The sequence below is a fragment of the Hibiscus syriacus genome, unplaced genomic scaffold (assembly GCF_006381635.1).
Source record: "Hibiscus syriacus cultivar Baekdansim isolate YM2019G1 unplaced genomic scaffold, ASM638163v2 tig00110777_pilon, whole genome shotgun sequence".
In the NCBI taxonomy this organism is placed as follows: Eukaryota; Viridiplantae; Streptophyta; class Magnoliopsida; order Malvales; family Malvaceae; genus Hibiscus; species Hibiscus syriacus.
This window is the reverse complement of record NW_024062858.1, coordinates 1,277,376-1,349,464: the sequence shown is the minus strand read 5'-3', so window position 1 is coordinate 1,349,464 and position 72,089 is coordinate 1,277,376. Positions and strand designations below refer to the sequence as shown.

At 34.4% G+C, this 72,089-nt stretch overlaps 3 protein-coding genes and 3 pseudogenes across 4 annotated transcripts; 3 read left to right on the top strand and 3 right to left on the bottom strand.

Moving 5' to 3' along the window:
- The first annotated feature begins 22,498 nt into the window (after window positions 1-22,498).
- On the top strand, window positions 22,499-23,050 carry LOC120139995 (cellulose synthase-like protein G3). The gene has a single exon (XM_039155073.1). It carries the CDS (start codon window positions 22,499-22,501, stop codon window positions 23,048-23,050), a length of 552 nt encoding a protein of 183 aa, XP_039011004.1.
- Window positions 23,051-25,640: 2,590 nt separating this feature from the next.
- On the bottom strand, window positions 25,641-31,145 carry LOC120140034 (annotated as a pseudogene).
- Window positions 31,146-35,945: 4,800 nt separating this feature from the next.
- On the top strand, window positions 35,946-37,443 carry LOC120140035 (calcineurin B-like protein 7). The gene is made up of 8 exons (XM_039155096.1): window positions 35,946-36,030; window positions 36,329-36,411; window positions 36,487-36,546; window positions 36,640-36,748; window positions 36,815-36,867; window positions 36,970-37,050; window positions 37,132-37,244; window positions 37,342-37,443. The coding sequence occupies exons 1-8, from the start codon at window positions 35,946-35,948 to the stop codon at window positions 37,400-37,402; spliced, it is 645 nt and encodes a 214-aa protein (XP_039011027.1). The 3' UTR covers window positions 37,403-37,443.
- A 12,469-nt stretch (window positions 37,444-49,912) lies between these two features.
- On the top strand, window positions 49,913-51,905 carry LOC120139893 (annotated as a pseudogene).
- Window positions 51,906-53,598: 1,693 nt separating this feature from the next.
- Window positions 53,599-56,265, bottom strand: LOC120139919 (GDSL esterase/lipase At4g10955-like). Of its 2 annotated transcripts, none has more exons than XM_039155016.1 (3): window positions 56,184-56,265; window positions 54,843-54,955; window positions 53,599-54,679 (listed from the first exon to the last, which is right to left on the bottom strand). In XM_039155016.1, the coding sequence occupies exons 2-3, from the start codon at window positions 54,905-54,907 to the stop codon at window positions 53,689-53,691; spliced, it is 1,056 nt and encodes a 351-aa protein (XP_039010947.1). In that variant the 5' UTR covers window positions 54,908-54,955; window positions 56,184-56,265; the 3' UTR covers window positions 53,599-53,688. The 2 variants fall into 2 exon arrangements, with proteins under 2 accessions (XP_039010947.1, XP_039010946.1); XM_039155015.1 differs by having other exon boundaries at window positions 54,843-54,951; window positions 56,184-56,217.
- Window positions 56,266-56,856: 591 nt separating this feature from the next.
- LOC120140039 lies at window positions 56,857-60,966 on the bottom strand (annotated as a pseudogene).
- Between the last annotated feature and the right edge of the window lie 11,123 nt (window positions 60,967-72,089).

Sequence of the window (72,089 nt, the reverse complement as noted above, 5' to 3'; positions counted from 1 at the left end):
GGGTTGCCTTCTTGGCTAATCACACTTTGGATGTTGGAATAAACGTTCAATACTTGAAAAATCTATCAACCACGACCATGATGCTATAAAATCCGTCGAAAACAGACAAATCGATAATGAAATCCATAGAAACACTTTTCCACAGTCTTTCGGGGATTGACAGAGGCTGCAACAACCCAGCTGGTCTCCTTTGCTCTACCTTATCTTGTTGCCACACAAGACAAGTCTTCACATAGGCCTCAACATCATTGTCCATGTATGGCTAATAATAGTGCTCCACTATCAAAGCTAATGTCCGGTGGATCCCCGAATGTCCCGCCTACTTGGAATTATGATATTTCTTCATGAGCTCCTTTCGTAGTCCTTTAAACTGTTGCACATAGAGGCGGTGCCCTCGAGCATACAACATGTAACACCCCCAACCCGTACCCGACCCGAATACGAGTCTGAGGTGTCACATTGACTTTTCAAACTTTGATTCTTGACAAAATTCAAAGAAAATTTAAAGCTTTCATTAAAATAAAAGCGGTTTATTTACAAAAATTGACCAAAATAACCAAAATCGATCAGAGCATATTCAAATCAATCAATTAGTACATGCCAACTATATTCAAATTAGCCAAACACATTTAAATCATATATTTTCTGATCTGAAATTTTGTAAGGGAGCTGTTGACCTGTCTTGCTCTTCTTCACTTCTCTTTTCGCTTCTATAACCTACGTGTGAAACAATCACACGCTAAGTCTATGACTTAGTGAGGCAATAAACATATAATGTAAATTATAACTTGTAATCATGCATGAATAATTATTGCTATCACATCATACCCAAACATATATCCATTATGTTCATATCCTATATCTTATAACATATACAATAATCACTAACCACACACATATCATATCATATAATTCATATCACAAAACACATATATACATAACATAAATTATATTCAATGTTATCTCTTATTAGCCCATGTACACCTGTGATAACTGTAGATATGTGAGTCTATTGAGGTTGTGCACTATGCTATCACCATAGCTCGTATGGGGTCCCACTAGGGGCTATGAAATTTGTCCCGAAAGACCACTGTGAAAATGTTTCGAAAGACCACTTTGTCCCAAAGGACCGCGTAGACTCTCGACTCTTGGCATGCCAATTATACCTATAGCTCTCGTATCATATAACATGGGCATTATATTCATATCACTTCACATATTCACATGTACATTTCATTTTTCATATGATTTCATAATCATATGTCACTTAGCTTATAACACTTCTCTTGTGTTCATATGGCATGTAACTCATTGTCATCTCTTATTCTCATATGATTCTCATACATCAAGTATATCACATTCATATCACATATTCATATAAGCTCACAGTTTTTATCACTTATCTTCTTATTATATTATTCACATCATATAACTTATTGTCGCATAATCTCATATCACATAACATGTATTATTCAAGTATATTCACATGTCACATGTCTATGTCTTCTCATGTATTCACTTTCCTCATATTCTCCTATGATTACCTGTTTTATCTCATAACCATATGTTCACATAAGCCACATAGCACATACAAAAACATATCCACTCATATAATCAAACATACATATATTTCATGTCATTCACCTACTTATAATCAAGACTTCATGCACTTTAACTATCGGAAATAGACTTATCACAAGTCCAATTTCCATATCATTCTATAAAATAAGATTCACTCACCTTGGCCTCACTAGTCAAAACCAATTTTAAACTTTCCCCTTGATCGATCTTACTTGTCAATTATTCCGGAACTTGTTTAGGCTATGTATCTACATAATTATACATTTTAAGGTAATTATTAGATACCTACACCTTGTAATCTGATATTAACAACTTAAATGAACATAATAAACTAATATTCACTTTTTCCTTTAGGGGTGTACCGATGCACTATAGGTGCATCGATACCCTAAATAGCTTCAAAATATTCATGCATCGATGCACCCCTTAATGCATCGATGCACCTTCAAAATTTGTCTTGGTGCATCGGTGCATACTCATAGTGCATCGATGCATTCCTGGCATTCGATGTTTCTTCTTTTAAGAATGCATCGGTGCATATTGAATGTGTACTGATGCTTCTTGCCCAGAAATTGCTCTTTTAGGCACGAAAATCCATTTAATTCAACTCAAATGCTTCATATTTCATCTCCTTTCAAATTCCTAACTTATATATACATGTTTAAACTCATTTATATTCATTTACCTCTTCTTGAACCTTAATATCCTCTCCTCTTTATTAACTTCAAGAATCATACCAGATTTTCAACATGTTTTAAAACTCATTTTATCACTTCATATCTCTTAATTTAACCATTGACAAGTCAAATTCAACTTCAAAAGCTATTAACTCCTTTTATTTTACTAATTCACTTAAAAACTCTTTATATTTAATCTTTCATAACTCATCCATTTTGAAGTTTCAACATACTTTAATCTTTAAATAATCTTTCTTAGCACCCCAAGAATCAAAACTAAGCTTAAAACTTAAGAATTAACCAATTGAAATTAAGCTTACCTTTGTCATGGATCTTACGGGAATAGAAGAGGAAGGAGACAACCCAAGCTCTAGACTTTTCTTTTCCTTTCTCACTTTTTCCACTGTTTTATAAGCTCACAAGAAAGATAAAAAATCGTTCTAGTCAAATGACCATTTTACCCTTTATTTCCTTTAATAATTACCAACAAACATCCACTAAGTATTCCAATTTAATCACTAAACTTTTAAATCTTTCAAAATCAGACTTCAAAATTTCAAAATTTCAAAATTTTTATTTTAGTCACTAACCCTGATTTTGGGATATTACACAACAAGCCCCCATCAAGCCAAAATTTTCGAGTCTTGCCCTCATTGGTAAGCTCAATCAATGAAATGGTCATCGGATCAAGTGACAACCCCTCATTGATACGCTCTCCCATCCGTCCCGTCGGTAAACTTATAAGCTCTATGTCATACCTTCGACTTAAGGCATCATTCATAGAATTCACTTCCCTTGGTTTATTCTCCAAGGATAAATCAAACTCGGTAAGAAACTTTTGACAAAGAGCATTCTTAGGTGACAACTTCTTCTGGGTTTAGGAGTAACTGTTGGTAACATTGTTTGTAAACACCACGAACTTGGACCCAAGAAAATAATGTTGCTATATGCGTAAACAGTACACAACTGCAATTATCTATTTATTATAGACTGTGTATCTCATCTCAGTCTCATTGAGCTTCTGTCTTTTATAAGCAATCGAATGTCCTTCTTACATCAGGATAATGCATCGATGAATACCTCAAATGGCTTGGTGTGATTTGACAAAACCAAAACTGGCTCTTTTTGGCTCGCTTACCATAACAAGCTTGATCTTGTCAAAGACACTTTGACACTTTGGGCCCCAATCCCACACCTTTTTTTCTTCAATAACTCAGTCAATGGGGCTGTGATTTTTTAGTAACATTTGACAAACCTCCGATAATAGTTTGCCAACCCTAGAAATGACCTCAGCTCAGTCATTTTGGTTGGCATATCTCATTCATCAATAGCTCGAATCTTGTCATTTTCTATCCAGATCCTGCCACCTCCAACAATGTTGCCAAAGAAAGGAACCTCCTTTTTGGTAAATGAGCATTTTTCTTCTTTATCAAAGAGCTCATTCTCTCGTAAAACTAGGAACACTTGCTTCAAGTGTTCAACATGCTCCTCTAACATCTTTTTATAGATAACGATGTCGTTGAGGTAGACTACTATGAATCGATTCAGAAAGGGTTGTAGCACATTGTTTATCAGGGTACAAAAAGTGACATGAACATTCGTGAGGCCGAAGGGCATCACAAGGTATTCATATAAACCGTACATTGTAATACAGGCTATCTTCGGTAATAGTCTGATCGTAAATCCAACTTGGTGAACCACTTTGCACCACCAAGCTGATTAAACAAGTTCGTAATGAGAGGAAATGGGTATTGTTCTTCACTGTGAGCTTATTCAAAGCTCGATAATCGATGCACATCTGTAAAGAACCAATGCTTCTTCTGAAACAACACTGGTGCACCATAGGGGAACTTGAATGATCGGATGTATCTAACATCAAATTGTCTTTGTATTTCCTCTAACTCAGGTGGAGCCATTTGGTAAGGGGCTCGAGTGAGTGGCTCAATCTTGTGACCTATCTCCCTCTTTAGAGGCAACTTCTTAGGCAACTCAACAAGTATCACATCTTTGAATTCTGTCAAAACTCGACTCACTACGTCGGGAACTTCTTTGATTGTGGCTAGCTTATTACACACCAAGGCAGCCAAGAAAGCCAGTTCCTCCTTGCGCACTGCCTTCGAGAACTGAATAGCGGACAAAACTTTGGCCCCTACTCTGGACCCTTGATTTACTGGAACAATGCACTGCTACTTTAGATATATGATGCACAAACAATCAGTAAAAGGAATGGAGAAAGAATTGATATGGTCCAAGAAACTTAAACTAAGCACTAAGTCGAAGTCATCAATAGGAATCACCTTGATGGCTTCCCTACCGGACCAACCTCCAATGATTAACTCACTCCCTTTAACCCCCACAATTGGAACTTCTTTGGCATTCAAAGTTTTGATGGAACCACTTGTATTCTCTACATAAATGCCAAATTTCTTGGAAACTTGTTCTAACATGAACAACTCTGAGGCACATATGTCCACTAGTGCACTCATCTTTTGGCCAACAACGTTGATGTCCACGAACATCAACCACTTATTATTATAACCCTTCTTGACCTCCATAGTGCTGAGAATGGAGCTAAGCTTAAGAGTGTCACTCTCCTCCCCATATTTCTGCTTGATGGCCGAGAGTTTATTCTTCTGCGGACACTCTCTCGCCAAGTGCCATTGGCCCTTGCAGTTGTAACATTGGATAGTATGCTTGTCTTTCTTATCTAAGTGCTTACCATTCAATGGCTTGCCAGTACCACTCGAATATTTATCGAATTTAGACGTCTTGTCCCTATCACCACTGATGCCTCTGAACTTTGGCCTTGGTTTGGAGTCCACCTTCTTGATGTCAAGCTCAATGATTGACTCGACCGATGTCAAGGTAACTAGAGCTCCTTAACACCTCATCACTTTATCTCATTCTTTATCCACGGCTTCAACCCATCCATGAAGATGAAGAAGTCATCCTCTTCACTTAAACTCGAGACTTAGTTCGATAAACTTTCAAACATGCTCCCTTAATGACCCTTCCTACTTGAGACGCCTCAACTTAGATCGCGCCTCCTCTTCAGCATACTCTGGTTAGAACTGTTTCTTGAACTCAGTTAGAAACTCTGCTCAGGTCCTATTGATAGTGTTTTCACGCTTCACATCATTACACCTATGTTGCCACCACATAAGCGCAACTTTAGACAAGTACACATTAGCGATGCTTACTTTCTTGACATACTCCGTGATGCCCATGGCTGTAAAGTATTGGTCTAACCTCTAAAAAATATTCTTGACATCCTGGGCGGACCTTGTCTCTTTGAACTTCTCTAGCTTAGTGATGTCACCTAAGGCTTTGGGTGCAATAGTGACTACATTTTTCCCGAATGTAGCTTTACACATCAACAACTCATTCTTGAGCAACTCAACCTCTTTTTTCATCACTAACACCTCAGAATCGAAACCATTGCTCTTGAGTTTCTCGACCTCCTTCCTTAAAGCCACCACTATGGCTTCCAAGGTATTACCTCGATCAGTCATCTTCACATCCAACCCATTGAGTGTCACCTGAACCTTATCCTGGATAATCTTCAAAGACTCTAGCTTGTCAAGATCCAATGATCCCAACCTTTCAAGGTCTACAGACTCCAGCATGTCTAGCACTCCCTTGGCTTTTTCATAGAATCCTCGAGCCTGGTAACCTTCCGCTAGATGGACGTGAGAACATTTTTTGATGGTGCTCTCTACTTTCTAGCATTGCGAGTATCATTTCCATCGGAATCTGTCGCCTCGCTTTGTTGTGGTGCCATCTGAAACCAACAAAAATTAGCAAAAATAAGCTCTGATACCACTTGTCATGAGGCTAGACTGCTTCTAGCAAACTCATGTTAACTTAGACATTTTCAAGGTCGAAAACTGACTAAGTAACCCAAACTTTTACTAAACAAGAAATCTCTGAACGTTGCGAAATAAAGAAAATAATGAAGAATAATGAGATGGACACTCAAAAGAAAAAGAGAGAGTTTTGAGTGAATGCTAACTTGTATTCCTCAATTTGAAGTGTATAAATGAGGTAGGGGTGAGCCTCCTTTATAGTTGGTGTAACACCCTAACCCGTACCCGACCCGGATACAAATCCGAAGTGAAACATTGAAGTTTCAAAACCATATTATTACAGAATAATAGAATATTTGGACTTATATTAAGAAAATACGATAATATACCGTTGAATTATGTTCGTTATAAATAATTTAAGGAAAGAAACGTTTTTATAAATAGTACTATATGGTATGAACAACACTGTGAACAGTAATGAATAATACCATTTATATCTTTTCTCTCATTATAATCTGCATTTTCCTTTGACCTTTCTAAAATTCATATAAATCATTCTTCATTTCTCTGACTACGTTTACTTGACCAAGAAACATAACCTTTATCACATTTGATCCTTTATACTTCATCCTTTCATTTCTTTATTTCATTATTCCTTTAAAATCAAAATATCTTATATATAGATCATATCTTATAATTCATGTTCACATACTTGTAACACCCCTAACTCATATTCGACCCGAATACAAGTCCGAGATGTCACATTGACTTTTCAAATTTTGATTCTTAAAGAAAAATCCCAGGAATTTAAAACTTTCATTAAAACAAAATACTTTAATTTACATAAAAGAGACCACTTAATACAAAAATCGATCAGAGCATTCGTAATTAACCACTTATTACATACCAACACTTTATACACAACAAAATACCTACTTTATCAATTATTTCTGATCTGATTTCTTAGTAATGTTGCTGTCCGTGCCACTTCTATTCTGAATCTTCTTATTTATTGGTATCTACGTGTAAATCACTTACACGCTAAGTCATAGACTTAGTGAGGCAATAAATGAATATGCAACAATATCTTCATGAATATGCATTCTTACCATTTCCTTCATGACATTTCAATATGCATGTATCTATTACACAATAACATATAAAATCATATCATGCATGTACGAAACTTACCTTCTTGTACCACTTTCACTTTACTTTGTATTTCAATTGCCCATGTATATTATTGAGAATAGAGGTATGTGAGTACATTGAGGTTGTGCACTAATGCTGTCACCATAGCTCGTATCAATTCCCTCATGGGGCACCGAACCTTAGTTCAGTATTCATCCCGAAGGATTGTTATATATGTCCCGTAGGACCACTACATCCCGAAGGACTATGTCCCAAAGGACTATTATACCCTCGACTCTTGGCATGCCAATTACACCTATAGCTCTCATATCGTATATATGGGCATTATTCTTATATTTCATAGGTTCATGTGCTCATGTCATTTCTCTTGTGATCATGTAGATCATGTCACTTACTTCATGTCATGTTCTCATATCACATATCATATCAAATGTGTATTTGAATCTATTCATATATATACATCATTTATCCAATCACATGAATATATATATGCCTTATGCATGTATTACAATAATTATCATGTATGCATGTTCACAACTATTGTACTATGAAAATCAATATAGGGATTAGACTTATCACAAGTCTTATTCCATTATACTATACATATAGTATGCACTCACCTTAGCTTTGCTTTGATTCGATTCTAATCCTTCGATCATTCCGGAATAAGCTCACTTTTAGTATCTACATAATCACACATGGATCTATACCAGTATTATAGCTAATATACTATAATGGTTCACTCTTTAGATTAAGATAAATGTTAATTTCCTCTTTTAATGAAGGTATGCATCGATGCACTACTTGTGCATCGCATAAAATGCATTCGATGTTTTATTATTAATGGGATGCATCGATGCATGCCTTATGCATCGATGCACTAATTGAATTCTATGTTTTATTTTTAAAAGAGTGCATCGATGCACTACATGTGCATCGATACACCTTCAAACAATTTCTGGGTTTTAACCTTGATGAATCGATGCACTATGAATATGCATCGATGCACTCTGTCCAGAATCCTCTTTTTGAACCCGAAAATTCATTCATTTTGGATTAAATCCTTCATGTTTAATACCCTTTTTCATTCTTAACTCTAGTACACATCCTTAAACCAATTTATACTCATTTATTTCATCTTAAACCTCCAAATCCTATCATTCATATGTAATTCAAGAATTACATCAATAATTTAACATGTTTGAATTCCACTTTTAACACTTCGCATATCTTAACTAGATTGATGACAAGTCAAATTTAACTTTCAATTCTAGTTATGAACTCTATTCCAAGATTTCATTTAAGAACTTCAAATCTTAAATCTCTCCTAACTCCATCATCATTTGATATTAAGATAACTTAAGCTTTCCTTAAGCTTAGTTATCATCTAATAATCGAAAACCAATCTTAAATTTAACAAGAAACTCAATAATCAGAAATTTACCTTTGCTTTGGTTCACACGCACAAGGAAGAAAGAAGAAGAAGAGAACTCTGGAAGCCTTGGGTGTTTTCTCCCCTTCCACCCACGTGTATCCTTATATATATATACTTATCCTTTCTTTAATTGTTTTTCCTTGCAATTACTCTATTGTCCTTCCATTCCTTATTCCTTTCAATTTCATCCTATACAATAATTTACATGTAAATCTTTATACTATTCATTCATTTTATTTTAACCACCAAATTCTGAGACTTTACAATTTAGTCACTAACTCGGTATTGAGGATTTACAACTCTCCCCCTTAAGAAAATTCGTCCTCGAATTTTCATTATGCAAAGAGGTAGGGGTACTTAATCCTCATGTCCTCTTCATGTTCCCATGTTGCTTCCTCTACTTTGTGATTCCTCATAATACTTTAACCAATGGAATAGTCTTGTTCCTTAGTTGCTTGACTTCATGAGCTAATATTTGAACAGGTTCTTCCTCATAAGTTAAATCTGGTATAGAGCTTCATAGGGAGCCATTTTGATACTTAACTGATAACTATTGTTGTACGCAAATTCAGCAAGTGGCAAATACCTTTCCCACGATCCTTTGAATTCAATGACATAAGCTCTTAGCATATCCTCTAGAATTTGAATAGTTTACTCGGAATGACCATCGTTTGAGGATGAAACGTTGTACTGAAGTTCAACCGAGTTCCCAATGCTCCGTATAATGACTTCCAAAACCGTGATGTGAATCTAAGATCTCGATCAGAAACTATGGAAATAGGTACACCATGCAAACGTATAATCTCTCTAATATACAGTTCCGCATACTTATCCATGGAGAAATCAGTTCGTACCAGAATAAAATGGGATGACTTAGTCAATCTCTCTACGATCACCTAGATTGAATACTTTTTGTTCGGAGTTAATGGCAACCTCGTCACAAAATCCATCGTTATGTTTTCCCATTTCCGTTGAGGAATTGAAATTAGTTGTAACAATCCTGACGGAACCTGATGCTCAGCTTTGACTTGTTCACAAGTCAAACACTTTGATACAAATTTCGTAATGTCTTTCTTCATTCCCGGCCACCAATATCGACTCTTGAGATCCATATACATTTTGTTCTCTCCCGGATGCATTGTCAATGGACTACAATGAGCTTCCGTTAACAAATCATTCTTTAATTCATCATCATCCGAAATTACCAATCTTTCTCGATAATACAAGTTCTCATCAGATTTAATCTCATAACCCGTACTCTCTCCATTCTTTATCTGTTATATCTTCTTTAAACACTTTCCATCTTTAGCTTGCAATTCTTTAATTTGATCTAGCCATGCTGGCTTGACAGTCAGTTCTGCACAGATTGCACCATTTTCTCTTAACGATAATCTAGCATCAAGAGCTCGCAAAGCTGTAAACGTCTTTCTACTCAAGGCATTAGCTACCACATTTGCCTTTTCGGGATGGAAATCAATCACAACATCATAATCCTTGAGTTCTCTTAACGATAATCTAGCATCAAGAGCTCGCAAAGCTATAAACGTCTTTCTACTCAAGGCATCAGCTACCACATTTGCCTTTCCGGGGTGGAAATCAATCACAACATCATAATCCTTGAGAAATTCCACCCATCTTCTTTGTCTTAAATTCAACTCTTTCTGATTCATCAAATATTTTAAGCTCTTGTGATCCGTATACAAGTAGCACTTTTCACCATACAAGTAGTGACGCCAGATCTTTAAAGCAAACACTACTACCGCCATATCTAGGTCGTGTGTTGAATAATTCTTCTCGTGCGGTTTTAGTTGTCTCGAAGCATAGGCCATTACCTTGCCTTCTTGCATTAATACGCATCCCAAACCACTATGAGACGTATCACTATACACTATAAAGTTCTTACCAGACTCAGGTTGAACTAACACTGGAGCTTCTGTAAGAATCTTCTTTAACTTTTCAAAACTCTCTTGACATTCTTGAATCCAAACAAATTTTACTTCCTTTTTCAACAGTTTAGTTAGGGGTAATGCTATGATCGAAAAGTTTTTAACGAACCTTCGATAATAACCAGCTAACCCCAGAAAACTTCTAACTTCTGATACATTCTTTGGAACTTCCCACTCCAGAATAGCTTTAATCTTATGGGGATCTACTCGAACTCCTTCTACAGAAATTACATGTCCAAGGAATGTCACTTCATTCAACCAAAATTCACATTTAGAAAATTTAGCATAAAGATTCTTGTCTCGTAAAATCTGTAAAACAATCTGTAAGTGTGAACTATGCTCTTCTTCTTATTTTGAATATATTAAAATATCATCAATAAACACCACAACAAACTGATCCAAATAAGGTTGGAATATCCTGTTCATTAGATCCATAAAAGCAGCTGGTGCATTCGTAACTCCAAACGGCATCACGATAAATTCATAGTGACCATATCTTGTTCTAAACGTCGTTTTTGAAATGTCTTTCTCTTGAATCTTTAATTGATGATAACCCGAACGTAGATCAACTTTTGAGAACACTAAAGCTTCTTTTAATTGATCAAATAAATCATTAATTCGGGGAAGTGGATACTTGTTCTTGATGGTCACTTTATTGAGCTGTCTGTAATCGATACAAAGACGCATTGATCCATCTTTCTTTTTAACAAATAGAACTGGAGCTCCCCAAGGTGATACACTTGGTCTAATAAACCCTTTATCTAGTAACTCCTGTAATTGAATCTTTAATTCTTACAACTCTTTTGGAGTCATCCTGTATGGTGCCATTGCAATGGGCGATGTTCCTGGTATTATCTCAATCTGGAATTCTACCTCTCTGTCCGGAGGTAAACCTGGCAACTTTGCAGGAAATACATCGGGAAATTCTCTGACTATAGGAATTCCTTCAATCCTTTTCTCCTTGGTTCTAACATCCAGCACATTAGCAATGAACCCTTGACATCCTTGTAGTAATAACTTCTTCACCGACATTACTGAAATTACATTTGCCAATGGATTCCATCCTTCACTAAATACCACCACATCTACCCCTTCTGGACTTCTCAGTGTTACTCTTTTCAATCTACAATCGGCATTAGCGTAATAACGATATAACCAATCCATTCCTAGTATCACTTAAATTTTCGAAAGGTAATTTCATCAGATTAGCATGGAATTCAATTCCTTGAATCCGTATGGGACACCCTCGGCTCACCATATTTACTCGAGCATTGTGCCCTAATGGGTTCGTCACTATCACCTCATTGCTAGTAGTTTCTAACGGAATGTTCAATTCTTTCACTAACTTACTAGTAATGTATGAATATGTAGACCCCATGTCAATCAATACAATAAAACATTTATCAAACAATAGAAAGGTACATGTTATAATATCTGGGTCATCACAATCCTCATTGGTCTTGAGGTTGTACAATTGAGCAGTGGAGTGTATCTCCTTTTAAGCAGAGGATTCCGATTGGCTTCTTTTTATGCCTCTACCTCTTCCTTTCTGGCATGCAGAGATAGATCTCTCTAGCTGTGTAAATTCACTGGTTAACATTGGACAATCATGAACAAAATGCCCAACGTCCTCACATCTAAAGTAGACTCCAAAATCATCCGACATATCCCTGAATTATTCTTTCCACAATGTGGGCATTATCTGGCTTGACTATGATTAGATCTCCCAGCTCCAGATCCCACTGACTGAGTTTGTCTACCTCTCATCTGATTTGATCCTCTAGCGGAGGATGCCACTGACTCTGATCTAACTTGGGGTCAAAAACCAGTATCTCTGCCCCTTTTTGATGATGCAGAACTCGAAGAAGCACCCATTCTTTTAACTATCTGAGCTCTCGAATTTTCAAACCTCTCGTTCTGAGCTCCTTCCAGAGCCTTGGCACGATTGACTACCTCTTGAAACGAGGATAAATTCAAGACAATTAACATTTCCTTCAACCGAGGACGTAACCCCTCTACAAACCACTCACAAGTATCCTTCTCTGTAGGAACTAGCTCAAGATCAAAGTGGCTCAACTTATTGAATTCACACTCGTACTCATATACAGTGTGATGCCATTGCTTCAGAATTATGAACTCTTTCTTCATTTGATGAAAAAATTGATCCCCGATGTACTTATGCTTGAATTCTTCTAAAAACAATGACCAAGTTACTTGGGCATTAGACATCCTCAATGTAACATTGGTCCACCAGATCCTTGCTTGTCCTCTCAATAAGGAAATTACTCCATCCAGCTTCTCAGCATCGGAACAATGAAGTCCCGTAAGCAATACCTTCATCGACTTCCCCTCTAAACTCTGGAGCTCATAATCTCTTCAACTCTTTCGTAACATTCATTTTATGGAGTTGAAGTAACAGGAGGTTGGAAACGCGTCAATACCACTTCTAATGTTCTAAAGAATATATCTTGATCATTTACATGCATTCTAGAGGATGTATGTTCTTCGTTCTGCCTGGCCATGGCAGGTGAATTACTACTTTCAGCGAGTCTATCATCTCCCGCTTCATTCCTAGAACTACCTCGTCCGGACATCTATAAAAATACAACCATATAGTTCTATTAGCAAAACAACATATTTACTATTCCATAAGATCAGAAGTTTCCACTATTTTGTTGGTATGTATACCTTATCAGACACTCTAGACTCCGGTTTATGCCGAGAATCGACTAAACCGTAGCTCTGATACCATTAAATATAACACCTCTAACTCATATTCGACTCGAATATAAGTCCGAGATGTCACATTGACTTTTCAAACTTTGATTCTTAAAGAAAAATCCCAGGAATTTAAAACTTTCATTAAAACAAAATACTTTAATTTACATAAAAGAGACCACTTAATACAAAAATTGATCAGAGCATTCGTAATTAACCACTTATTACATACCAACACTTTATACACAACAAAATATCTACTTTGTCAATTACTTCTGATCTGATTTCTTAGTAATGTTGTTATCCGTGCCACTTCTATTCTGAATCTTCTTATTTCTTGGTACCTACGTGTAAATCACTTACACGCTAAGTCATAGACTTAGTGAGGCAATAAATGAATATGCATTCTTACCATTTCCTTCATGACATTTCAATATGCATGTATCTATTACACAATAACATATATAATCATATCATGCATGTACGAAACTTACCTTCTTGTACCACTTTCACTTTACTTTGTATTTCAATTACCCATGTATATTATTGAGAATAGAGGTATGTGAGTACATTGAGGTTGTGCACTAATGTGTCACCACAGCTCGTATCAATTCCCTCATAGGGCACCGAACCTTAGTTCAGTATTCGTCCCAAAGGATTGTTATATATGTCCCGTAGGACCACTACATCCCGAAGGACTACGTCCCGAAGGACTATTATACCCTCGACTCTTGGCATGCCAATTACACCTATAACTCTCATATCGTATACTATGGGCATTATTCTTATATTTCATATGTTCATGTGCTCATGTCATTTCTCTTGTGATCATGTAGCTCATGTCACTTACTTCATGTCATGTTCTGATATCACATATCATATCACATGTGTATTTGAATCTATTCATATATATACATCATTTATCCAATCACATGAACATATATATACCTTATGCATGTATTACAATAATTATCATGTATGCATGTTCACAACTATTGTACTATGAAAATCAATATAGGGATTAGACTTATCACAAGTCTTATTCCATTATACTATACATATAGTATGCACTCACCTTAGCTTTGCTTTGATTCGATTCTAATCCTTTGATCGTTCCGGAATAAGCTTACTTTTAGTATCTACATAATCACACATGGATCTATATCAATATTATAGCTAATATAATCTAATGGTTCACTCTTTAGATTAAGATAAATGCTAATTTCCTCTTTTGATGAAGGTATGCATCGATGCACTACTTGTGCATCGGTGCATAAAATGCATTCGATGTTTTATTATTAATGGGATGCATCGATGCATGCCTTATGCATCGATGCACTAATTGCATTCGATGTTTTATTTTTAAAAGAGTGCATCGATGCACTACCTGTGCATCGATACACCTTCAAACAATTTCTGGGTTTTAACCTTGATGAATAGATGCACTATGAATATGCATCGATGCACTCTGTCCATAATCCTCTTTTTGAACCCAAAAATTCATTCATTTTGGATTAAATCCTTCATGTTTAATACCCTTTTTCATTCTTAACTCTAGTAGACATCCTTAAACCAATTTATACTCATTTATTTCATCTTAAACCTCCAAATTCTATCCTTTATATGTAATTCAAGAATTACATCAATAATTCAACATGTTTGAATTCCACTTTTAACACTTCGCATATCTTAACTAGATTGATGACAAGTTAAATTTAACTTTCAATTATAGTTATGAACTTTATTCCAAGATTTCGTTTAAGAACTTCAAATCTTAAATCTCTCCTAACTCCATCATCATTTGATATTAAGATAACTTAAGCTTTCCTTAAGCTTAGTTATCATCTAATAATCAAAAACCAATCTTAAATTTAACAAGAAACTCAATAATCAGAAATCTTACCTTTGCTTTGGTTCACACGCATAAGGAAGAAAGAAGAAGAAGAGAACTCTGGAAGCCTTGGGTGTTTTCTCCCCTTCCACCCACGTGTATCCTTATATATATATACTTATCCTTTCTTTAATTGTTTTTCCTTGCAATTACTCTATTGTCCTTCCATTCCTTATTCCTTTCAATTCCATCCTACACAATAATTTACATGTAAATCTTTATACTATTCATTCATTTTATTTTAACCACTAAATTCTTAGACTTTATAATTTAGTCACTAACCCGGTATTGAGGATGTTACAATACTCTTTTCCTATCACTTATATTCATCTCTAATTACCAATCTTTATCACATATTTATAACTTTGATAAGCATCTTCACTTATACAGAACCTCATTCTTGACTATCTCTTGTACTTTGTATTTTTCTTCCTCAAAGCTTCCTTTAAAACAAGTAAATACTCATCTCCTTGCCTTCATCATATCAATATGATCAAAATACATAACCATATCTAGATCCATACAATACTTGATTAACTCACTTTATATTTTCCTCCAATTTATATCTCTATTACCTTTACTCTTAAAGCTAGTCAATAACAACAGTTCAATCTAGTGCACAGGCCCTAATCAATTAATCATATACCCCCTTTCCAATCAGAATTATCTCAACAATAGTTTACTTAACTTATTAAATCCACATTCATTCACATGCACCATGAAATTTTCGTTATTCAAGACAACATTCTAACTTTCTTTGTCTTATAAACTGATCACAAATGTATCTATTCTTACACTCTTATAATCAATTCTTAGCTTTCCTCAACATATGAATCCTTACCTTATTCATTATATCACATTTATATAATCAAAATATACAACTATATCCAGATCACTTCATATTCGATTATCTTAACCTGAAAATATCTTAAAATTTTATAATTCTAATACATTTTTCATCTCATAATTTTGTTAGCCAACGCTAAATTTTTCCATTCAGAATGCAAACTCTTATCATATTCAATATCATATCCACACTTTTGCTTATACACAATACTATCTCTTTCATTTCGTTATCCATTTATCCTTTTTATAATCAATATTGCCTTATACATAACTAAATCATATCATGTCCTTCATACTCCCATGCTCTTTTATATCACATATATTTATCCTTCACTATCACTCCTTATCACATTTTCATGACTTTGATAGTCAACTTTATTTGCACATAACCTTATTCTTTATCATTCTTATACTTGTGTTTTATCCACTTGTTTCAATAATTACTATATTTCAATACTCATCTAATCCATTTAAAATACTTTTTCTGCTTCAATTTACATAACTTCTAACAGAGCTTTTAACCCAATTCACAAAAGTTATCTTTAACACTGACTTATTATCAATTAACTCCTTGTTTAATTTTCCAATATCAGACCCTACTACTTGAGTATGTCTGACTCTCATCTGATTTGATTCTCTGGCGGAGAATACAACTAATTCATATCTGGTTTAAAGTTGAAAACCAGAATCTCTACCTTTCTGTGATGGTGCTTAACTCCATGAAGCATTAATTCTCTTAATCATATGAGATTTTTGTTCTCCAATCATTTCATTATGAGCTCTCTCTAGAGCTTTAATGCGATTAACCATTTCTTGAAATGAGAACAAATTCAAAACCAGTAACACTCTTTTAATTTAAGACGTAATCCCTAAATAACCAATCACATATACCCTTCTTAATAGAATCAACTCAGCAACAAATCTGCTTAACTTATTAAACTTACATTCATACACATGCACGTGTAATTCCCTTGCTTCAAGCCGTATATTCTAGCTTCATTTATCTTATAAATGGTCATCGATGTACTTATTTTGAACTCTTCTACCAACAATAATCGCGTCACTTGATCTTTTAACATTCTTATGGTGACATTTGTACGCCATACTCTAGCTTGCCCACGTAATAACGAAACTACTCAATTAAACTTCTCCACTTTGGAGAAATAAAAACCTTCTAACATTATCTTCATATCATTTAACTCAAAGGTCTGTAACAACAGAATTTTCCTCAAATTCACCATTGAAGTCGGGTGCTCTTAACTTTTTTAACTATTTCAATACATTCATTCTATGAGTTAAACAAGTATAAAATTGAAAACACATCAGAATATCATTCAACATCATGAAACATTCTCTAATCTTGTACAGGCACTCCCTGAGATGTTCGCTCTTCTCCCTGCCTGGCTAGGACAGGTGAATTGCTATTACCTTCAGTCTATCGTCTTGTGCTTCACTTTGGAAGCTCTCATGATCATACCTCTAATATAACATAACAATTTAACTCTATTTACAAGACAATACACTCCTTACACTATCAGATCAGAAAATTTTTCACTTTGTGTTGGCATGTATACTTTTTAAAACACTTTTGACTTCGTTTTAAGCCTAGAATTGGTTAAACCGTAGCTCTGATACCATTAAATATAACACCCTAACTCGTACTGACCCGGATACGAATCTGAAGTGTCACATTGACGTTTCAAAACCATATTCTTACAAAATAACAGAATATTTGGACTTGTATTAAGAAAATATGATAATATATCGTTGAATTATATTCGTTATAATAAATTTAAAGAAAGAAACGTTTTTATTAATAGTACTATACAGTATGAACAGTACTGTGAACAGTAATGAATAGTACCATGAATAGTAGTGAACAGTACCAAATGCTAAAATTTTCCAGAATGCTATAGGGGTATCGGTATCCTGTTACAGTGTACTGATACCCTTATTATAGTAATTTCGGTCCACTTATATAAAACTCATAAAAATTAAACTTTCATCACCATAGAGATTACCATTTACATATATACGTTTTAAAACATTACAAAACTCGATCATATGATTTTACAAAACCGATTAGAACATATCGGATTCAAACCTTTATTTACATGCCAACCATAATCAGTATTACAAAATACAAACTATTCATCTCTTTTCTGATCTGATCTTTGGAAAGGAGAAACTGACATGTCTTGCATAACTTTTATAAATCTTCCTCTTCTCGGAACCTACGTGTGAAACAATCACACGCTAAGTCGTTGACTTAGTGAGGCATATAAAATATAATAATGCATTTCCTATAAATATGAACATATAATCAAATCATTCAATCATGTCACATGTACTTCATTGTAAAGAGTAATAACATGATAACATATAACAATAACAACACTTTTAATACATGTTATAAGCCCATGTACATTACCGAGAACTTAAGGTATTTGAGTACATTGAGGTTGTGCACTTATGTTGCCACCACAGCTTGTATGGGGTCCCACTAGGGGCATGTGAAATTTGTTCCGAATGACCTATGTATTTGTCCCGTAGGACCTCTGTATATTTCCCGAATGACCGCGTAGACCCTCGACTCTTTGCATGCCAACTATACCTATAGCTCGCGTATCATATACCATGAGCATTATTCTTATGTTTCATATGTTCATGTACTCATATCATTTCTCTTGTGATCACATATATCTTTTCTTTTGTCACATACCACATGTATGTGTAAACATCTATGTCATTTCATATAACACATAATACATATTGCATATTCATGTATATCATATCACATTCTCATATGGTCACATAGATCATATCACATAGCTGATATCTTATTCTCATATCTTCATATAAATATTATAACATATAACTCCTCATCACATAACTTATATCACAGCTTTGCATAATCACTTATATCAATACACGTAACTTGTATTATAATTTCATATTTCATTATCATATCTCTCATATCACATTACTCTTAGTCATATTTTCATATGTTCATATAGTCACATAGTTCATTTCACATAACCTCTTATGTTCATCTCATATAACATAAACTCCTAGTTTCTTATCCAGTATATCATATAATATGTTGGTAAAGTCTCATAATCACATAACATCTAACAAGTTTAGATCATAATCCACTTAAACATATCAACTTTCCTATATATCTTATTTGAAACATTTGTATACTAATTTATGTCAATATCTCTTAACTTATATTATATTTTCCTTTTTCATTTAATCACTTAGACTTAATTCATATAATTTATACATTGTTATCATATAACTATTTATATATCCATATCACACCAAATAACATATAACCTCTATGAATCTATCTATGTGTTCATGCATACATAATAGTCATGTCAATCACATATACTAACATTCATATATTTATGAAATCAAATATTGAAATTAGACTCATCACGAGTCTTATTTCCATACACATCATTTACAATTAGTATGCACTCACCTTGACACTTTATATATCCAAATCCTCTTCTATGATTTATCTATTTGGATTGATCCTAGCTTTGCAGTCGTTTTAGAACTTGCTTGTGCTCGATGTCTACACAATCATACATTTTTAAGGTAATTATCTCATATCTACACCTTATAATTTGATGCTAATAACTTAAACAAATTTAATAAACCCATATTCACTTTTTCCTTTAGGGGGTATCGATACCTTCCCTAAGGTATCGATACCCTCCCTAAGGTATCGATACCCTTATTACATTCTGTGAATTTTCGTTCAAGAGGGTATCGGTACCTATTGAATGGGTACCGATACTCTTTGCACAAAAATCACATTTTAAGTACGAAAATTCACTCTTTTCAGCTTAAACACTTAATGTTTCCTCCCCTTTCATGTTCTTAACTTACATATACATGCTTAAACTCTTTTATATCCATTTATCTCATCTTTAACCTTAATATCCTCTCCTCTTTATGAGCTTCAAGAATCATACCCAATTTTTAACATGTTTTAAATCCAATTCTAATACTCCATATTCCTTAATTGCGTTGATGACAAGTCAAATTTAGTTTCAAATTCAACTTATCAACTCTTTTCCAGAAATTCACTTAAAAACTCATTCTCTTTAATCTTTCATAACTTCTTAATCTTTTGATTTTAAGACAACTTAAGCTTTCCTTAAGCTTAAGTATCACCTAAGGATCAAAAGCCACTCTTAAAATCAACAAATAATCAATTAACCAGAAAACTCACCTTTGCTTGAGGATGCTTCACGATGGAGAAGAAGAAGATAACTCTCTTCCCCCACGTGATTCATTCATATAAAGGGGAAAATATCTTTCTTGTCAAATGACCATTTTGCCCTTTAATTCCTTTGATAATTACTAACAACTTTCAGGAAATATTTTCAAATAAATCATTGAACTATTCAACTATTCTACTTTAATCACCAGATTCTGAAACTTTACAATATAGTTACTAACCCGGTATTGAGGATGTTACAGTTGGAGTCCCCCTACAATCAACTACTAAGATTAGATTACATTAATGGCCAATATGAGAGCATTGAGGATGTTACAGTTGGAGTCCCCCTACAATCAACTACTACGATTAGATTACATTAATGGCCAATATGAGAGCCCTACTTTAACTATAAACTAAAAACAAGTGATAATTATGGGATTTATCTACAAGATAAATTTTTATAATTATCATGCCTTATCGCATTCTCCAAGGTGGATGGGCTAGCTCTCCTAGGTCTTTTGGAAAGTCTTCTGTAAAGTCTTCTAGAAGGCCCAAAACGTGGAAAAGATAGTCTTTGGCAGCCTTGAATGAATTAGGCTTGGTCATAGGCTCGCGGTCCGTGACACTATAGAGATGACTCCATTTGATGGTCCACAATGACAGTTTGAGAGTTTTTGATGTGAGAAAACCATATTGTTTTCAATAGATTTACAAAAGATGGCGTCGATTTAGGAGAAATGGTCACTGAATATATGATCGAGAGACTGAGACAGTTTGAATGATGTTTTCAAGAAATTGTTATTCAAACATCCAATCTTATCAAATAGTATCTTCCATCCTCAAGTAAAGAACTACAAAACACGATTGAATCCCGATCGGCCATCCTTGTTACATTGCATTGCTTCCCAGCTGCTGCTGCACTCCCCGACGGTGAGTTTAGGCGAACATGGTCGGCGATAAAATAGAAAAATGAAAATAGTCTATGGAAAATTATAGTTTCCAAGGATGAATGAAGTGTTTAAATTTAAATTCCAACCATTTTCCTATAGCAGCTATCAATTTTTAAAATTTTTCTAACTGCCTCGTGACTCGACAACTATTGCAAAATCGACTCGGCAATCCAGTCCAGCATCAGTGCACAACAACAATTACAACATTAACAACGTCACGTCATCAATATAGCAATTTGCAACAAAAACATTAAAATAAGCTCAAGTACCAACAATTCTCTCCCAATATGCAAATGATGTAAAATATATTAAAATAAATCTAAATATGATTCTAAACATGCTAAAGTACAAGCTTACCCTAATTAAAAGACTAAAAATAATAACTCTTTTAGAGAGTTAGCATGTGGCGCTGAAAAAACAATCAAACAATGAGATTATTTGACTAGCGAGCATATGTAACACTCAAGAAAATAATTCGAACACCTGAGATTTTATTTGACTAACAGTCATATGTGGTGCTTGAGAAAACAATTCGAATGCTCGAGATTTGTTTGATTATCATCCATGAGTGACACACGACTATCAGGATACCCGATTATTTGAGCACATATGCAGTTTGACAAGTTTGACTAATTTAACAAGTTTAACCAATTTGATAAATAAACAAATGATTGGATCATGTTGATTTTGTTGTCTCGTGATTGGAATGTTAATGTGGTGTGATTTTAGCATTTGGAAGCATTATATTTTAGTTATTTGAATAATGTGGGATTGTGATATTATAGATAGTATCTTATGTTTAGTAATAATGCTTCTACCACTTTCAAACTTCTAAATAAAGTTATCTAAAATAAGTTTAGATTTATAAATACTACTACATAAAATTTTAGTAGGTAGGTTGAGCCTTTGGATAAATTATGAAACTATTGATACTTTGTCTAAGGTTTGTTGTTCTTATGTGACTCGTATGCTTATTATTTATGAAATTCATGAAATATAATAGAGTGACCAAATAGGTAGTTTACGTTAAATAAAAATATGAATGAATTATGTTATGAAATTTATATTACTCCAATTAATATATTTTTCTTAAATTTAATCTCTCTCCATATATAATTGTTATTATATTTTTAAGTTAAATAGATATATAAATTATGTTAGATGATTTTTTATTTTATTTATATTATCATATCATAAATCAATTTATATGATGTATCATCTAATATATTGTCATATCATCATAAACCTATTTGCAGATGTCTGAACCATGGTTTCTCCTATACGTGTTTCTTTTCCTGGGCGCTTACGGCCAAGATTTCATTGAATATGTCATAGAGGGATCAAGTTTCTGGAAGTGGTGGTACAATCAAAGGATGTGGATGATTAGGAGCCTTTCGAGTTTCGCCTTTGCTACAGCGGAGTGCCTTCTTAAGTCGATAGGCTTGTCGACTTACAGGTTCATTGTGACTAGCAAAGTGGTCGATGATGAGCACTACAAACGATATTCTCAAGGGGTGTTGGAGTTTGGAGTCCCGTCACCGTTGTTCGTGCCGCCAACGACGGCGGCAATAATCAACTTGTTCTCTTTCATCTGGGGAGCTGTTATAATCTTCAGTGGAGGCAGAGATGTGGGGGAAAGCCTGGTTTTACAGATGTTACTTGCAGGGTGCATTGAGTTGAACTGCCTACCAATTTATGAAGCGATTGCCTTGAGGAGTGACCATGGAAAAATGTCAGCCAAAACTACCATCATTGCAACATTTGTGGCAGGGGCTCTTTATGCTGCAACTTCTATTATTTCCAAGTGATGATACTACTTTCTTTTCATTGTTCGTCAAAATAAACTGCTGATAAAACAACAGTACTTGCAGTCTTTGCTTATTGCCACTCAATTTAATACTAGTATTTGTACTTGTTTAGCTGTTATTGATTGCTACTCATTGTAATCTTGATATTGTATTTGTTTAGCTGTTACTTTGCATGGGATGGATGTTTTAGGTTGAAACATAACGGGTTATTAAGGAATTGGCACTTCCAAACAATATCATCGGCCCACATTGACAAATGTTGTACTTCTTCCTATTCTCCTTTGAAAGTTACATTTCCACTGTTATTCTTCTTTCCATTGAACTTTGAAGTTTCCGAAATCCCAGGTCTTCCGGCCACCTATAGTCCCTTGACTTGACCGTTGGCAGGCTTATGTGATCAGCTAAACCTACTATTTGACAGTCATATCTATTTAGTCTACCAACCTTCAAATAATTCTCATTGTTTTAGGCCTGATACCAACATTAAGTGTCAGCAAAATAGTTAGCAACTAATATTATTTAAGGACACCTATTTGATGTTTTATTAGTAGTTTAGGAGAAACTAAATACTAACCTTTTTATTAAAGTTGTCACATTAATTTAACGGGATGATCTCAGCCAACTCCAAGGCTAGCAGAATGGCCTCGTGTGATGGCCACGGCTTTAACCAAGGACGAGTCGCTCAATGGTGACAACGGAACAGCATGGGATGCAAGGACAGCACCGGATTGATCCCGACCGATAATGCCCATAGCAGAGGCGCAGGTGGCTGAGATAAAAGCTCACATTAATCTTACAAGTTGAATAACTAATATTTGTATTTAAATCAAAGTCAAAAGATTTTCACAAAAGATGTGAAATTATTTATGTTCTTTTGAAATATTAACACATTTTTACAACAGTACTCGTAATCGACGGCGTCGTCTCATCATATTCTGTTTTGTGGTTTAAGGGTTGGTATTGAAGAGGGGAATTGAAGATGAAGTATGGATCATTTTATATAGCCAAAGATCAGAATCAAGGTCATATGGTGATGTCAGCCATTTTATCTATTGATAATCTATTTTTGTCTTTTAAAATTTTATAAGTTCATTCCTTAACATAAAATCATATGTCCATCCCTAGGTGAAAGACTCGAGCTGCAGGGTCTTCAACAGCTTGCATCATAACTCACCACAAGGACCATGTGTGTTCTTTTTGCTCTCATTGCATAAATCATGTTAAGCGCAAACTAAACCAAGAAATCTTTGAATTTTCTTTTTCCTATATAGATGTTGCATGTTGTGAAAATGGGATTTATGGTGATGAGACAAGGTGCAGCAGCCCTATATACAAATCCCCAGTTCAGTAACACTCCATATCAGTTAGGAATCAACCACTCATGCAACGTTTCTCAGCCCGGAAATTTGGAGGCTCCCTGTAACATTTGGATTAAAAAAACTTTGATGTAGTAACGATAGTTGTCTTCTGTTTTTACTGCACGAGAGGAGCTAGAAGAAAAGATTTGAGAATTTACATAAAAAATGGTGGTCTTTGGTGAAACTTTACTGTTCACCATATGAAATCTAAGCCCTGCAACTAAAAGTTTCAAAAGAAAAACTGTTTAAGGTTACACCGATTTGAACTCAGGTTACTGGATTCAAAATTCAATGTCCTGACTACTAGACCATAGAACCTTAATGATTAAACGGACTTGATTAAATTATATATACTAATTTAATGCATTGACATCTGCTCACAATTAAAGTTTGTCGTAATGTAAGAGTCCTTAACATTTGAATAAATAATCACTTAGTCTCTATTCTTTTTTAGAATATTTTAATTCGAATGTTTCATTTTAGAGTAAAAAGAACCCTATGTAGATAAAATTGTTAGTTAACAAACAATTAATACTACAAAATATGATTTTTTAACCCTAAAATAAAATATTGAGGACCAAAATGCTTAAGAAGAAAAGAAATAAAGGCTAAAATGACTATTTGGTCAAATATTGTGTACTTTTTTATCCTAAAAATAAAATGTTGTGGGTTAAAATGATTCAGAAAGAATAAGGCCTAAATTACCATTTTGATCAATCTGGGAGACTAATTTTGACATTATGCCTAAAACTTTTATACGTGGTATCCTTTGATATTGTTTTCCCAGTTAATCAGTTTTTAAACGCAAAAAAAAAAAAAAAAAAAACTTACACTTCACCTTTGGAATATATATGTATATAGCGGACATTAGTTAAACTCCTATACGATAGGCTTAAAGGAGGCTTGATTGAATAAATAAAAATAAATAAAGGAATTAAAATAGGATATGAAAATACCCTAATCCAACAGGACTTGAAGCCTTTGCAGCTCTGTTCCCAAAGGGGTTTAGATCTTTCTTTTTTTTATTAATCCCAACACCCAGAATTTTGAAACACTAACACTACAATAACGTGCACTGTTCTATGGATGTAGATGCTTTAGGTTTGTTATGATGCAAAATAATAATAATACTTGATCTTTGGATTGATTACGTTGAAAAGTACTAAATATATCAGAAATCAACGAATATGAAGTGAGAAAAATAATGGTTATTAAACATACAATTCACGAAAACGACAATGCCATGTTCAAACTGTTTCCGGTGTTGAATGAGTTAGCAGTACCTGCTCTTGTTCCTGTTCCTGTTCCTGTTTGATAAAAGGGAGATGGCCGGAGTTTTCCTCTTCCAAGACAAGATTCAATGGAGTTTGAGGAGGGTACAAGTTCAAAATGAAGTCAATTTCCTCTCCATTGATCTCCTTTTATTCAGAAGAACCTGAAAAAAGCAAAATGAAACTTTCATCTTTCCTGGGGTTCAAGGGTACACTTGTTTCTTATCAAGTCTGAAACTTCTTTATTACTTGAGATACCAGCTCCTTCGTTTCGAATGCAGTTAACATTGCAAATCAAATTACCTTCACTGCTTTGAACAAAGCTGCATGGTGACTCCTAAGAAGAGAAACCGTCCTTCCATACATATCTCGCAGCAGTTCCTCACTCCTCTTTGCGATTTCATCATCCATATTGAAGTTGACAGGGGGTTCGATCAGGTCGTAGTCGTCGTAAAGAGATCCTTCAAAGTCTAGACGTGGGCCTACAAATTTAACTTTCTTCCTCCAAGGCGGTGGTTCTCCATGTATGACCATTGGATTCTCCAAGTTCCATCTGATGCAAGACATAAAAGACCTGTTATTAACACCCTTTCCCTCGGGGGGGGGGGGGGGGGGATACAAAGCATGCAGCAGTTTTTACGACAACTAACATGGTTATAATTTTGCGAGCTAGCCAAGATGCATCTGCAAGGTAGTTAAGTGATGCCCTTGAGGTGTCCCGCCCATAAATGACCTCTTCTGCAGCTCTTCCCCCAAGAAAAACCTTCACATAAACAATGGCTCGCATTACGAATATTGACAAACATAAGAGCTCATAAAGTCTAATTGTAACTGCTAACAAGAACCCACACCTGAAGGCGATGCAACAGCTGTGGTCGGCGTTCAAACATGTATGATTCATCATCAAGCCGATGAAACACAACTTGCGATAGTGTCTGCATAAATCACTCGACTCTCAGTCTATTGTCTACAATAAATGTCAATTATCATTGAAACATTGCCACAGATTTGGCAGTATGGACCCGAGTTATGTCCCTGAGACTCTGTCAACTGTCAAGCAATGGTGTGCTTTTGTTTTATCCAACTTTAGGTGATATTATAAGTATGCACGACAGCCAAGCATCGAGACTAACTTCCTCAAAGAAGAAAACAGTAAAAAGAAAATATGGAAACATAAGGAAACCACTAGCACCTGACCACGAGGAACAATTGAGATGCGATCGCAACATTCAACTTCAGCATTTTCATATCGCCTAAGTAGATGAGAAGTTATAGCAACTCCGACTTCAGTGGTTGCTCTACGACACTGTCCCTGATGACCCAAATCAATACCAACTCGCTTAGGTCCCACAGTTAGTCGGTCCACTGCATCATCCATATCTGACTGAAGAATTGATTCATGTCTTTTCCTGACAGCTACAAGAGCAGCCTCTTGGACTAGTTGAGCCAATTTTGCTCCAGTCCATCCTATTAAGACAATACATTATTTTCACTGTTAAATGATAAACCAACTAGTTGAGACAACCTTGTTTCCATCTGTTTTTATTAAGAAATGAACTATTCCAGTTATCGAATTAGAAATCAAGAAAAATCCTCGAGTTGAATGCATACCAGGCAAATTATTTGCATAAGAAGACAAATCGACAGACTCTGAGATCTTCACTTTGCTTGCATGAATTTTCAAAATTTGCAATCGCCCTTTAGCATTTGGAGGACGAATTCTTATCTACATAAAAATCACAACAGGTAAAAGGTGAACAAGTAGTGATATATCACAAAGCAATTCAGAAAATAAAAACAACAAAGATAGTCTTCCGGAAGACACTTCATGTATGATGGATCCAACCAACAGAGAGCACAGCATAGATGCAAAAGAGTATATGCAACTATGAGGCAGGATATCACCCTGAGAAAAATACATACTTGAGCAACAAATAAAATGTCACACTTCGACGAGTCCTTTAAAGTAAATACCAGAACAACTTAGTATTTTCCTTGAATATATTTTTCTATTGATAAGATGTGTAATTAATTACACTTGCTATTCAAGTGATGGAAGTTAACCTTGCGGTCAAAACGACCTGGTCTGAGAAGAGCAGGATCTAACAAGTCTCGACGATTTGTAGCAGCTAAGAATATAACACCTTTCCCAGTATCAAATCCATCAAGCTCTATTAGTAGCTGATTCAAAGTAGTTTCCCGCTCCTGAGTGGCTGCATTATACAGCTGGTCTGTTGTTTCCTTGAAAATCCCTTGACGCCTGCCAGACAGAAAGAAAGAGAAAATAACTCAAAATAATTCATATATGATCTTATTAAAGACACCAAGTTTTTCTCCTGTCCACTAAACGGAAAAGAAAAGAGTCACAGCAAGATTACCATACCTAGTTGCTAAAGCATCAATTTCATCAATGAATATAACTGATGGTTTATTTACCTGCAAAAGATATAATGAATTTCTAAACAAATGATATAAAGAACATAGGACCACCAAGTATTTGTAAATAAAAGGAATCAGCACTTATAATATAAAAATCAATAACGCAGAGAAAATACAGTGAGCTGATTCATAGGTTCCTCAAAATCTGCAAAGTTTTCTAATTATTAGCAGATTCCAGACAAGTTTCTTCAAGGTTAATTGTCAAAATAAGGAATCTAGATTGCAAGGATCGAACCATGATTAACAGTTACAAGCTGCATTAGCAATCATATATAAAACACATATAATTATCACCTTGGCTCTCTTAAACAGATCCCTGATACGAGCAGAACCAACACCCACTAAAACTTCCACAAATTCTGGGCCTGCCATTTGGTAGAATGGAACCCCTGCTTCACCAGCTATAGCCTTGGCAACTAATGTCTGGAAAAGTGCAAAATATATCAGATAGATAGGTCAAGGAGATTCCATATTGAATTTTGCAAAACTCTTAATAGGAAACCAACCTTGCCACATCCTGGGGGACCTTCCAGAAGAACCCCATGAGGAGGCTTTATTCCTATCTTATCAAATAGTTCTGGATTCTTCAAATATCTCACCAACTAATAAAAATACAGTAAGAACAAATAAGACACCATAATCACAGAAGATTCTCGTACAAATATATGTGTGTGTATATATATACATATGTATATAGACAAAAAATAGATAGTAAGAAATTGTGAAGGAAAAAGAAACAAAATTCACAGAACTCAAACAAGGAACCATTCTTCTATTTCATCTATTTTTCAAATAGAAAAATGGATACCTCTTGGAGTTCCTCAACTGCTTCATCTATGCCTGCCACATCACTAAACTTAACTCCAGTTGAACCCTGAAAGAACAAATCTTCAAAGTGGCCTTAGAAATGCAACACTAAACTCTGGTAAGATAAAGATGAACACATAATATTTCAAGGCTCACATCAACACGAGCTTCTGCTTTAGATCGAGAAAAATCAATGCCTTGCCATAGATCCTGCCATTTTGTACGCAATATTATTTCCAAACTCTTTGCATAGACAAACCAGATTCAACAATAAAAATTTGCAAAGATGAGCAATGTTTACCCATTTCCTGAAGTTCTTAGGTCTTCTTGAAAGCGTGAAACGGACAAGAAGAACCATGGTTAAAAGGACAATTGTGATTGGTTTTAGCATCTCAATACTAGCAGATGCACCACCAAAAGTGTAAAATTCATACAACTTGGAGAAAATTCCCCCATCACTGAACATATCAACTAGATTATCAAAAATCTTCTCTAATATACCGAATATGATACCTAGAAAAAGTTTAACAAATGGTTTCGCTATGGGCCATGCAACATATACAGTTGTTACAAATACAAAACTTGTTACAGCAAATACAGCGGCTGCTAGAAACCCTCCAACAAGAACTGCTGCAGTGGCCATTACAGCAGTCACCATTCCAAGCTCTACCATCACTCTGCTGGATATGGAAGATGCCACTGGATTAGGATACTCTGGTACTTTACCCACCCAAGACTGCATCACAAGTTTAAACAGTAAAGGAGATTAATAAGGAACCAAAAGATATAGACTACCCAACAACCAAGTATCAAACATGCTTCAATGCCAATGACATGTGCAATGATATTATCCTGCAGTGTTTTTCCCCAGATCGCCAAGGAAAGATAGCAATGATATTCAACAAATGATATCACTAACAGAATTCCACATACAAATATTACATAATATTCAAGTAATCAAGGCAGCTCTTACAACAAGAACTATGATCTTGCTAAGTCAATGTAAACTTCACCGTTTTCAGTTAAATTCAATTCTTATACCAATGCTTTGTTTATAGCTATCACAAAATCCAAGGCAATTATACGTCAAAACACAAGTACATAGTGAAGTAATACATGGCTTTCAAAATATAGCAACTGTACAGCCACCTTTTAGTTAATCTATAAAATACTCATAAGCAGCGTTCATGTATAACTAGAAAATCAAAGAGCAGTTAAATGGTTTGTCACCGTCATTGGCCTCTCAATTTCATATCGTTGTCCAGTGTACTCTCTTAAAAGATCTTGAGCTTCACTCTCATTTACTATCATCGCCCTACAAAGATAAAACAAACCACATAGATATATATCAGAGAACTGTAGAGAAATACAACTTGAGAAAATTTCAAGTCATATTAATATTCACCATTTAGTCCTTTGCAAGCTCTTGTCACCAGGAATATCCTCCAAATCCACAACAAAGTCTCGATACCTGCCAATGTATGAAACACCAGAAACCTCCTTGGAAGTCAACAATTTAACCTTGTTACTCTTCATAGCTTTCCTAAAATCTCCCAAGCTCATTTTGGGCAGTTCATCCAAATTCTTCTCGAATTCATCTTCCTCTGATAACTCAGCCCCAAAAATCCGCTCGGGCACATAAAGCTTCCCTTTATACTCCCTCAAAATATCATTCAAATACACGTTGTCATTTTCACTGCTCGCTTCACTCTGTCTTTCACCCTCATTGCTTTCACTTTTCAATGTTGCTTTTGTTTTCAATATCTTCTTCATAATTTCAATCAAACCCAGATGTTTACCTTTTCTTAAGCCCTCTTTTTCTCTCGAGGTGTAAATCTTGTTACCAACGAGGTACCTGGGTTCTACCTGGCTAGGGTTTTCCTTCAAAACCCTAGTCACAAAGTCATCCCCTTTTGACTTGCTAGTGTCACCACCAGGCCGTGAGGATTGCATTTCACATAGAACCGTGAATGACCGATGAAGAAAGGAAGTTCTTGATGGGAATTTCCGTGTCAAATTCAAGGGCTTTATTTTCCTGGGGAGAGAATTGACAGGAGTGGAGTATGGCTTTGGAAAACTAACCCCAGCTGAGATTAGAGAATCAATGGAGGCCATTTTTTCAGCAAACTCGGAACGCATTAGCGTTTACAAAAGGGGCATTGTTATACAGCAATAGTCAGCATGAACTTTTCGTTCCCCAAAATCGAAGAACAGGGTTTATCCAACTAGGGTTTTTGATAAATTGAAACGAGGAAGAAGAAATGAGAGTTTGAACGGTTGTTTTCCATGTTTTAGCTTATCTGGATCGAGGATCCGAAAGAGCAAAGCAGATTTGGGTCAGGCCTGACCGGCTTTATTCATTTTTGGATAAACTACATTAATGGTCACTAATGTTTGAGTAAGTTTTCTCTTTTACCACTGATGTTTCGAAAACCACAAATCAGTTAGTAATGTTATGATTTGTTACAAATTGATCACTCGAAGTTAACATACATGACGGAATGCACAGCTGGATCGTTAACTGAGAGAATCACAGAAACAAAATGTTAGTTACAAATATTTAATGAATATTTAATTAATAAAAAAATTAAAGGGAAAAATCAAGGCTTTGATCACCAGTTGCTTCCTCATCTTTAATAACCATTTGATAAAAATTTTGTTACACACCCAAGTCTCCTTGGATACCTCCATTTTTGAACTCATGGGTAGTTTCTCCTTCTCCTTCCATTGTTCCATTGTTAAACCTATCAATCAAATTGAACCCTAATAAAATAGACAAGGTTTCTTTGAGGTTTTTCTATTACGAAAATAGAGTTCGATAATGGAGACATTGATAATGAAGAAGAACGAATAGGTGAAAGGAAGTGTGAAAATGGAGAAACAAATGGTTTGGAAAAAAATTAAACCGAGAATTGTGACGAAATATGAGGGATAAGGGAACCCAAAAGCTTGAAAAGAGTTCTTCTTCTTTAACTTTAGTTTCATCTTCTCATTCTTCCTCTTTGGCTTCAGCTTCTTATTGTAGCAAGTCTTCAATTGTGAATTCATTTTCTGCAATGGGTGACTTCACAACATCATCAAGTGAAATCTTAATCAAAATTTGTTCTTTTAATGTTGTTTCTTGTTGGGTTTCTTCACTACATTTTCATGTTCTTAATCTTGGCACTCTACACTTGTTTCTTCTACAAGTTTGATACTTTCATCTTTCACCAAGACATATTCAACCCCTATTTCAACTTTTGGGATTTCTTGTTCTTCATTTGCTTCACAAGAAACAAGCATTTCACTAATTTCACTCACTTCTTCATGTTTTATTTCAACTTTCACAGTATTCTCTTGGACTTGCCCGTCTTGTCCTTCCAATTTCTCTTCACTTTCATTTTCAATCTCTTTTGCTTCTTCATTTTCTCCATATTCATCTTTAGGGATTGGAGTTTCCCAAAACTTATTCGCATGGGCAACCATTTTAACAAGATCATATCTACATCTCATCAACGGCAATGCTTCTTCATGTTTATTTCCAGACATTTGACTCTCCAACATAGCGATCAACCCAGTCCAAGTAAGCTTTAAACGGTCCAGCTGTGCTTTCCATCACGCATGTTAATGATTGTTAACGTTGAATGACCAATTTGTAACAAACGATAACATTAGTGACTGATTTATGACTTTTGAAAAATTAGTGGCAAAAATGAAAACTTACTCAAACATTAGTGATCATTTGTGTAGTTTGCCCTTTTTGGTAAAGTACACAAATGGTCTCCTGAATGTAAAATGTTGCTTTGTTAAGTCCTCTTACTATTAAAAATTATAAAATGATCCCACAACTATAGGTAGTTGCTTTGTTGAGTCCCTCAACTATTAAAAGTTACAAAATGGTCACCCGACTATTCATTATGTTTCAAACTATTCCTTTTCCAGATATGCTAACTGAGATATGATAAAATTTGATATTATAATCTCAAGCGATTATCATATCTCAGTCAATATGTTAACGTCCAGCTTAGACAACTGTTAATTTTTAACAGAAAATAACGAGTTTGGAATATAATGAATAGTCAAATGACCATTTTGTAACTTTTAATAGTTGAATGACTCAACAAAGCAACTCTCTATAGTCGGAGGACCATTTTGAAACTTTTAATAATCAGAAGAATCAACAAAGTTGTATTTTATAGTATCAGATTATTATAAAGTAGTAACTGTTTATAATATCTCTTAGTAATTGACGATGAATGATCCTACAAATATAATTGTTCGAATTTGAAATCTCCATGAATAACTACACTTATTTTATTATTTCGTAGGGAAATAAAATTGAGTTTTGTAAAATACACATTTTAGACTACCTTACATCTCTCTATTTTCAAATTGGAGTAATTTACTTTGATACATATAGAAAATGACAATCCCTCTCATTCTTTTTCCTACCAAGCACACTACAAATTTATTTTATATTCACTTTTTCATCCCCTCCTTCGATCCTTCAACTCAACCAATCATAGCCTAAGAATTCTTGCTACCACCGGTAGAATTTCAGGGTATCTAATTTGGCAGTGTGCCAACTTTAATACAAACTAAATTTAGGTATAATGTTAAAAAAATCGTGACATCATCTTATTAACTTTTAATGTTTTATTATAAGTCAAAATATTTTTTCCTAAATGAATTTTTTTAATTAACTAACAATCAACATCTTAAAATAAGGTGATAAATCTAAATAACATTGCATCTTGATGTGACAACGATAAAAAATGTCACGTGTCATATTTTCCGGAGCTTATAATTGTTTTGTTATTTTGTGAAAATGTTAGTGATCGCTTAGTTATTTTTGAAATTTCAATGGAAAAAAGAGAAACTTATTCATACTTTAGTAATCATTTATGTAGTTTATTTTAAAGTAAATTTTGCTAATGAAAAAAAATATGATTGTGATAACAGTTAATGATTCATCCCTTATGATGTGCAACGGTAAAAATAGAGTTATCTACAAATAGTCATTAAACTATGGTAAAATAATCTTTTTGGCCATTTAACTTTCAAAAGTTATAAAATGAGCATTAAACTTTTAATTTTGTTAAAAAAAACACTGACTCTTGACTTTCATTAAGGGATAATGTGACATACTAAATTAATAAAAAAATATCTCATTTGCTCCCTCAATTGAGGCTAAAATTTTATTTTTGATATTTTCAATTTTTTTAAGTGATAATTCTAAAAAAATTTAAGAATTTTATTTTTTTAAGTATATAGAATTTCACAGTTGATTTTTTAAATTATAAATATATTTTTTAAAATTATAGTTAAAATTATTTAAAAATGTTAAATAATTGAATCACTTTACTTAATAAAAAATAATTATAAAATAATTTAATGAATCTTTTAAAATATACTTTTATGATTCTAAAAATGAATTGTGAATATATATATATATTAGAAAAATTGATTATTTAGAATTGTTACTTAGAAATATTAAAAATATAAAAATAATATTTTAATTACAATTGAGGTATCCAATGAGATATATTTTATTAATTTAATATGTCATATTATCCCTTTAATAGTAGTTAAAGATGTAGTATCTACTTTATAACAAAATTTAAAATTTAATGTCTATCATGTAACTTTTGAAAGTTTAATGTCCAAAAAGATTATTTTAACATAGTTTAGTGATTATTTAAAAAAATTATCCTATAAAATTAATGGTGTATTTTCAGTGTGTATCATGTATTCTAGAATTTTTCATATTGTAATAATGTTATTACAGTACATTTGTAATAATGTTATTTTTTAATACTAATGCTATTTTAACCGTCGGATAATCAACATATTGACGGATGGTATGAGATATGTAATGGATCTAATAGTTCTTTATGCAAACGTATTATGTACTCAGTCACGTGGGTGTGGCAATAATGATTTATTTATAAGAAGCTCCATCAAAAGTCTAACTTAATATTTTGGACAAGATTCCGGTGTTGAAAGATCTATTTTGACATGTTCTATTTTTAACTACTCGGTTAATTGAATTTATTAAGTGATCTAAGTGATCAAATAAAATATTATCTTTTCAGAAATTTTAAGTTTAAACATTACGTCGGTGGGATGTGTATATTTTATTATTTTAAAATTTAATATAAACTTTTTGTAATACAATTCAAACTTATCAATTAAACAAGATTCATCACTTTCTGTCTGATGTATTGCCTTACATGATTCGGGGTGAATCAAATCACATATCCCTAATCAGACCTCAGCGAATAGCTCTTGTTAAACTATCTGTAACCTTGTTCTGATTGCGTCCAACACTTTCACATTGTAACCAGCACACGTAATAACAATCATTAACAGGGAACATTGACTTTCATAGCTGCTTCATTATTGCAACTAAAAAGGTTGTCTTTGATATTATAAACTAATAATGGAGGCATTGGCAGGCGCAGCTATGGATGTCAACTGAATGAAGGGTACAAAACCAACTGTATGGAACAGTACCACAACAGATGCTCATTCACGACGTTAATATCCACGCTTTTGTGTGTTAAAATAATGGAAAGCGAAGACTTTTAAATTTTTTGCTTGGGAGCAACAAAGAAGACGATCAGCCATTATAAAATATAAAGCTTGGCTAAACAGAAGCGCATCACAAAACGGTAATTCATGCACCAAAATCCCTCCTTTATCTCATCATCTCTTGTTGTTTTTCTTTTCATTGTTACCGAGTTTAGTTTGATGTCTTAGCTTTATATTTGCATGTGGGTATTTCTCTCTCTGTAAAGTTAGATGTGTTGACCTTCAAGCATCATTCTGGATCTTGATTTCTATTGGGTATTTAGATTTTGGGCAAACCATCACAATCAAATGATTTAGTTCTACGGCTGTATCTTCATGATTTCTGTGCATAAATTTCTGATGCATTTTTACTTGTTGGATTGTTATAAATTCAGTTTCGAATTTGGGTGTAGCAGGGCTCATTGGACTGCATTATTTGCATGAAATTCATCACCTGTTGGAGTAATCATGCGTGCTATCAGGAATTGTTTTTGCTTGAAGAAACGCAAACCTGGGTTTGAAGAGCCTTCCATTCTTGCTGCTGAAACACATTGTAAGTTTCTACACTGAAGACATACCTGCTGAGCTTCCAATGCTTATTTTGGCATCATTTTGCTATTTCTGGTATGTGGCATACCTAGGATTTGATGCTAGGGGCGAGTATATAAAATTTCAGGGTATGAGAATTTAAAATTTTCAGGGTAGCCTCCCCTGCCAGCCCCCCTCGGTCCATCCATGGTGGCATAACTTCATGCAAGAGCTTATAAGCTTATCATATTCATGCAAATTTAGTTTGTGCAATCTGTACCTAGTGCTTGCCTAAGTGTAGAGAATTTCTTATAATTTGACAGTTACTGTGAATGAAGTAGAAGCTCTACATGATCTGTTCAAGAAGTTAAGTAGCTCCGTAATCGATGATGGTCTGATTCACAAGGTATACTCACTCCATTCTGGTTCAGATATGTGATCTGTTCAACAAGTTGTAATTCTTTAGATGTTTTCTAAACAGGAGGAATTTCAGCTTGCATTATTTAATAACAGCAATAAGAAGAATTTATTTCTAGATAGAGTGAGTGTTGTTCCATTCCAATCTGTTTTGCTTCACCGTCTTATTCTTGTTAATTCACAGAAATTTCTTCAAGGTGAATTGATTTTGTTGCAGTTATTTGATTTGTTCGACATTAAACGTAATGGCGTTATTGAGTTTGGAGAGTTCGTTCGCTCTTTAAACGTCTTCCACCCCAGAGCTCCAGAAGCAGATAAAATTGCATGTATGTTCCTTTAATCCTTTCTTGGTTTTCGCTTTCATGCTAATATGCAAGTATATCTTCTTCCAGACTTGTTTAGATTGTATGACCTACAACAAACTGGCTTCATTGCGCGTGATGAGGTAAGTATATGTAATTTTGAACTTACAGTTATTGTTTGCTTAAGAGTAATTAGATGATAACCTCAATGGCATGCTATTCGCCCGGCTTGACCTAACTGGAAGTTGAAGGAGATGGTATTGGCTCTGCTTAGTGAATCAGATCTGTCACTTTCCAATGATGCGGTGGAATCGATTGTGGATAAGGTGTCAAACATTGCAGACTCTTTAGTTTATTGCATATCTCAGTTTCCTTTCTCGATATTGATATTACTTGTATTGTTCCAGACAATGATGGAAGCAGATTTAAAAGGAGATGGGAAGATCGATGAAGAAGAATGGAAGGAATTCGTGACGAATAATCCATCTATCTTAAAGAACATGACACTTCCATATTTGAAGTGGGTTTCTAATGTTATTCAGCTTTTTCATGCTAGGTTCTTTTATAAACTAAAATGTTTCTCTTCCCATTACTTATATCTGGATATTGTTTTTCAGGGAATTGACTATCTCATTTCCCAGTTTCATACTGAACACTGATGTAAAGGATTTGGAGTAACCGATGAAGACAGTAGGCTTGCTCGAGTTTTCTTTTCAACATGCTAGAAGTTTGAGGAAAATGAAACAAGGAAAAAAAACTAGTATGGAGAACTAGATTGTTTTTATTGTTAAATTCAAAGAAGCCTCTGAAAGAATAGAAAGAGAGTAGTATAATCCATGGTTTTGTCTGCAACTTATACACTCCCCTGCTTGGTCATGCATTTTGAACTTGTATTTCTCTGCAATTTCTTTTGTCCTTTCTTTTTGAGGCTGAACTGATTTCTGGTTGCATTTTACATTTAGACTGTAAAATGTTATATTGGAAACGTTATCTTAATAAGAGCTTTATATGTTTTAAGAAAGTACTACACATATTAATATGATCTTACCATAATGATGATGGCAGCATGCAGAGAAGTAAACCAAAACAAAAAGAAGATGAGATGAGAAGACTGATAGTCACCTTCATTTCCTGCCTCATTGTAGATGCCAAGAATTGGTTAAAACCCCAAGGTCGCTTTAGATTTCGGACATTCGATACGCCGCACATATAGTTATATACGAAGTCATTTGTACCGATAGAAATGTATAGCATGGAACTAGGGATGAGATCGATTGCTGTATCCTCCTTGCCTAGGCTTAAAACAAACTGCTTGTAAGCACATAGGCCTAAGGAGTTGAGTCCTCTTTTGTAGTGCGAATGATGGATTTTGTATGATGGTTTGGAATATGTATGTTGCATAAGAACCATGATGAGTTAATGACTTGTTAGATTTTATTATATGCATGCTTGAACTGAGATAAATGCTTGTTAAGATCATCATATGGTTTGAGGTATGCCTGATGCGTTTGGAGTGCACTACAGGCTCTCTTGGTGAAGTATGAATTATGAGATAATAAGAAATTACTTGGATTGTCAAAAATTGCATAAAAGGTGCTTGAGAGTAAAGGAATAGTCATTTACACCTTTTATTATATTAGTGTTATGTCCAAAAGGCTAGGAATGCATTTAGGTGTGGATTAGACATCGATAGAAGCTATTTTGATTAAAAAAAATTAGGAAACTAGATTAAAACTTGCATAAAAATAACATATATGTCAAATTCTAGGTTAATAGTGGTTGTGATGGTTCCAACATGTTTTTAAGCCATCCATTATGCATGTAATATATTTAAAAAAGTTGTGTCGTGGGTTGATGTACAACAGGTGAAGTGATGGTTTAAAATAGAACAAGAGGTGATTATGATATCGATCTAGGGTTCACTTTTTTTTAGTGTGGACAAGGAGTTGTTGATCACTCGAAATCTAGATTAAGAGATGGGCCAAGGTTTAAAAATAATAGTTCAAAGAGATGAAGGGACAAATGACTCCGTAAACTTAGAAATGATATGTGACATGACACGTGACATAATAATGTAAAAAGAAAATGATCTTCCTCATACATATATATATATATATATATATATATATTAATTTATGATTACTTAATCCTCTTTTCTATATACATTGGTTAAAAAGAAGGTATATAAATTTTCTTATAGGATCTATACGAAGAACATAGAAAGAAAGGTTAACACATGTCTCTTTTAATATATGTCATGTTATACAGTGACATGATTAGGGGTAGATATTTAACCTAGATTCAATAGTATTTTTACCCGAATTGATCTTTAGATACCCAAAATCGAAGATATCCGATTATGAACACCCCAACTTAGTACTTTTATTTATTTATTATTATTGATACTCTTTATTCCAAATTGAATTAAAATATTCATGAATGCGCCCAGCGCCCTTGAATGTTTAATTAGTGTGTAATTTTTTATTAGTCTAAAGTGAATATAAGGTAGTATCTATTTAAAGATTCTCATGACATACATCTCTATATATATTGTACTCGAACTCAAAATTTCAAAAAATAACAATAATTCTTTAACCACTATCGTCACTTGGTTTGTGCTTTCCAGAGAACTTAAATGAATAAATGACGTGAGTTCTGAATGGCATTTCAATAAACTCAACACCTCATCTTCATCCCTGAAAATGTCCGTTAGTGAGAACCCAATGACAATTATAATTTGAAGCGTAAACTATATATTTAGTCATTTATTTGTTTATACAATTCTATTTTGTTTATTCAATTATTTTTTTTAAAGAGAAAATCGCCTCAGTGACCAAAAAAAAGTTATAATATACGATTTTAACCAACTTTTTTTGGATTTGCCAAAATGACCAACAAAATCGCAACGCGAAATAAAAATCGCAACGCGATCCCCAGAATCGCAAATCAGTTTCCAAAATCGCAACGCGATTCTTGAAAATCGCAATGCGATAGTACAAATTCGCATTGTGATTTTCCAAAATCGCAACGCGAATATTAAAATCGCAACGCGAACACATAAATCGCAACGCGTATCCGTAAATCGCAACGTGTATCCGTAAATCGCAACGCGTATGGGTAAATCGCAATGCGTATCCGTATATCGCAACGCGTATCCGTAAATCGCAACGATAATCCGTAAATCGCAACGAGAATCTGTAAATCGCAACGATAATCCGTAAATCGCAACGAGAATCTGTAAATCACAACACTGAAATTTTGGGTATATAACACTGAAATCATAAACTAAATCCCTAAATCGCAACTCATTCCATCTCCATCTATCACTCTCTCCGGCGACATCCGTTCCTATATCCAACGACATCCTTCCCAATCCGGCAACAGGTTTTAGTTTCGCAGCTCGTCTGTTTAGTAAATTAATTTACAACCATGAAATCATCTAATGTTGATCATGTTTGGATAGATTTGTGTTTTGGAGGGTCATGGGATAATGTTCATGGTGTTTTACAATATATGCCTTTACCCATGAATCTTCAACTAAAATTGTCTTTACAAAAGTTAACTTATGAAACTCTAATGCTACGTGTTTCAAATAAATTGAATTTAGAGCCCCTAAGTGGATTTAGGCTATCTTATCAGAGAAATGGTAAAGTTTATTTGTTAACCGACAATGAAGATGTTGAACGATTCATTGCTTACATTAGTGTTTCACAAGATGATGTTACATTGTATGTTGTTGAACCTAGAAGTAGTATTGTTGGGTCAGTAGCGGGTAGTAATCAACTAAGTTTTTCTCAAAACCCACAACCTTTCTCTAATCCAAATCCCAATCAACTTTCAGCACCAAATTCCGGTTTTCGTATTGACCAGTTAGACGATGATGAGCCAACAGAAAAAATTGTGAGTACTAGTCAGTATTCGAAATTTGGTCTTGGTCAATATCCGGACTTTGATATTGGTCAATACACGGATTTTGATGATGTTTCAGAAGAAGAAACAGACCATGCGTGTAATGATATTGATATTGGTCAATACCCGAATTTTGATGATGAAACAGCCGTTGCCGAAGAATGTATTGTTGATGATAATGAGGAGGAAGTTACGACTGTGAATGAACATGTTGAACATCCATTCTGTAATTCATATAATCCTGAAGAAGAAAAAGAAAAAGTCCCCGAAGAAAAGAAAATGCCACGGGCGTATAACTGGAATATGCCAGAATTACTTCAGATACCGGAAGAAGAGTTGATAAAGAAAGCAGTTGATTGTTACACAAAAGTTATTCGTATCAAGAAAGATGATTGTTTTGATACAAAGGAAGACTTGAAGATAGCTTTATATACGAAATGTGTGGAAGATGGCTATCAACTAAAAGTTAACAAATCAAGCAAAGATCGTTTCGAAACAAGGTGTATGATTGACAAAACTGTACGTGGCGTATGATTGCAAAGAGAATAAAAGATTGCAAAATGTTTCAAGTTAGGACTTTTATTGATAACATACATGTTCAAGAACCCAAGTTTTTCCTCACCATAGACAGGCAAACAAAAAGGTGTTGGGTGGTTTTCTGGCTGAGTTAATGTTTTTGAATGGCAGGGTATATCGGGGACATGAAATTATGACTGACATGAATGCTCGGTTCAAGATTAGTATATCATATTCTCAAGCTTGGAGAGCCAAATTTTATGCCTTGGAATTGTTGAGGGGGTCGCCAGAAGCATCGTTTGCCCAACTGCCGGCTTATTGTCACAATTTAAAGCTGAAAAATCCTGGGTCGGTAACTCATATCAAAACAGATAGAGATGGACGCTTTGAGTTGCTGTTTATCGCCATTGGTGCTACGGTTAGTAAATCAATATAATTTTGTTGACTCATTTTGTTAGTTACATGCATTTCACATTTAAATGATTATATTTCTTGTGTATATTATTTTGTAGATTCGTTCGTTTATTACTTGCATGCGCCCAGTTATTATAGTTGACGGAGCACATTTGAAAGGTCGATACCTTGGAGTAAACTTATTAGCAGTAGCCATGGATGCTAACAATGGGATATTGCCAATAGCTTACGGGGTTGGCAAATCTGAAACCTCTGATTCATGGACATGGTTTATGGGGCATCTTAGGGATTGCATAGGTCCTATTAGCAATCTGACAATCATATCCGATAGGGCAAACTCAATTGACAACGCTGTTAGAAGGTGTTTCCCAGATGCTTTTCATGGACTTTGTGGTGTTCATTTGTATAGAAATCTAAAATCAAGGTCTGCTGGTATAAAAAAGCACAAATGGACATACTGGAAGGCTGTAAAAGCTTATCGGGAAGTGGATTTCAATAAGCATATAAATTGTTTAAGACGTGTTTTGCCTCAGTGTGCTCAAACACTAGAAGATGTCGGGTTTGAAAGATGGTCAAGAGTACATCAACTTGGAGCAAGATATGGTTTCATGACGTCTAATAGTGCAGAATCAATCAACGCTCTAAGTCGTCATTCCCGGAAATTACCCATTACTATGTTAATGGAGTTTTTCGAGCCTCTATTCAACAGTGGTACTACAAGAAAAGAAACCATGCAGGTATTATTTCTTTGAATTCGTAACTTATCATATTTATATATTTTACTAAGTATTGTTTATTTAAATTTACAGGAACATTGGAACATCGTGTTACACCATGGACTGAAAAAAAGATAACGAAACGTGTTGTGAAGTCAACGTCATGGAGAGTTGAACCATGTTCAAACACTTTGTTTCAAGTACTGGATAATAACTTAAATGGGCTAGTCGATCTAAATGCAAAGACGTGTAGTTGTATGAAATGGCAAACATCTGGTTATCCGTGTGGCCATGTTATAAAAGTTGCTCTTCATTTAAACCAAGATGATTCAAGCGCATACGCTATGGATTGCTACACTACAGAAGTTTATCGACAGACTTATGCCGAGATTGTCTACCCTATTCCACATCCTTCTGAGTGGGACATACCAGATGACTTACAAACAGTTTTGCCACCAGCCATGGACAGAAGGCTACCTGGCCGACCAAAAAGTCACGATCGTATACCGTCTAAGGGTGAAGAGAAGAAGAGATCGACATGTAGTCGGTGCAAGGAAAGTGGTCATACAAGGTTGACATGTGGATCACCAGTGCCATCAAAATCATCTTTTCCTCTACCAAAATATGGATCCTCATCAAAATCCAAAGCTCATATGGTTTCAAGCAAAAGGCAATCATCTTTAAAATCCCAATCATAATTGGCTTCACCTTTTGGGACTGTTAACTTAGGTGATTTTTAAATGCAAATGTTGTATTATGTGGATTTTATGTGTGAACTTTTAACATTTTCAGTTGAATTAATGACTCAGGCCAACCATTTTGACTTAACCAACTCTTGTTATTCAGTTGTTATCACTATTAGGCATGCATTTGACTATCGCAACACGGAAATTACAATCGCAACGAGAGAATCGCAATGCGAAATGAAAATCCCAACATGAAAATCGCAATGCGGAAATGAAAATCTCAACGAGAGAATCGCAATGCGAAATGAAAATCGCAATGCGAAATGAAAATCGCAACGAGAGAATCGCAACGAGAGAATCGCAATGCGAAATGAAAATCGCAACGAGAGAATCGCAATGCGAAATGAAAATCGCAATGCGAAATGAAAATCGCAACGAGAGAATCGCAATGCGAAATTATAAACGCATTGCGATTCTCTCGTTGCGATTTTCATTTCCGCATTGCGATTTTCATTTCGCATTGCGATTCTCTCGTTGCGATTTTCATTTCGCATTGCGATAGTCATTTTTGCCTTCAACATAATGCAGATTGAAATCAACAAAATCAACCATTACATTTCAATCAATTAAACAAGCACAAATAAGAATTATGTTCGCATCAATTACACAAATCAACTTTTACAAATCATCTTTTACAAATCAATTAAACAATCAAAAATAAGCAATAATTCTTATTTCCGATCATCTACTATTGAATCAACTTTTACAAATCAATTAAACAATCAAAAAACAATCAATTAAACTATTGAATCAACTTTTGCAGCCATACATCATTTTCACGCAGTTCACTTCTGAGATTAACCTGCAGAAACCAAACATTTGCTCAAACAACACTTTCTACACATCTAAAACCTACAAACAGCAAATTATTGAATTCTAGGTACTTAACCAAACATTTTCAAACCAAAAGTATATAAACTTACCAATTGTTTATGGACATTTTTATAACGCGGATGCAGGTAGGCAGCGTCTCGTATATATCGATTTAGCCATATAATGCCGAAACCACAAGCCTACTGCAGCTCTATCTCTATCGGTGGGAGGTAGATACTTGATGCTTCCCGTCGTCAAACGCTCCAACGCCAAGCATACGAGAGGACCACAATCTCCTCTGGCTCCGCTCGTTTGTTGTGGCGCGGTCTCGTCTCTAATAACTGTAATATTGAGCTTCTTGGCTTCTTGTTTCCAGAACGAGTCCAATAATTGATCGCATCCAAGAATTTAGCCAAATGAGAGCTCCATCCCTTAATAACATCTCTTAAATCAGCCAATGATATGTAATTTATCATGCTGTCATACACTATTGTCTTAAGGGATGGGAGCTGAAGCTCGACGAGAATCCAATGTTTACGTTCCAAAACAGGGATAAACACCTGCAATCATAAGTAATAATTCATTCATTTGCGCACTTATTTCATAAAACCTTTAAACTCAATCTAAAATAAATACTAACCTTATCGACCTCCCACCATGCAGGATAAAGTTTAGCTTGTCCATTGCCCAAATCAAATGATTCATCTCGTGCATTCTTCAAGTGAACGGCGTGAAAAGACGTCGGCATAATTGTATATCGTATATTTTTATTTTTCTTAAGTTTTCTTATTATTAGAAGACGTGTCACCCACGCATCGATATGCTGTTTTACAAAAAAGACATATATTAGTGACTTACATAAATTTTAAAAAAAAATTAATCAAATTGAAATATAAGAAAAATATAAGACTTACCCCCCCATCGAAATAGCCATTGTCTTCGACCCCTAATAATACGCCCCACCAAGACCGATCAAGCAACAAATAGATATCATCGGTGAGCTTGCATATGTCAGTGAAACACCCCTGGCTCCGCTCATGTAGATAAAAATCAACAGCGGTCTTAGCCCAAAGGGTGTTATCCAGAATTGTGTCCGGTAGTTGTTCCCTCTCCTCTTCAGATACCGGTATGGTACTGGCCGGTAACTCATACGAGAGCCAACTTGAATCCATCATGTCCGGCACGTCAGAGGGTTTCTCAAGAAGCCTACATATGACGCCATGTGAATCGGGCTCTTGAATGGTGGGAGGGACCTCTTCAATGATGACAGTGGCCTCTTGAACGGTGGGAGGGGACTCTCGAGGAATGATAGGGGGCCTCTTCAACGATAGGAGTGGACTCTTGAGGGATGACAGGCGAGTCGGGCTTCTTCTTGCGGTGTCTTCGCACTATTGGGGTGTACGGAGACTTAATAGTACGTGCACGCTGTCTGATGCGTGAACTCCGTCGTGCAAGCATAACCCGACGTAAAGCATCCACTCTATCGGGCCGCTAAATAATTAAATACAAAAATCAGTAAATAAACATACATGATATTTAAACAGTGAAAACAAAGACAAATATGTTTCAAACTTGCATTGTATTCACCCAAGTCATTATTCTATCATAGTTCACAAAATGCATCAGATAACAAAGAAAAATATGTTTCAAACTAATACCCTGAAGTTAGTATTTGTCTTTGTTTTGTCTATTGGTTGAAGTAATGCAATCCATTCAAGTTTCAATTTGCAGAAGAAGAAATAGTTTACTTTCGCAACACGAAACTTAAAATCGCAACGCGAAACCAAAATCGCAACGCGAAATGAAAATCGCAACGACAGAATCGCAATGCGAAAAGAAAATCGCAACGAAAGAATCGCAACGCGAAATGAAAATCGCAATGCGATTTTGGTTTCGCGTTGCGATCTTGTCGTTGCGATTTTGGTTTCGCGTTGCGATTCTGTCGTTGCGATTTTCATTTCGCGTTGCGATTTTGGTTTCGCGTTGCGATTTTAAGTTTCGTGTTGCGAAAGTAAACTATTTCTTCTTCTGCAAATTGAAACTTGAATAGATTGGATTGCATTACTTCAACCAAAAGACAAAACAAAGACAAATACTATTTCACAGTGTTAAAGAATACACAGTTTAGCAGAATTGGCAGCAACCGAACAAATTTACTTTCAACCAAAAGACAAAACAAAGACAAATACTATTTCACAGTGTTAAAGAATACACAGTTTAGCAGAATTGGCAGCAACCGAACAAATTTACTTTCAACCAAAAGACAAAACAAAGACAAATACTATTTCACAGTGTTAAAGAATACACAGTTTAGCAGAATTGGCAGCAACCGAACAAATTTACTTTCAACCAAAAGACAAAACAAAGACAAATACTATTTCACAGTGTTAAAGAATACACAGTTTAGCAGAATTGGCAGCAACCGAACAAATTTACTTTCAACCAAAAGACAAAACAAAGACAAATACTATTTCACAGTGTTAAAGAATACACAGTTTAGCAGAATTGGCAGCAACCGAATAAATTTACTAAGCAATCTAAGTGAAATGGCTAATCTAAGTGAAATTACGAGTAAATTTATCATTAAGTTAAATATGGAAAATCTTAAACTTACCTCGTTGCGTAGAGTATGAACCTCATTCTGCAACGATACTATCATCTCACGTAGAGCGGCAACCTCACCACGTAAAGTTGACACCTCCACACGCCATGCACCATCGTTATCGCGTAGAGTACCGATCTCCTCACGCAAGGCATTGACCTCATCACGTAACTCCCTTGACTCATCCCGTGGAGGTGGAGGTGGAGAGCAGGGAGATAGGAGTCGTGGCATCTTTGCCGGTCGCCTATCATGAGGTGATGGTGGAGAAGAGGCTCGATGATGTGACGGGATAGGTGATGGCTCTCGTTCTAGAGGTGTATAGTCGGGTCGATCGGGTGATGGCTCTAGGTGAGGTGATGGCTCTCGAATTGGAGGAAGTGGATGCTGCTCATCATCCGTGCCATCAAAAAAACTCTGACTAGCTTGCCACCAATCAGTGGCAAGCTCTTCCTCCGTGGGTGTCAGTCTTTGTAATGGAATGTTGGCCTCCTAAAATATAAAAACTCAAACAAAGTTAAACGTCTACTATTAATAACTTGTTTATATATTATATGAAAGTATTTGTGTTAACTTACATTATTTATTGTCGCATATGGTATTAAGTCTTCCCAATCCAACAGAGTTTTCCTCTTCCAGGAAATAGCCCTTGGAATATCATTTGACGTTTTTATTGCATATGTACGCATGCTGGGGAAAGCCTCGAATATCCAAATCTACAAACAATATAATAACAAAATTAGTAATTGTTAAATAATTAATTATAATTTTAGAAACATTATATAGAAATTCTTACCTTAAAGGCCCAAACAAAGCCTGACAAAGTGTATTTGGACCCATCGCCCCGCAAACTTTTGCGGTCATCAAAGGCAGACGACAACTTAGTCCAGGTAGCTTTCCATATATACGAACCCCACGGAAACAGATTCCATGCATTCAGGTCCTCTACCAATATTATTAGCTCCCGATGAATAGGTTGTCTGGCCTCTCTGCCTAAAAAGCCGGCATACACAAGTAGTAGAAGGCATACTCGGACAACATCGACGTCATCCATCCTAGTGAAACCAGCTTTCTTATTAAACAATTTCTTCAGGTCGTCGACATGTAGGTTCGGCTTCTCCATTGACTCATCCGGAAAAACCCGGGATAACCATGATGGGCGGGCGATATGACGAGTGTACCGGCCTACATCATCGTGTCCGAATCGTAGACCAGTGATTAAGCAGAACTCCTTCCGCCCAAAACAAGTATACGCTGGTGGAAAATGAAACCATATCTCTTCCTCACCACGTTATATACTGTCGGGTAGATTTGATGTCATGGTCTGAAGCCACAAATGGGTCAAATTAGCATCTCCACCCGGATGTTGTACTCTCAGCCATGGCCCGAAGCAGGTTTCCTCAAACAATTGTCTTTGAGCAGGTGAAAGCTTCGAAGCAATTGTAGTGGCCAGGCTGACTTTATTTCTCAAGGTCAATTGAGCCGAAAAAATTTCTACAAAAACAATAAACATACCAAGTTAGATATACCAAAAACTACACTGTGAAGATATACCAAAAACAATAAACATAAAAAGTAGTAGTTTATTCTTGAAACTAAAATTTGCAACACTGTTTTGTCTTTTGGTTGAAATGAAAATCGCAACGAGAGAATCGCAACGCGAAATGACAATCGCAACGAGAGAATCGCAACGCGAAATGAAAATCGCAATGAGAGAATCGCAACGCGAAATTAAAATCGCAATGCGATTTTGGTTTCGCGTTGCGATTCTCTCGTTGCGATTTTCATTTCGCGTTGCGATTCTCTCGTTGCGATTTTCATTTCTCTCGTTGCGACAGTCATTCTCTCGTTGCGATTTTCATTTATCTCGTTGCGACTCTTCTGCAAATTGAAACTTGAATGGATTGCATTACTTCAACCAAAAGACAGAACAAAGACAAAGACAAATACTAACTTGAAAATCGCAACGAGAGAATAGCAACGCGAAATGAAAATCGCAACGACAGAATCGTAACGCGAAATGAAATCTAAGTGAAATGGTTAATCTATTATTGAAATGACCAGTAAACTTATCATCAGTTTCAATATGAAAAACCTACAATAATGCAAACATTTCAAAATAAAAATAATTAAAAAAAACTAACCCTCGGAGGTTGATTTTCCATTTCTGAATATTGTGAGGGATTTCTGACCGTGAATGGTTGTGAGGGATTTCGCCGGAGATGGGGACGGAAATCTTCGGAGATGGGGACGGATTTCTTCGCCGTAGAGAGTGAGAGATGGAGATGGGACTGAGTTGTGATTTTAGGTTTTAGGTTATGAGTTGCGATTACGGGATTTTGTCTTAATATTCGTTTTTGTAATTTGAAAATAAAATACGCGTAGCGATTATAATGGCGCTTTAAATATCGCGTTGCGATTTACGGATACGCGTTGCGATTTTATGTATTATATTTGCGATTTACGGATACGCGTTGCGATATACGGATACGCATTGCGATTTACCCATACGCGTTGCGATTTACGGATACACGTTGCGATTTACGGATACGCGTTGCGATTTATGTGTTCGCGTTGCGATTTTCATATTCGCGTTGCGATTTTGGAAAATCGCAATGCGAATTTGTACTATCGCATTGCGATTTTCAAGAATCGCGTTGCGATTTTGGAAACTGATTTGCGATTCTGGGGATCGCGTTGCGATTTTTATTTCGCGTTGCGATTTTGTTGGTCATTTTGGCAAATCCAAAAAAAGTTGGTTAAAATCGTATATTATAAGGCATTTTTGGTCACTGAGGCGATTTTCTCTTTTTTAAATCATACATAAAATTATATTTTAGTTTTATTTTGATTACAGTCGTAAAAATTAAATAGAAATACTAATGTGATATTACATTATGATCATTAATTTTTTTTAATGGCGTGTGGTCAAATCAGAACTACAACAATATGTGGGTGACTAAATTAGTAGTTTATAGTAAAAAATTTTAAACACGGCTCTGGTATACTCCTTGGGTCAAAGCTTCATATAAAGCCAACGGCTACGTTACCGTTCTCTCTATCAAATCGCCGACGCTTTCCTTTTTAGCACCGGAGTAGAGAAAAGCGGCAAAAAGATCGCGCAAATTTGGAAACGGAAAGAGCACAAATATCGGGAAAAATAGAGATGACGAGTAGTGTAAATTAATCGGGTAGTTTTGGATCGCCCACCTCTACAGTTGATTGTTGTTCCCATTCTTCATTTTAAAAAGCTCCCATTTTCAACATTTAGCTTTCTATTCTTTTCCTCCGGTAAAGAATCCGCGGTCTTTCCTGAGCAGAAAGTTTTGGATTTCGGCCATTGCAGCAGCTATGTCCTAATTTCTAGACTGCCATTTCAGAGATTGAAAGAGAAAAGTTCTTTTTTTCTTCTTTTGATTTTCTTTTTTCCTTTCTTCCGTTCTTCACTCGAGGGTGGAAATCAACATTTGTGGAGATGTCCGTTGCGGATGTTGCTTGGAGACGGGTTAGTCAAGAAACGGTTCACCCTGCTTCCGGTTATTTCAATGACCAAGCGGCATTTGACTCCATCTTGATTTACCTTTCAATCCCCGGTTTGGTGATCCTGATGCGGGTCCTGGAGTCCGATCCCATTGCTTCAGTCAAGCTTCGGATCCAGACGTGTAAAGGGTTTGTAGTGAAGAAACAGAAGCTTGTCTTCGAAGGCAGAGAATTGGCTCGTAACAATTCACTCGTTAAAGACTACGGCATAAAAGGTGGTAATGTTTTGCATTTTGTCTTAAAACTTTCTGATCTTTTGCTCATCACTGTACAGTCGAGTTGCGGTAAGGAATTTGAACTTCATGTTGATCGGAATAGAAATGTTGGGTATTTGAAACAAAGGATTGCCACAAAAGGGAAGGGCTTTGTGGATGTTGATGAACAAGAAATTTTTTGTAATGGAGAAAAAGTCGATGACCAAAGATTGGTTGATGATCTATGCAACGATAATGATGCTGTGATTCATTTGGTGGTTCACAAATCAGCCAAAGTTCGAGCTAAGCCTGTCTAGAAAGATTTGGAACTTTCGGTTATCGCCGAGCTCGATTCAGATGAGAGAAGAGGAGGGATTGTAGGAGGTGAACAAATTGAACCCGAGGGGCTTCATATTGTAGCACAAGGACCCTTCGTCAGTGATTTTTGGTTAGAACCTGTTCTTGTTAATCCTAAGGTGAAATTGCCTTTCTTTGTATGGGATATGATAGATGCCACATTCGAAGGGTTGCTGGTAGGGAATAGGCCGATCAGATCATCCGAAGGGACCGGAGGGACTTACTTCGTGCAAGACAAGTTCGGGTTCGATTATGTTTCCATTTGTAAGTCTATCGATGAGGAGCCGATGGCTGTAAACAGTCCACAGGGGTTACCTGTTTCAACAGATGGGGAAGGGTTGAAAAAGGGTACCAGAGTTGGAGAAGGAGCTTTAAGAGAAGTGGCTGCTTATATACTGGATCATCCCATGAATGGACCTCGATCTTTGTCGGGTGAGATGTTGGGGTTTGCCGGTGTACCTCCTACCTGCATGGTTCGATGCTTGCATGAAGGATTCAACCATCCGGATGGATATGAATGTGCACCCGAGAATGTTAAGGTTGGATCCTTGCAGATGTTTATGAACAACTCTGGGAGTTGTGATGATATGGGTCCTGGAGCATTCCCTGTAGAGGAAGTGCACAAGATCACCGTGTTCGATATAAGAATGGTGAATGCTGATAGGCATGCTGGGAATATCTTGATTGGAAAACGGGACGATGACCTGACCGTTCTGACTCCAATTGATCATGGCTACTGCATGCCTGAGTGTGTAAGTACTATCATTCTAAGAATGCACGCCATGTTTGTGTTCATTAAGTGTTTTTGCACATATAGGGGAACTGGTATTGCTGGTTTAGTTGTGTGAATCCTTTTGTGTTCATGCTGTTTTGATCTCATGATCCACTCTCATTACTATACTTACTAGAATCTGAACAAGAGGGGAAACATATAAATATGTCGATTTCAAAACTAATTTCGTTTTCGCTCTGCATGCAGTTTGAGGATTGCACATTTGATTGGCTCTATTGGATACAGTCAAAGCAGCCTTACTCTCCAGACACCATTGCCTACATAAAATCACTGGATGCTGAACAAGACATTGCACTTCTGAAATCATATGGCATGGACGTCCCTCTCAAGTGTGCTCGAACACTCCGTATCTCCACCATGCTTTTGAAGAAAGGGGTTGAATGAGGTCTCACTCCGTTCTTCATCGGAAGCATCATGTGCAGAGAAAACATAAACAAGGAATCTGCAATCGAACAGATCATTCGAGAAGCTGGGGATTCTTTACTTCCAGGCATGAGTGAAGCTGCATATATTCAGAGCATCTCAGAAGTGATGGATACATGGCTTGACAAGCTTGCAAATTGAATTTAATTGGTTCTTTGTCATCCACAAACATAACTAGGTGCGCAATTCATTCGCTGCACTCATATAATTATCAGTCCTTTTATTCTTGGACTGCAAATTAGGAGAATATAGATGGCTAATCCAGGGGCCGCAAGCTTTCAATTTTCTTTTTTTTTTCTTTTAAACTGTCGAGTTATTTATTTATTGATGATGCTATAAATAAATGGAATGGTTTCTAGGATGAATGAGTTATAACTCTGCTAAGACTCCATAGATGACAGGATTATATAGCTCTAAACGAGCAATAAAACATGTACATATTGGTCTTATATAATCCGGAGGTGTGTAAACATTTTGCAGGGTATATTTGTGTTGCCCTTTATTCTTTTAAATTACGTCTTATAAATATAATCAACATTATCTGGATGTATCTATACATTTATAGAGCATATCTGTACATGCAATTAGGACGAGTAAAACTTGACTCAACTTGAAGAAAAAAAATCGAATTTTATGATTCGATTGATGTTAAAACCTCAACTTGACTCTACTCGTAATTTTATAAATTTTATTCGACTAAGAAAAATTGAAATAAAGTTTAAGTTATAAAATAAGACTCGAATAACTTGATGTTTTTAGTAATTAGTAGATTGATTTTCAAGTTCGACTCGAATCTCTCAACTTTGCATTATATATGTATATCACGTATGAAAAAAATATAGATACATACATATATATATATATATATATATATATATATATATATATATATATATATATATATATATATATATGTATGTATATTGTAAATGATTATATAAAGTCGTTTAAATTAGATCAAATTAATTCTATAACATTATAAATATTTATAATTAAATTTAAACAAAAACTCGAATAACTCGACTCAAATCGAGAAAATTTCAAATAAAATTTGAAATATAAAATAGGATTAGTCAACTTAACTAATTTAGATTTTTTTTATTCGACTTGACTAAACTAAACTCGACCAAATACTCACCCCTACAAGCAACCCTTCACCCAAAGTAAGTGTTCACTTTCACATCACTTACCCAATTTCCCTTAAACATACTCTTTCCCTGCATCCAAAAACACCCTTCTCTCTGCGGGAAAAAAATCCTTTTCTTTTTAGGGTTGGGTCAAATTTTGGTATACCCAATTTGTCCACAAAACACAAAAAGTAGTTCTCTTTCTCTTTTAGTGCGAAGAAGCCAAAAATTTTGAGATTACTTGGTCAACGAAATTGTTAAGTAAAGATGGTTAGTGTAGCAGTAGTTTAGCAGTCAATGAATTTCAGTATTTAAATTTACCTAAAATCGATAGATTAGTGACTATATCAAAATATTTTTTTATTAAATATTGAAAAACTCAAAACTAACAAATAATGGTTAACAATTTTATATTATTAGTTAATATACGAATTTGACCGGAGGATCTCAAATTACTTGAAAAGTACAAACTTGGTTAGAAGATGACTAAAATGAACAGATAGAAATTGAGGTTTTCGGTTGGTAATTAGTTTAAAATGGGAATTTGTGAATATAGTGGATTTGATTAAATGAATTAGTAAAACTATGGTTATATATGTTAAATGTTTAAATTATTATTATTATTATTATTATTATTATTATTATTATTATTATTATTAATTTGTTGTAAAAATTCATTTTACTTTTAGCAGGTGGAGTCCATCATGTTTGAGAATACGTTAAAACAATACATATGTTTTTCTTAATCCACAGCAATAGGAACCACTAAAGGACTCCTCTAATGGCACATATAAAAGATAAAGCTGTATAAGGCAAACTATTTGAACTTGTAAACATTGGACTTCAAGTTCAGATCAGGTCTCCACCATTGATGAATCCCATGTGCTTGCTTGAAATCATTTGAAGGACTCAGATTCACTGTCAAGTTTGCTGAAGGAAGCAGATGCAGTGGCTCTGCAACTTCTGCACCCTTTCCAACTACACTCATAAACAGACCTCCTAATGAATGTTGTGTTGCTAATCTCTCGATGGCCCCTGCTCCGATTTCTTCCATCTTTTTCCGGTGCTCGAAATAACCGACATACTCGGAGCAAATGTGGTCTGCGGGATTCACAAATAGTGATGGTGTCCATGCAGACAAAGCTGCAAATGTACCTTCGGACTGACGAGTCCTTGGATTCTTACCCTTTGCAGCAAGAGCAAGTCCTGCTGTGATTACACTGCCTGCGATTCGAAGTCCATGTTTCACTTTCTTATCTTTGATTCTCTCTATCGGGGCGGATAAGAATGGAGGATTGAAGAGGAAAGCTTCCAAAAAATTTCCCATCTTAGCCATGGTCTTTCCAGCCAGCATTACCATGGCTGCCCCCAGGGAATGGCCAGCTAACCAGACATTTTTTTCACCTACGGTAGCAACCATGTTTCGAACAGCTTGCATGCCGATCTCAAACCGAGAGGTCTGGTGTAGCCCATTTCGTATTATGTGGACATCCAACTCAAAGTCTCTAGTGAATGAGTCTGGTCTAGTTATGGTACCTCGAAACGCAATCACATAGCGGGGACTTCGATCGATCAAGACTATCGAGTCATTAAAATGAGACGATGGAGGCTTATACTCATAAATAGCACCAAAGACGGCAAAATCAGCATCATCAACAAGCTTACGAACCAACTTAAAATGAAAGAACTCCCACCATGGAGGAGCCAGAGCTTGAGAACCCTCTCGCTTTTCCTGACGGTCTCGCTCCAAGATATAGACACCCTCAACCAAACTGGCTGCAACTGATCTTCTATGATGTGAATTATTCCTGGGTTTAAGTTAAGACACAAAAAAAAATCAGCTAAGAAACTGTTCACCTGCAAAGATTAATACTGATTTGAAGATCCACAAATTCTTAGAACCTAAACATCTTTAAAAATGAACAAATCCTTGGTTCCTTCCTTTTACTTGGCACAGAAGATTTATCTTACCAGTCTATATTATTGAGGTGTAAGGGCCCTGAAAGACCAAAAACTTCCCTCTCTGAGGCCATCATAGTATTCACAATTCTTTTTGTTTCTCCTTGATATTTAGAAATGCCTAGCTGCATGCACAAGTCATACCAGAAATCGTCATGTAGTCCTGACGAGTTATTAAATCGTCATGTAATCCTGACAAGTTCCTCAATTACTTTAACAATCATCCTAGATCATGAAATAAATTCTATTGCACCTTATTCAAGCAATTTTTTTTCACCACAATATTCAAGCATTTTTGCCACACAACAAACAAGGAAGCAGGTTGGTCCCAAACCATCTTCTGAGCACCTAAATTAGCTTCAAGAAAAATTTAGTACACTCTAGTCTATCAGAGAAAAAGAAGAAAAATTTTACTAAAACAATTCGTGCAAGGCCAGACCAGACACTGGGGGAGCATAACATTCAGAATAGTGCATTTCACTTTTGCCATTTAAAGTTTGCAAGGCTGGTGAGATGGTTGGAGAGGTGAGCAAAACTTGATTTGGATTGAAAATTTATTTTTTTATTTGATTAAATATTAAAAAAACTCGACTAAAAAAACTTGAAAAAAAATTGAGTTATAAAATAGAACTCGAATAACTCGAAAATTTTAATAATTAGTAGATTAGTTTTTAAGTTCGAGCCGAGTCTTTCAGTTGTAGATGATATATGCATATCACATGTGAAATAATATAAAAAAATATAAATATGCATATCATATATGATTTTAGAAAACCATTTAAATTAAAATCAATTAGTAGCATAATATTCTGAATATCTACAATTAAATTTAAACAGAAATTCAAACAATTTGAACCAACTCAAATTTTATAACTTCTACTGGATTCAAGAAAAAATTCAAACAAAATTTGAATTAAAAAAATATTACTCAACTCTACTAACCCTATTTCTTTCACTCACCTTAGATGATTTTGATTGCAGCAAAATAATAATTATTAAAACAAGCCCAGAAGAGAAAGATTACACAAGAATCAGAAAACTATAAAATAATCTCATCTCTATGTCCAAAATTACCTCATAGAACGGGAAATTTTAATCATAAAAATACCGATGCAGAGCCATCAACATCCCTACAGCCTACGGAGACAATAGAACCCAAAAATGGCTGGAGACACCATAAATCAATGTGTTTGTTTTTCCTTTCAAATTTTCCATCTCCATCACTTAAAACAACTGCATTACGATCCAAAAAAAACAGCCTAAAAAGGATCGAATGTATAAAGACGAACACGTAGAGATCAATAGCTAAAACAATCAAATATCGAAATGCTGTTCTGCAGGAAAGAGTGTTACCTTGGGATGGGCGAAATGAGAGGTAAGAGCAGATCTGGGAGATTTGTGAAGATTTTTTTATGAACTGTAGCAGTTAGTTGGCGACACAGAAACGTTGAAATGTCTCTTTCATACACACGGGCTTTGATATTAATAATAAAACGATTTACAATTACAGGAAATAGTTTCGTTCGACGCCCAAACAAACTTTAAAAAAAATACCTATTTATTTACCAAAACCAATTTGTATTGATATATATCAGCTCCAATATTTCAATATTTTAAACCAATTTTTAGTATTTTATTTTATTTATTTCAACTTTTAATAGTTCTAAAATTCTCTGATCGTATAATACAATATTAATTAAATCTATAATTTTTTTAAACTCGCTTAACTCTATACATAAAATTTATATATAATAAACTTATTTTTTTTTTAATAATATAAGGTGATTAAACGATTGAATCTATTCATAATTTTTTTACTAATTGAAAATGAACACATACCTTCTGTAAACAAAACTATTTGAATATGAGGCTTTTAAGAAAAACAACACTCTCTTTTATCAATAAGATCGCTCAATGGATTTACATATAAACCTATTGTTATGTATAATAATTTAAATTGTAGAAAATTTGTCAAATTAGATTCTTATATAAATGTAGCAAACAGATCAAATGATGATGATGCTCCCCCAATGTATGGTTTGTAAAACTAAAACTATACTGAACCACTAAACTACTGCCGTTCATGAAATGAAATACAGCAAAAAACAAGCCCAGTAGTAGAAGCCACTCTTTATATTTTCAATCATAAATGAAAGAATGAATCATGTTTGCCCAAATCAAAATCGAATTTCGCCACCCTACTCGGACCAAGCAGCCGTGTCGATTTCCGCTTGTGCACTCCGGTATAACTCTAGCCTCTTCGCGAGAGCACTGCGTCGCTCCATCACTGCTGGATCCTCATTCAACAGTGCCAACAGTCGCTTTTGCTACAGAAAAAAAATCCCCACAAGTCGATCACACTAATCTATTTCCCCAAAGTTCATTTGGAGATGGATAGAGAGCAGCCGTTCTTACCTCCAGTTTACCCAATTCAGTGTAGAAGAAGTCGAGCAGGCTTCTTTTAGCTTCACGGACTTGACAATAAACTATAGACTTTGGAATCGAGTGGCGCAAACTAGCACAAACCATATTAACATAAGACAAAACGGTTGTTCCTGCTCATACATCATCCGTGAAACCAATGATTAGTTAAATAATCGAGATCTATCATACGAGAAACTTTTTCTGCTTTGGAGTTTAGGAACCTACCTATTCTCCTCAGGTACGAGTCGTTGTATCTGTCAAATATTGATTGTGTAGGGTTGCCACCTTTTTCGATATCTTGAGGAAGCTTTCGGAAGAACTCGACTGTAAGGTAACAACATTCCATATCAACCAGTTGAAGTGTTGCTTTCTTGCTCTGATCCCTCATTCTGTCAAGAGACTCGATTGCAGCATTTCCAACCTCTACTCTAAGACCAGGATACTGCTTTAACTCCTGCAAACCAAACCGAATTGATTCCTTTATACAAACTCAAGGACAAAAGATAAACAGACAGAGGGGCTTAATGGTAACAATAAATAATCCTCCAGAAAGCAAGATTTCTTTGATACATGAATAAGATAAGTAAAGATGGGAATCTACCGGAGTCTCATTGATCGCCTTGTGAACCAGATCCTTCAGAATGGAATGAACCTGAAAAGTGTGATAAAGGAAATTAACTGGATCCTTCAGGATCCAGGTCCGAGCCAAAAAAAATGACAGGAGAAAAAAGAAAAGGAAAACCAGAATAATGTTTTACATATGCCGAATCTAACATACTATTCGACTTTCTAAAATTTTATATCTTACCGCATCAACAGCAGCCTCAGCTGGACCTCTGATGGTAACCAGAGTAGATTCAATCAAACGACGATATCCTTGTTCTGGAGCTATTAAATGTGGTTGATAACCGTCAGCTTCAGTAACGAGCTTCTTAATGTTCTCCATTGATAGCTGCCTGTCAAATTGCAACCTTTTCAAGGCAGCAGGAAGTTGGTTGTCAAAAACATTGTAAACCTTCTCACCACCAGAACGCCTATAAGCAAAAATCAAAGTCAACAAAAATAGCGAAAATGAGTGAAGCTGGTGACAGGGGACTTGAGGATTGTAAAAACACGTGATACATACACTCCATCTAGATGTTCTCTGTAATTTTGATCAAAAAGACGGCATATCTCCATGATTGTATACAACTTTCCCTGTATAAACATTTAGGCCATCAGCAATCCTCAAGGAACTAATAATTGAGTATCAACAGCAAGTAGAAACGGTGAAACAAATCTAAACTAAAGTCACACGCACACACTTAAAACATGAGCTACAAGAAGAGCACACTTACGCCTGCATCAGCAGCGATAGGCCTTCCAAGGCGACTCAATTCAGTTTCAAGTTCAATAATTGTCTTATTAATAAGGGACTGAATGCCTGGAATTCTGGACTTGATTACAGTTTCCAAATGCTGAGACATTAACCAACCAGTTTGACAGAGTTAATAACAATTAAAGAGAATGTTGCACAGAATCAAGTACCATTGCGTCCTTTACAAGAGAAAATCAAGGATAAAAATGTTATAACATAAACAAACACAAACTTCCTATTAGCATACCTTTGAGAGCATCTTACCGAGATGCTCGGATCCCATTCTGTTAGCAAGGTGCCTATACTCTGGTGTACTAGCAAAATACTCACGCTCCCTTCGCCGAGCAGCAATCATGTCAACATTCTTATTAATATCTGCTTGTGAGCGATTCACAACACCAACCCAAGGAAATTTCAGCCGATAAGATTTTCCTTCCAATATCTAAATCCACAAAAAATATGACTCAGAACATGATAGGGCCAAAGGCATCTAATACTCAAGAATTTAAAAGGTTTTAGCATGTGTAAATAAAGCACAAACCAACTTACGTCAACAGCATCAGTGCCCTTATCCATCAGATCAATCTTTGTCAAGACACCAAGAGTCCTCTCCCCTGAAAGATTTATATCAATGCCATGTATTAGAAAATCAGAAATGTGCAACCACAATACGTTGAAAAGCTTACATATAATAGCAACTCTTTTACACAAGTATAAATTGAAAACCAGCCCATGGTTCACATGATATTGTCAAGAACTAGTAGAGAAGATGATCATCTTCTACTAAAGCAAGAAAATACCTGTAGGGTCCACCTCACGGGAGATTTTAATTGCATCTGATGTAGCAAGATCTTGATTAGCAGGTGAAATTGCTAAGATTATACAGTTAGGCTGCATAAAATGTTCACCAAGATCTCGATTAGCAAGATCTGTTCAGCTCTCGTGCTTGCACAAAATAATATACACCACACTTATTTTGGGGCGGGGGAACAGCAATTTACAGCAAGAACTATCTCAGTTGTACTAGATTTCAATAGGAATCGCATTAAAAAAATTACTGAAGGAACATAAAAGCCATACCGCATTTTACCTTCTCAATGTAGGAGCGAACCATATTCTCGATATCTTGTACAATGCTTTCTGGTTGACCCTCTGCATTTGGCAAGATAATCCATCAATTCCCCATAATATTAATCAAGAATTTTGCAAATCTTAACTGATATAGCCATTATACTTGAATAAAAATTAAAATGTGAAGATTAAATTTTAGGTTCCGTGGAAATATATTGCAATCTATCAATAACAGTAGAGTAAAATTGAGATTATGCAATATAAGGATGGAAAATTTCTTTGAATTTTCACAAGGTTTTTCCGTTAACTTACCAACAGCTACCTTGGTAAGACCAGGAAGGTCAACCAGAGTCAAATTGACAACTGAAACAAATTTAATAAAAAATCATCAATAAGTAAAGAAAATCTCTTGTACATTTAAAAACAATTAATAAAATGCAAGAGAAAAAGATAATACCGTTGGGAGAATATATACTAAGATGAATTGGAACACTGGAAATTTGTTTGGATCGCCCAGTTTCTCTATCCGTCTCATCTTGAATCTCCTTCCTAACAGAAGCTACAACGTATATGATAAATAGTTAAAACCTAAGATTTATCTAATTATTCATTTTAAAAAAAAGAATAACAAGAACTTTACCAAAATCGGTAAATCTTTTTCTTGGAAGGTGAAGAAACTCAGCGTATTCTCTGCTTCCTTCATCACTCTTATGAAGCTGTAACACGAGAGGCCTTCGAGTAACAATTCCTGCATTAATTTTTAATCCAAAAAAATAAGGAATGAAAAAAAAGAATAATTTCTTGAGTTTCTTAGAGACGAAGGATAGATTGAAAGAGCGATATTTATTTATCGTCGTTACCGGATCCACGCGGTAAAAATCCTTGCCGACGATGCTTTCCAGCACCGAAGATTTCCCCGAACTCTGTTAAAATTGAAATATCAGATCATCAGGAAATGAAGAAAACAAAAGTTGACTAAAAATTGAGAAGGGAACGAAAGATGGAGTAACGACCTGACCACCGACGACGGCGATCGCAGGTAAAGAGTCCCAAAGAGTAGGCAAGGCGCTTGCTTCTCCATGGTCACCAAGAGCGGTGCAAGCTCTTTGAATCTTGTTCACGAGAGAAATCAAATTCTCCATTTCTTTGAGCAGAAAGATCGGTGCAGGAAACTATAACAGACGTTGGATTCAAATCAGCTAGATCTCACCTGATGAAGCAAATAATCCGCACCGTAGGATCTAAGTGATATGAGAAACCAAAAGCAATGCCGTCTTTGAGAGAAAGAACAGGTTTTTTTTTTTAAGTTTTGAAATGGAGGAAGAATACAGAGATGTCTTTAAATTGAAGCGCATGTCATTTATTATTTAATATTTGTTGACGTTTTAAGAGCTAATATCTCTCTTGGTCCATGTACTTTATTCGAATTCTCAGTTTGGTATATATATTGTTATTTTTTTCAGTTTGATATTTTTATTATTATTTTATAATCATCATCTGTTAACAGGTAATGTGGTATAATCTTATGTGTCATGTATAAATATAAGAATTTAAAAATTATAGTTTATTAAATGATCTCCGTGATTAAAGAGTGTTTTGTTCTTTTTAGTGATCTTGAGTTTGTGCAATTGTGCTTGTAGGATGTGCTTGTGTTATCGATGATGAAAAAAGATTATAAATAGATATTATCTTATAATCATTACCGAATATTTAAAAATAATTATAACTAAATAAAATGAAAAAAGAACTCTTAAAATGTAAAATTTTATTAGAAAATCATAACTTCTAAAATTTTCTGAGAATTATTAACTTTTATGAATGTTAATATTTTATTTTAAAAAATGAAAAGAGTTATATATTTAAAAATATAAAATCTATTTTTCATAATTTGATTTGACTTTTCTGTTAAAGAATAAAATAGGTAAATCGAACTAGTAATTTGAGTAAAGTATAAATGTCAAAAAAACTATTAGACCTAGTTTTTTCTCTGTTTGAATTGAAGCGACGTGTGGTTGAAACTTGAATCCTATCTAATTGTAAGGTGAAGGAACAGAACAATAAAGTAAACAATCGTGGTGAACTCCGGGCCGGGGAGTGATAAAAGAGGTAGTTGGCTTTGGTAAAATCACCTTTGACCCTTCAATTATTTGAACCGAAATTACTTTTTCATTTTGGTTTAATTAAAAAATAAATATATTTAAAACATATTTTTTATTCATTTTAAATGTTTAAAGATTTTTTTAAAAGATAAGTGCACAACGTTTTATTTAATATTATTTAAGATATTTAACCATTAATGATTATTTAAAAAATCGTTAATCATTCAAAACATGATACGTATCATATTTAAAACACACATTTTTTTGATGAAATTCATAAATAAATCGAGATTTCTTCTATTATTAAGCTAGGAATTTGGATATTCCATGTCGGTTTATCTTATGCATTGAATTCGAATAGTTATATATAGGGGTGTAAAAAGCTAACCCGACGTGTAAAATTTACTGAAATCGACTCAAGTTAAAATTGATTTTGACCTACACCGTGACGATCCGAAATCGACTCGAGTCGGAACTGGTGTTGACCTGAACCCGAGTTGGACCTGGAAATTGTGGACCTGCATCCGACCTGAGAACGACCTGAACCCGAATTAAACTGAAAATATGATATCCGAACCCGAACTGCATCCAACTGATATGAACCGGAACCCGAGATTGACCTGATAAATAACTGCTATTACCCGACCTGTTTTCAATCTGACATGTTATGAATCTGACCTGTAATTGACTCAACCTGTAAATAATCCGACATGTTAAAGTGATCTCATATTATCCTGACTTATAAGTGAAATTACAATTAATATAATTATCTTATTTTAAATTTATAATAAACTTATAATAATTAAATTATTATGATAATTAAATTAATATGATTACTTTTTGAAATTTTATCATAAATTATTTTGATAATTAAATTAATATGATTACTTTTTAAAATTTAGTTTTATATTAATTATAATTTGTATATTATAAATTTGATTTTTATGTTAATTTCAATTCATAAATTTCTTTATATTTCTTATATTATAAATTTTATTTATAATCACTAAATTAAATTTAAATATTATCTTATTGAACTTGATTTTATTAAATTATATTAACTTAGTTAAAATATTCATAAATCTAATTTACTTTTAATGTGAAAATTGATTAATAATTTAAGTAAACTTAACTTGAAATTTTAAAATCAAAATATATTAGTTGAAATGATGGACTTATTAAAGATTAAAAATTTGAATAACATTACAAATACTAAAAAAATATTTATAAATGAAGGTAATTTTATTACACTTGAAAACACTAAAATTACAATAAAATCAACTAAACAAAATAAATTTATGTTGAAATAAATGCTCTCAAATCTTATAGCTAATGTTTACAAGGCTAAAAAGCCTAAATATACTACCAAAAATATCATCATCAAGCTTTTATATTTAAATGTTGCCAACATGTTTAATTATGGACAACTTTATAGCTTTAAAAGCCAAAATACCACCAACATAATTCAACATGATAACTATTTAGATAAAAATTTATAAGGTTCTAAAATTGATTTAAGTCAGACCAACAACAATAATTTACAAGGCATCAGTGAGTAAAAGACAGCAGCAACCGGCAAGCATCAATGTACCAATTCAGCAAGCATCGTTGCATCGATTCAGCAACCATCCTGCATTAAGAAAGCATACAATTAGTGGTAAAGCCAAAGGGAATTCAATGGCCAACAGTGCCAAACATTTCCGATTTTACCAACCCCTACAAATATCAAGTAGAAGCAAGCAATATTAAACATAAGCAACAATATAAAATAGAATAAAGTAGAATCAAGCACCAAGTATTGCATCTTATAAGGCAGTAAGGCACCCTACAAAAGAAAATAATTATTAATGAACTATTTGAAACTTTTATTAAATAAACATAATAAATATAAAATATTAAGTTACCTTTGAAGGGAATAAAGAAGACAAATCTCCAATTCGAATTATTTCAGGGAACTTTAAACACCTTCAAAATTACAAAGAAAAAACAAAATAATTAATAAACAATTTGAAATATTAATGACATTAACATAAAAAACAATTTGGATTACCTTTACAACGAAGACTCATTAACCACATAAAGGTATTCTTCGTTCTTATCCTCTGACTCAAAACCATACAACCAATTACGGGTTATTACAAAAATCTCAACATTTTTAGGTAAGAGTTTAGCTCTTAATTTGTTCAAAATTCGACCTCCCATACTAAAGGAGGATTCGGATGCAACAAAAGTAATTGGAATAACCAATATCTCTCGCCATGCGAGAAAGTACCGGATATGAAATACTTTGATTTTTCCAGTAATCCAAAATATCAAAATCAGTTTCTCCAGTATGAGAGACAAGAGACAAACTGATATAAGAATTAACATCAGATCGTCCACTCCTTGAAGCAGCTAATTAGCATCGAAAGTCTAAAAATTAAAAGAAAAAGATTAGTAAATGAAAACAAGAAATAAATAAGATAAATTCAACTTAAAACTGTAATTACTAACATGAAATAGATATGATTTTCTAAAAGCTCGAGGCTGATTGGAACTTGACTCACTTCTGCCCAAGGATTTGATACTTTGGACAGAAGAAGAAGAGGAAGAACCACAAGGTGCATTTTTTGGAAGAAAAATACATATAAGTCAAGAAACTCATTATAAATGAGACTTACCCTCCTTTGAACCTCATCCTCAACATAAAGAATATTGTACAACTCTTTCAGAAGTTGTAATTTATATCGAGGATCAAGTAAAACGACAAAAGACAGAATCATTGAGTGATCAGACCAATATTTCTCAAATAGTTCAAGCATGAGTTTAGCCATTACAGAAATACCTTCACGGGGATCATTATGAGCATCACACAATAATTTTTCAATTGAAACAACATTAGCCAATACAAGTTAGAAGTGGGATACTTAGAACCAGATAACAGAGTAGTAATTTCATAAAAAGGCTCAAGAAAATCACAGATTGTTTGAACAATTTCCCACTCATGATCAGTAATGAAATCTAACTCATTTTCCCTATTAACAAATAAATTAATTGATAATCTAGCCTCAAGTGCCCTATGAACCATCAAGTAAGTAGAATTCCATCGAGTAGGAACATCCAATACTAACTTACCAGAAAAAGAAGTATCACAGTCTTTAACAGCTAATTCAAATGCACAAAGTCGAGAATCAGAAGAATCAATAAACTTAACAATCTCACACAATTTATTAACAGAAGAATCAATTACCTTCAAACCGTTTTGAACTATCAAGTTCAAAATGTAGGTACCACATCTTATATGGAAGTATTTACCATTGCATGGAAGAGGAAAAATGACATTCAAATCATCTTTCAGTCTCCTGACCATTTTATCATTTGCAGAAGCATATCAAGTGTAATGGTAATTTTTTTTCAAGACCCCACTCCATATCATCTTTTTAACAAACTTAAATATTGACTCCCCATCATGAGGAGGAGGAAAACGACGAAAATTAAGAATTTTATACTGAAGTTCAACATAATGAGCAGTAAGAGCAAAATAAGAACGTGAAGTGCAGACATATCAACCATCACATGTAAAACAAGCACGACTTGAAACAGTATGCATTGAATCAAGTAGCAATTTCTTATGTTTTTCATGCTCCAACATGCAATACTTAGTAACAGTATACCTAGATATATCCTTAACATAAGAATTAAGATAATGATGTAAATCCCTAAGCTTTTCATGCTCAACAATACTATATGCATAACCATGACACATAATAACCTCAACAAACAATTCATAGTATTTGTTTTGATCAAAAAAAGCTACACTACCAGGATTTTCAGTAAGAAAATTCTTATATGCTTGGTATTTCTCAGTATGCCTTTTAGGGTTAGATGTATCAATATAAGAATCAGCTTTATACCTTTTCACTTTGCAATACTTACACTTGGCATAAATAGAAACCATCATCATATTTGGTGAATGTGTAATAGTCCCAAACATGAAAGGGTCTTCTCCCAAAATCGGATGAACCAGTGGACTTCCTCTTAGATGATTATTTAAATCAATTGCTTCAGACAGTATATCATTTACATCCCTTTGCAAAAAAACCATGGTTTGTTTACATTATAACAATAAACCAGTATATCATTTACATCAACATCAATAAACCAGTACATCATTTACATCAACAACAATAAACCAGTACATCAACAGCAATAAACCAGTACATCATTTACATCAACAGCAATAAACCAGTATATCATTTACATCTACAGCAATAAACCAGTATATCATTTACATCAACATCAATAAACCAGTACATCATTTACATCAACAACAATAAACCAATACATCATCTACATCATCATCAATAAACCAGTACATCATCTACATCAACAACAATAAACCAATACATCATTTACATCAACATCAATAAACCAGTACATCATTTACATCAACAACAATAAACCAGTATATCATTTACATCAACAACAATAAACCAATATATCATTTACATCAACAACAATAAACCAGTCTATATCTATATATATATATAAGCATATACAAAGAAATGAATGAGCAGTTTACCTCTTTCAGAATGATTGTCATTCTGATCTGTTGGGTTTAGACCTACAAAACAAATAAATAATAAATTAATTTGAATATTAAAATAAAAATGAAAAATGAAAAAAAGAATGAGAAATACATGAACCTGAGTAATTCAACTTGTACGACAAACTATCCATGAAACCGTAGGAAAAAAATAAGGTTTCGAATAGTTTGGGTTCGAGTTTGGGTTTGGGTTCAGATTGGGTTTGGTTCGGGTTTGAGTTTGTTTGGGTTAGGTTAGGGTTAGGTTAAGGTTCAAGTTAGGGGTTAAGGAAATGAATAATGGTTTAAGGTTAGGAGTTAGAGAAGATGAACAGTTTGAGTTTTGGTGTTTGATCGAAAAACCAAGTTGGTTTTAAGTTTTGGGTGTTTGTAAGGATTTGGGGAAGAACACGGATGAACAATAGATGAATTTGTGGGTGTTTGATCGAAAAAACAGAAATGGATTGTGTTCAGTGTTTTTAAGATCAAATGAGGGTTTTGGGAAGAACTGGGATGAACAAATGAAGAACACAGATGAACACCGATGAAAATTTGGGTGTTTGATCGAAAAAACATGAAATGGTTTGTGTTTAGGTGTTTTTGAAGATCAAATGAGGGTTTTGGGGAAGAACTGGGATGAACAAATGAAGAACACGGATGAATATTTGGGTGTTTGATCGAAAAAACACGAAAATGTTTTGGTTTTGGTATTTTTGAAGATCAAATGAGGGTTTGGGGAAGAACTTGGATGAATAAATGAAAAACATGGTTTATTTTCTAGAGAGAAGACGTAGGATTTTGAGAGAATCGGAGAGATAGAGAGAGAGAGCAAAATAACGAAATGAAAAAATAGAGGAAAATGCTGAAAATGGAAAAAATGCCTTTTATACGGGTTCGTTTGGGTTTCGGGTTTGGGTATGACATGCGTGTTTTTTAACTTTGTGTGGCATTGTAGTGTGGTCTCCTAGTTTTAAATTTGTTCAATTTAGTCCAAATTTAATGATGCAATATACTAATTTAAGCTTCATATTTCAACTTTTTCAATTTAGTCCAAATTTATATTATAGTTTATTAATTTAAGCTTCATATTTAAAATTTGTTCCATTTTAACCTTATATATTTTCCTATTCTTTCAATTAATATATATGTTTATATTAATAAATTAATATATAGGTTATAATATACTAATGAACTTTTCAATATATAGTTTATATATGCTATATAATTTATATATACTAATGAACTATAATATATAGTTTGTATATACCATATACTATATAGGTTATATATATTAATGATCTATATAATATATAGTTTGTATATACCATATATTATATAGGTTATATATACTAATGAACTATATAATATAATTTATATACTAATGAAAATATATAATGTATAGTTTATATATACCATATAGTTTATATATATTATGTAGTTTATATATGCTAATAAACTATATAATGTATAGTTTTATATATAACATATAGTTTATATATACTAATGAACTACATAATATATAGTTTATATATATTATATAGTTTATATATACTATAGTATAAATTATTTTATATAGTATATAAATATCAACTATAGTATATAGTTTATATGATTTTTATATATAGTTCATATGTAAATTATACTATATAGTATACATAATTTATATATATATAATATATAATATATAAATATAGTATGTAGTATAAATAAATATAAACTATAGTTTATATATATAGTATATATTATATAAATAGTTTATATAGTTCACTAATAAACTATATATATAGGTCATATGTAAACTATATAGTTTATATATATAGTTCATATGTAAACTATAGTTCATATATAAATATCAACTATAGTATATATATTGTTTATATGTAAACTATATAGTTTATATAAATAGTATAAAATATAGTATATAAATATAAACTATAGTATGTAGTATATAAATATAAACTATAATTTATATATTATATATAGTATATACTATATAAATAGTTTATACAATTCACTAATAAACTATATATATAGGTCATATGTAAACTATATAGTTTACATAATTTATATATATAGTTTATATAGTTTATACATATAGTTCATATGTAAACTATATAGTATATATAGTTTACATATAGAATAAGTTAGTTTATATTGTTTATATATAGTTTAAATACTACTATCTATAAACTATATAATTTATATATAATTCAATAAATTAACCTTAAATCATAAACTCTAAACCTTAAACTATATATACTATATATAAACTATGTAGTTTCTATATAGTTCAATAGTTCATATATAAATTATATAGTATTTTAGTTTATACATAGTATATATAGTTTATACATAATATATATATATAAACTATATAGTTTATATATATAATACATATACTTTATATATAGAGAAAATCGCCTCAGTGACCAAAAAAAAGTTATAATATACGATTTTAACCAACTTTTTTTGGATTTGCCAAAATGACCAACAAAATCGCAACGCGAAATAAAAATCGCAACGCGATCCCCAGAATCGCAAATCAGTTTCCAAAATCGCAACGCGATTCTTGAAAATCGCAATGCGATAGTACAAATTCGCATTGCGATTTTCCAAAATCGCAACGCGAATATTAAAATCGCAACGCGAACACATAAATCGCAACGCGTATCCGTAAATTGCAACGTGTATCCGTAAATCGCAACGCGTATGGGTAAATCGCAATGCGTATCCGTATATCGCAACGATAATCCGTAAATCGCAACGAGAATCTGTAAATCGCAACGATAATCCGTAAATCGCAACGAGAATCTGTAAATCGCAACGATAATCCGTAAATCGCAACGAGAATCTGTAAATCACAACACTGAAATTTTGGGTATATAACACTGAAATCATAAACTAAATCCCTAAATCGCAACTCATTCCATCTCCATCTATCACTCTCTCCGGCGACATCCGTTCCTATATCCAACGACATCCTTCCCAATCGGCAAAGGTTTAGTTCGCAGCTCGTCTGTTTAGTAAATAATTACAACCATGAAATCATCTAATGTTGATCATGTTTGGATAGATTTGTGTTTTGGAGGTCATGGGATAATGTTCATGGTTTTTACAATATATGCCTTTACCCATGAATCTTCAACTAAAATTGTCTTTACAAAAAGTTAACTTATGAAACTCTAATGCTACGTGTTTCAAATAAATTGAATTTAGAGCCCTAAGTGGATTTAGGCTATCTTATCAGAGAAATGGTAAAGTTTATTTGTTAACCGACAATGAAGATGTTGAACGATTCATTGCTTACATTAGTGTTTCACAAGATGATGTTACATTATGTTGTTGAACCTAGAAGTAGTATTGTTGGGTCAGTAGCGGGTAGTAATCAACTAAGTTTTTTCTCAAAACCCACAACCTTTCTCTAATCCAAATCCCAATCAACTTTCAGCACCAAATTCCGGTTTTCGTATTGACCAGTTAGACGATGATGAGCCAACAGAAAAATTGTGAGTACTAGTCAGTATTCGAAATTTGGTCTTGGTCAATATCCGGACTTTGATATGGGTCAATACACGGATTTTGATGATGTTTCAGAAGAAGAAACAGACCATGCGTGTAATGATATTGATATTGGTCAATACCCGAATTTGATGATGAAACAGCCGTTGCCGAAGAATGTATTGTTGATGATAATGAGGAGGAAGTTACTACTGTGAATGAACATGTTGAACATCCATTCTGTAATTCATATAATCCTGAAGAAGAAAAAGAAGAAGAAAAGTCCCCGAAGAAAAAAATGCCACGGGCGATAACTGGAATATGCTAGAATTACTTCAGATACCGGAAGAAGAGTTGATAAAGAAAGCAGTTGATTGTTACACAAAAGTTATTCGTATCAAGAAGATGATTGTTTTGATACAAAGGAAGACTTGAAGATAGCTTTATATACGAAATGTGTGGAAGATGGCTATCAACTAAAAGTTAACAAATCAAGCAAAGATCGTTTCGAAACAAGGTGTATGATTGACAAAAACTGTACGTGCGTATGATTGCAAGAGAATAAAAGATTGCAAAATGTTTCAAGTTAGGACTTTTTATTGATAAACATACATGTTCAAGAACCCAAGTTTTTCCTCACCATAGACAGGCAAACAAAAAGGTGTTGGGTGGTTTTCTGGCTGAGTTAATGTTTTTGAATGGCAGGGTATATCGGGGACATGAAATGACTGACATGAAGCTCGGTTCAAGATTAGTATATCATATTCTCAAGCTTGGAGAGCCAAATGTATGCCTTGGAATTGTTGAGGGGGTCGCCAGAAGCATCGTTTGCCCAACTGCGGCTTATTGTCACAATTTAAAGCTGAAAAATCCTGGTCGGTAACTCATATCAAAACAGATATAGATGGACGCTTTGAGTTGCTGTTTATCGCCATTGGTGCTACGGTTAGTAAATCAATATAATTTTGTTGACTCATTTTTGTTAGTTACATGCATTCACATTTAAATGATTATATTTCTTGTGTATATTATTTTGTAGATTCGTTCGTTATTACTTGCATGCGCCAACTATTATAGTTGACGGAGCACTTTGAAAGGTCGAACCTTGAGTAAACTTATTAGCAGTAGCCATGGATGCTAACAATGGGATATTGCCATAGCTTACGGGTTGGCAAATCTGAAACCTCTGATTCATGGACATGGTTTATGGGGCATCTTAGGGATTGCATAGGTCCTATTAGCAATCTGACAATCATATCCGATAGGGCAAACTCATTGACAACACTGTTAGAAGGTGTTTCCCAGATGCTTTTCATGGACTTTGTGGTGTTCATTTGTATAGAAATCTAAATCAAGGTCTGCTGGTATAAAAAGCACAAATGGACATACTGGAAGGCTGTAAAAGCTTATCGGGAAGTGGATTTCAATAAGCATATAAATTGTTTAAGACGTGTTTGCCTCAGTGTGCTCAACACTAGAAGATGTCGGGTTTGAAAGATGGTCAAGAGTACATCAACTTGGAGCAAGATATGGTTTCATGACGTCTAATAGTGCAGAATCAATCAACGCTCTAAGTCGTCATTCCCGGAAATTACCCATTACTATGTTAATGGAGTTTTTTCGAGCCTCTATTCAACAGTGGTACTACAAGAAAAGAAACCATGCAGGTATTATTTCTTGAATTCGTAACTTATCATATTTATATTTACTAAGTATGTTTATTTAAATTTACAGGAACATTGGAACATCGTGTTACACCATGGACTGAAAAAAAGATAACGAAACGTGTTTGAAGTCAACGTCATGGAGAGTTGAACCATGTTCAAACACTTTGTTTCAGTACTGAATAATAACTTAAATGGGCTAGTCGATCTAAATGCAAAGACGTGTAGTTGTATGAAATGGCAAACATCTGGTTATCCGTGTGGCCATGTTATAAAATTGCTCTTCATTTAAACCAAGATGATTCAAGCGCATACGCTATGGATTGCTACACTACAGAAGTTTACGACAGACTTATGCCGAGATTGTCTACCCTATCCACATCCTTCTGAGTGGACATACCAGATGACTACAAACAGTTTTGCCACCAGCCATGGACAGAAGGCTACCTGGCCGACCAAAAAGTCACGATCGTATACCGTCTAAGGTGAAGAGAAGAAGAGATCGACATGTAGTCGGTGCAAGGAAAGTGGTCATACAAGGTTGACATGTGGATCACCAGTGCCATCAAAATATCTTTTCCT

What these genes read in the sequence shown, in the direction of transcription:
- LOC120139995 (XM_039155073.1), top strand. Translation starts at nt 22,499, where the DNA reads ATGTCTGAACCATGGTTTCTCCTATACGTGTTTCTTTTCCTGGGCGCT.
- LOC120140035 (XM_039155096.1), top strand. Translation starts at nt 35,946, where the DNA reads ATGCGTGCTATCAGGAATTGTTTTTGCTTGAAGAAACGCAAACCTGGG. An exon ending in TCTTGCTGCTGAAACACATT is followed by an intron (nt 36,031 to 36,328) that starts GTAAGTTTCTAC and finishes ATAATTTGACAG; the next exon opens with TTACTGTGAATGAAGTAGAA. An exon ending in TGGAATCGATTGTGGATAAG is followed by an intron (nt 37,051 to 37,131) that starts GTGTCAAACATT and finishes GTATTGTTCCAG; the next exon opens with ACAATGATGGAAGCAGATTT.
- LOC120139919 (XM_039155016.1), bottom strand. Translation starts at nt 54,907, where the DNA reads ATGATGGCCTCAGAGAGGGAAGTTTTTGGTCTTTCAGGGCCCTTACAC. An exon ending in CACCTCAATAATATAGACTG is followed by an intron (nt 54,680 to 54,842) that starts GTAAGATAAATC and finishes ACTTAAACCCAG; the next exon opens with GAATAATTCACATCATAGAA.